The following is a 72089-nucleotide window of genomic DNA, read 5'->3' as shown; positions in this document are numbered from 1 at the left end:
AAACTTTTTCAAGAATCCTTGTACATAAATCTACAGTAGATGGTTCTCCAGTCCAGTCTTCCTTGATTCCAAGTGTCGTGTAGTCAAATTTTCGCACTATGCAAACATCACGTTCCAGACGGTTGCAGCTAGTCTGGCAGGAAAGTAGGCGATTATGCACAGCAGCACAGATGTAATTAGTGAGGCAGAGAGATATCGGAGGCAGTCATTGCAAACAGTCACCTTGTAAAACAAGCCATTCTGTTTAAAATAGAAATTAAAGACAAAACATTTGTGCATAGATATAATAAAACATTATAAATACCTTTTTTCCCTTTTTTTTTATAAGTGATCACATTCCTTCTGTTCTCTGCTGCATAAGAAAGAGCTGGGGGAGAAGAAGAAGAAGAAACAGCAGTACACCGAGCTTCCCAGTGAATAGTTGTGTAGGGGGAGAGGGGGATGTCAGGACAAGTCTGAACATTAGAGGAGAGCATACTGTGTTCCCAGTATAGCTAGAGAACTGACCAAGCTGTACTCTCATGCCTATTGTGGTTAGTTTTTGATAGGAAAGCAGAGGGACTGGCGGGAACACCAGGGATTTCACATAAAGGAAGCAATACAAAGAGAACAGGAGACTTTCTCATACAAGTACACCTGGGATTACAAGAGCATTTGACCCACTGTCATATGACAGATGTGTCCATTTCCTCTGGTTTGCAATGACTGCCTCCGATATCTCTCTGCCTCACTAATTACACCCGAGCTGCTGTGCATAATCGCCTACTGTGTGCTTCTTTCCTGCCAGACTAGCTGCAAGCGTCTGGAACGTGATGTTTGCATAGTGCGACTGTGCTCACAAGAGAGATGAGATGTCTGCATAACAAAGTGTGCATCACAAGTGAAAGGTCACGGCCAAACACGTTTTCTTTGGAAAATGTGACTTCACGACACTTGGAATCAAGGAAGACTGGACTGGAGAACCATCTACTGTAGATTTATGTACAAGGATTCTTGAAAAAGTTTGCACACTTTTTTTTAACTCTAAAAACTATAAACTTTTGAAGACCCCTCATATTATCATGTAAAGTTTGAGAGTAATAGCTGGAATACTGAATATATACACAAAGTCAGCTATCTGGGACCTTAAAACGTAGAGCTCCACCCAAAAGGAGCAGGGGTTCTCACTATCAATGGGACAAAAGATCAATATTCAGCCTTGTGGCTCTTTTTGCAGCTCTACTGCTCAGGCCTCATGTCTCAGTCCTCCAGACCATCTAACACACTTCCCAGAGCTTGTGCACCAATTGTGTTATGCCTTGGTCCTCCAGACCATCTAACACGCTTCCCAGAGCTTGTGCACCAATTGTGTTATGCCTTGGTCCTCCAGGCCATCTAACACGCTTCCCAGAGCTTGTGCACCAATTGTGTTATGCCTTGGTCCTCCAGACAATCTGAGGTCTCCCTGTTGAAGACCTCTTGTTGTTCGAAACGCGTCGGGCTCGCATTTTGCACCCCACATTGCTCTTCTATGTTTAATTTTATTTCGTGATCACTTATTGTTTTTATGTCATGGTTTTTATGACCCTTTTAATAAACCCATTGGTTACCGTCTGTCCTGCACCATTTGGAGCCTTTTTTCTTTTTCTTTTTTTGAACCCCTTTTCTATGATCTACCATATTTGGGATGGCACCCCAATGTGAATAACTGGACCCTGCTGACCCTGGAGACGCACATTTCAGCCACTGATATCGGGAGTCCGTGAAATCCGGAGACAGTGCGGTGATCAACGGGGACCTACCAACAACACACAACACCTGATTGACATCACCTGGGATTACAAGCGCATTTGACCCACTGTCATATGACAGATGTGTCCATTTCCTCTGGTAAGAGTATTTATTTTTCTTTAAATCACTCCAGACAAGTCGCTGTTCCCGGTCCAATTGAATTGTGCGGTTGCCTGATTTTATTGCTGGGAAGACCAACACTGACACTTTTCATTACTCAATATATGTGGACTGTTTTGTTGGGACTTATATTTCAGCTACCGATATCCACCAAGATTCACGTGCACTTATATATATATATATTGTATCCACTGTACAGGACGCCGTGGCTGGGTCCTGGAAGGACGCTATATTTCCCCTCTGTTTGGGTTGTGGTCTTTTTAAATGAATAAAATTGATTAACCCACCTGTTAAGGGAGTGCCTTTAAAAAACAAGACAGGAAGTGGTAGATGGGTGTGGAGGAGTGGAGGAGTGGAGAAGTGGAGAAGTGGAGAAGTGGAGAAGTGGAGAAGTGGAGAAGTGGAGAAGTGGAGAAGTGGAGAAGACATGGTGGATGGTGTTTATTTTGGATTGCAGCAACTGAAGTGGACAGCAGTGTCCTGTTTGGAAGGCTCCTGGCAGGGGAAGCTACCTGCCATCAAGATCAAGCTCTGTTTCTGATAAAGACAGCTATTCTGGACTTTGCAAGTCGGTGAGACTACAAACCCTTTTTCCTTTTGTTTTTGGCTGCTGTAAAGCTATTTAAGTTTAATAAACCCTTTGTTGTATGAAAAGCCTGTGTCCTGCGATCTACCTGGTCCCCCGAACATTACAAGTGGTGCTTGAATGCGGGCAGGACAAAGTAACAGGCGTTTTTCTTGCTATTTTTTTTTTGCATTGGATTTGAACTGACATTTAAAGGGACAGTACAGTGAATTTATGTCCTGGGTTAAAGCTGCACAACTGTTGAAAGCTGAAACAATGGAGGAGCTAATTAAACAGCTGTCCTTGGCTAATATGCAAGCGCAGACTCGCCATGAGGAAGCTAATCAGCGCTTAGCAACCCAGCTGGAGGTACAAAAAACGCACCACAATAAGGCGCTGGCTCTGCAGCAAGAAAATACGCGCCTGTTGGTGGCCCAGTTAGCAGCCCAGCAAGCGACCCAACAAGGGGTGATGCAGGCTCAGATAACTGCCTTAAAAGAAGCAGTGCAGCAGCTTTCTCAGGGCCGTGAACAAGTGGCCATTGCCCCTGGCAACCAGGTGACCGTAAGGGCAAGCCATTTCTTGCAGAAGTTGTCCCTGAGTGATGACGTAGAGGCGTTTCTGGCAACATTTGAGAGGACGGCAGAGAGACAAGGGTGGCCCCAGGACCAGTGGGTCGGCTTAATTGCTCCTTTCCTCACCGGAGATCCTCAAAAAGCCTATTTTGACCTACCACCAGAACATGCTAAAGATTATCAAAAACTAAAGGCAGAAATACTGGCTCGGTTGGGAGTGACTACTGCTGTTTGGGCCCAACGAGTGCACCAATGGAAGTATCGTTCAAACCGGCCACCGCGATCTCAAATGCATGACCTGGTGCAACTTGTAAAAAAATGGCTGCAGCCCGAAGTGTTGTCTGGCCCCCAAATTGTGGAGCGGGTCGTGCTGGACCAATACTTAAGGTCACTGCCAGACGACCTTCAACGGTGGGTCAGCCATGGAGACCCCAAAACCGCGAACCACCTTGTCGAGATGGTGGAACGATATACAGTGGTGGAGGATCTGCTTGGCCCCGCCAAGCGTCAAGGGCCCAGTCTGCCAAGGCCTTTCCGACCAACTGCCGCCCTTCGAAAGGATGTCCCCAGGAGCCCTGGAACCAACACCCCGGAAGGCCAAGAGTCACACCCGTTACCCCCTCAGCGACCTGTTCCTGATCGGAGAGGAGGGGATGTACAATGTTGGCGATGTCATGCCTGGGGCCATACCCGGGCCCACTGCCCATTGCAGGAAGAACCCATGGAATGCGGGGTTCTTCGGAGGGGGTCTTTTTATGCCCATAAATCGTGTACAACACATCTTGACCTTGGAGAGAGGAATTTTGAGTGTGAAGTCCAAGTGAACCACCACCCTGCACGGGCCTTGCTGGACTCTGGAAGCATGGTAACCCTGGATCACCCTAGAGTAATTGGGAAGATCGGTTCGGTAAGCAAAATTTTGCGGGTTGTGTGCATTCATGGGGACACTAGAGAGTACCCTCTCATCTCGGTGTCCACCTCCACAGCATGTGGCACTGGTACTCAAGAGGTGGGGGTGGTAAAGAACTTGGTACATGACGTTATCATAGGACGAGACTGTCCATTATTTTCAAAACTTTGGAGACAAGGAGAACTATCTGAAAGGTCCAGAGACTGGGAAGAAACTAGTCCCTCTGTTCCTGTTGTGGAGGGTAATAACCCTGAGATGCCACATATTCGTAATATGGACCCAGTTGATAAAAACGCCAAGACTTTGGTTAATAATGATGAAAATAGTGCTGATACTGTTAAGGATGTCAATATGTGGGGTTCTCAGACCTACCTGAACACTGAGGGGGGGGGAACCTTCCCCGCTTCAGGTAATGCTGGGGGAAGACGATGAGGAAATGGCCTCTACCCCTGACTTGCCAGATTTGGGTGTTCCCCAGGGGGCATTTGGTACTGGCCAGATGCAGGACCCCACTTTGGCCAGGGCACGGGAACAGGTTGTAGTAATAAATGGGGAGCCCCAAGAGCCAGGTGCTAATGAGCGGTGGCCACATTTTTCAATATGTAATGAATTGCTTTATCAGGTTACTAAAGTGAGAGAAAATGTGGTAGAACAATTATTGGTACCCCAACAATATAGACGCAAGGTCCTGGACCTGGCCCATGATGATGTTTTAGGGGGACACCTGGGAGTTGAAAAGATGGAGGCACGGATCGCCGACCGGTTTTACTGGCCAGGCTTGAAAGCAGAGGTAAGGAGATACTGTACCTCTTGTCCCACCTGTCAGTTGACCGCTCCGGCGACCCATTTCCGGAGCCCGTTGGTCCCTCTGCCCATAATTGAGGTCCCATTCGAGAGGATAGCCATGGATATTGTGGGTCCCTTGGTAAAGTCGGCTCGAGGTCATTCTTACATACTAGTGATCCTCGACTATGCCACTCGATATCCTGAGGCGCTACCCCTGCGGAATACCTCCTCTATGGCTATTGCACGGGAGTTATTCCAGTTGTTTACATGGACAGGTTTTCCCAAGGAAATACTCACAGACCAGGGCACCCCGTTTATGTCGAAGGTTATGGCTGATGTATGCAAACTGTTCCGGATTAAACAGCTGCGCACATCGGTCTACCATCCCCAAACAGATGGATTGGTAGAACGTTTTAATAAGACCCTTAAGTCTATGCTCAAGAGAGTGGTACAAAGGGATGGGAAAGACTGGGACTGCCTGTTACCAGCTCTCCTGTTTGCTATCCGAGAAGTGCCCCAGGCCTCCACTGGGTTTTCGCCCTTTGAATTGGTATATGGGCGGAGACCTCGTGGATTACTGGACTTTCTTAAAGAAGAATGGGAAAGTGAACCAATTCAGCATAAAAGTGTTCTTGAATATGTCTCTCAAATGCAGGAGAGGATCCGAACTGTGATGCCGCTAGTTAAGGAACACTTACAAAAAGCCCAGGAGGCTCAACGATGGGTCTATAATAGGGCTGCCAAAATTAGGAACTTCCAAGTGGGGGATCGAGTAGCAGTGTTGATTCCCACTGTGGAAAGTAAATTCTTGGCCACATGGCAAGGCCCTTTCGAGGTTGTAGAAAAAGTGGGAGAGGTAAATTATAGAGTCCACCAGCCAGGCAAGAGGAAACCCTTCCAGATATATCATGTAAACTTGTTAAAGCCCTGGACAGACAGGGAACCAGCGACCTCCCTGGCTAGTACAAAACTTGAGCCTCGGGTTGGGGTGGAGAGTGTTCAAGTAGCAAATACCCTGTCTAAAACCCAAAGTCAGCAGGCAAAGGAGTTCTTGCAGAGAAATAAAGAAAAATTTTCAGACTTGCCAGGGCTCACTAGTGTCATAGAGCATGATATTGTCACAGAACCAGGAGTCAAAGTTTTTGTCCGGCCCTACCGCATCCCAGAGGCTCAAAGGAAGGCCGTTTCAGAGGAAGTAAAAAAGATGTTAGACCTAGGGATTATTGAGGAATCGCAAAGTGAGTGGTCGAGCCCGATTGTGTTGGTACCGAAGCCCAACGGGACTCTGCGATTCTGCAATGATTTCCGGAAACTTAATGAAGTTTCCCGGTTTGATGCCTACCCCATGCCCCGGGTAGATGAGCTTATCGAGAGACTAGGTCCAGCCAGGTATATCACTACGTTAGACCTTACCAAGGGGTATTGGCAAATACCGTTGACTAAGGCTGCTAGAGAGAAAACTGCTTTTTCTACCCCAGAGGGGAGTTTTCAGTACAAAAGGATGCCTTTTGGATTGCAAACTGCTCCAGCCACGTTCCAGAGAGCAATGGATAGGATTTTACGACCTCACCGGAAGTATGCCTCAGTATACTTGGACGATATAGTCATTTTTAGCAAAGACTGGGAATCGCATTTGCCCAAAGTGCAGGCAGTGCTGGACTCTCTTTGGAAGGAGGGGTTTACAATAAACCCTGAAAAATGTTCCTTGGGAATGGAGGAGGTGAAATACCTGGGTTATATCGTGGGTAGAGGGGTAGTGAAACCTCAGGTCAACAAGATAGAGGCTATACAGAATTGGCCCCGCCCCCTCACAAAAAAGCAGGTACGTGCATTCCTGGGCATGGTGGGATACTACAGGAGGTTTGTACCCAACTTCGCTCCGTTGACCGATCTGACTAAGGGTCGGAAATCGGTCATGGTGGAGTGGAATGCAGACGCTGAGAAGGCTTTTTTGGAGCTCAAGTCGGCGCTGTGCCAACACCCTGTCCTGGTAGCACCTAATTTTTCAAAAGAGTTTGTTGTCCAGACTGATGCTTCCGATGTAGGATTGGGAGCGGTGTTGTCACAGGTTATTCATGGCGAGGAACACCCGATAGTCTTCCTCAGCAGGAAGTTAACACCAGCGGAGAAAAACTATGCCATAATTGAACGAGAGTGTCTGGCCATTAAGTGGGCTCTGGAATCCCTCAGATATTACCTTTTGGGAAGGAAGTTTAGGTTGATTTCTGACCATGCCCCTTTAACATGGCTGAGACAGGGAAAAGGGACTAATGCCAGGGTTACCCGGTGGTTCCTGGCACTCCAGGAATTTAAATTTGTAGTGGAGCATAGGCCCGGGAGACTGCATCAAAATGCAGATGCCCTCTCCCGAGTCCATTGTTTGAGCTCCACTGTTGCCTCCACCTCCTTGGTGTTGGGGCACAGGGGGGGGATATGTACAGGACTGTTTGGGTTGTGGTCTTTTTAAATGAATAAAATTGATTAACCCACCTGTTAAGGGAGTACCTTTAAAAAACAAGACAGGAAGTGGTAGATGGGTGTGGAGGAGTGGAGAAGACATGGTGGATGGTGTTTATTTTGGACTGCAGCAACAGAAGTGGACAGCAGTGTCCTGTTTGGAAGGCTCCTGGCAGGGGAAGCTACCTGCCATCAAGATCAAGCTCTGTTTTGATAAAGACAGCTATTCTGGACTTTGCAAGTCGGTGAGACTACAAACCTTTTTCCTTTTGTTTTTGGCTGCTGTAAAGCTATTTAAGTTAATAAACCCTTTGTTGTATGAAAAGCCTGTGTCCTGCGGTCTACCTGGTCCCCCGAACATTACACCACATATTTAGTGAATTATTATTCATTTTTTGATCTCACGTATTTTTGCACATTCTGTTACATGTATGTGTTGTAGTATTGGTTTAATTATTATCCCCTTTTACTGTATACAGTGCCTTGTAAAAGTATTCACCCCCTTGGCATTTTTTGTTTTTTGTTGCCTCACAACCTGGAATTAACATGGAATGTTTGAGGATTTGCATCAATTAATTTACATAACTTTGAAGTTTTTTTTTATTGTGAAGCAAACAACAAATGGGACAAAATAACAGAAAAAGTCAATGTGCATAACTATTCACCCCCCTAAAGTCAATACTTTGTAGAGCCGCCTTTTGCGTCTATCATAGCTCCAGGTCACTTTGGATAAGTCTCTATAAGTTTGTCACATCTCACCACTGGGATTTTTGCCCATTCCTCCTTACAAAACTGCTCCAACTCCTTCAAGTTGGATGGTTTGCGCTTGTGAACAGCAATCTTTAAGTCTAACCACAGATTTTCTATTGGATTGAGGTCTGGGCTTTGACTAGGCCATTCCAACACATTTACATGTTTCCCCTTAAACCACTCAAGTGTTGCTTTAGCAGTGTGTTTGGGGTCATTGTCCTGCTGGAAGATGAACCTCCGTCCTAGCCTCAAATCACACACAGAGTGGTACAGGTTTTGCTCAACAATATCCCTGTATTTAGCACCATCTATCTTTCCCTCAACTCTGACCAGTTTACCAGTCCTGACTGCTGAAAAACATCCCCACAGCATGTTGTTACCACCACCATGTTTCACAGTGGGGATGGTGTTCTTTGGGTGATGTGATGTGTTGGGTTTGCACCAGACATAGCATTTTCTTTGATGGCCAAAAAGGTCAATTTTAGTCTCATCGGACCAGAGCACCTTCCTCCATACATTTGGGGAGTCTCCCACATGCCTTTTCACAAACTCAAATGTGCCATTTTGTTTTTTTGCTGAAAGTAATGTCTTTCTTCTGGCCACTCTGCCATAAAGCCCAACTCTGTGGAGCGTACGGCTTATTGCCGTCCTATGTACAGATACTCCAGTCTCTGCTGTGGATCTCTGCAGCTCCTCCAGGGTTACCTTATGTCTCTGTGCTGCCTCTCTGATTAATGCCCTCCTTGCCCGGTCTGTGAGTTTTGGTGTGCGCCCCTCTCTTGGCAGGTTTGCTGTTGTGCCATGTTCTTTCCATTTGGTTATGATAGGTTTGATGGTGCTCCTAGGGATCAGCAAAGATTTGGATATTTTTTATGGGCATTAATCAGAGAGGCAGCACAGAGATCAAAGGAAACCCTGGAGGAGCTTCAGAATTTCACTGATGTAAACCCAACACATCACATCACCCAAAGAACACCATCCCCACTGTGAAACATAGTGGTGGCAGCATCATACTGTGGGGATGTTTTTCAGCAGTCTGGACTGTTAAACTGGTCAGTATTGAGGGAAAGATGGATGGTGCTAAAAACAGGGATATTCTTGAGCAAAACCTGTTCCACTCTTGTGTGCGATTTGAGGCTAGGACGGAGGTTCACCTTCCAGCAGGACAATGACCCCAAACACACTGCAAAAGCAACACTTGAGTGGTTTAAGAGGAAACATGTAAATGTGTTGGAATGGCCTAGTCAAAGCCCAGACCTCAATCCAATAGAAAATCTTTGGTCAGACTTAAAGATTGCTGTTCACAAGCGCAAACCATCCAACTTGAAGGAGCTGGAGCAGTTTTGCAAGGAGGAGGAATGGGCAAAAATCCCAGTGGTAAGATGTGACAAGACTCATAGAGACTTATCCAAAGTGACTTGGAGCTGTGATAGCTGCAAAAGTTGGCTCTACAAAGTATTGACTTTAGAGAGGTGAATAGTTCTGCACATTGTTTTTTTCTGTTATTTTGTCCTATTTGTTGTTTTCTTCACAATAAAAAAAACATCTTCAAAGTTGTAGGCATGTTCTGTAAATTAAATGATGCAAATCCTCAAACAATCCATGTTAATTCCAGGCTGTGAGGCAACAAAACACAAAAAATGTCAAGGGGGTGAATACTGTTGCAAAGCACTGTAATTAACCTTTTATTTTTTGGTTCATTCTCCTTTAAGAGGTTGTAGCAGGGGGTGTGTCCTATGCCAACATACATTTTCTAGTAGGTGTCCCTCGTTCCCATCTCAAAATGTTGAAAAACTCTGGTAACTAGCCTGACGGGGTAGGAGGGGCGGGGGGGGGGGGGGGAGGGGGCGCTAGTGTGGGCACCTGGGGCATCTCGCCCACTGCCTGCACACAGAACAGTGGAGCTTGCAGAAGTTGCCCCTCCTCTTTTGGCTCCAATCTTCTCATGTTCACATACAGTAGGAGGAGGACATTGTGCTGATGATCTGAGGTCTGTAACTGGGAAGGGGAAGGCGGCAGGCAAGAAAGATATATACCTGGAGGAGTAATGGGGGGTTGTAAGAGGATATGTGCTGGGGGAGAGGACTTGCGCTGGGGGTTGAATTCAAAATCAACCCCACCTTACTTTCTAGCACGAGTCATCTCCCCTCCCAGCTTATATCCTATTACCCACCAAATCAATGGGGTCAATGGTTGTGTCTGGCACCCCGTAAAGGATTTAGGGCAAGTGTTTAGGTTCCCATACTGTCAGACGAGTTACTGGAACCATGTGCCAGAACTTGTTTCGACAGTGGGCTCCATGACCCAGCCCAGATATCGATCGATTTGTGTGTCTGCGACACTGTGCCGGTGGGGGGGATATTTGGGGGAAGGGTGATTTTTGGTGGAGGGCTTTTCTTTGGGAAAAGCCCAGGACCAGCGGAAAGGACCCTTCATGTTTCTTGCACTAGGGCCCTGATGGTTCTAGTTACGCCTCTGGGAGGACATACAGAAAAAAGACAGGTTCTCATGCTACATTGTTATGTGCAAATCTAAAGGAGATTGTATGGGTTATGGTCAACACACACTATTTACTTATTTTATTGTTACAGGTACATAAATAGTATTATTTTACACAGCACTTTACATATATATTGTACATTCACATCAGCCCCTGCCTTCCAGAAGCTTACAATCTAAGGTCCGTAACTCACATTCATACTAAGGACAATTTAGACAGGAGACAATTAATCTATGAGCATGTCTTTGAAGTTTGGGAGGAAACCCATGCAGAGAACAACATGCAAACACACAGGCAGGTGGTTGGGATTCGAACCAACGCCCCCAGTGCAGCAAGGCAGAAGGCCTAACCACTTAGCCACTGTGCTGCCAGTACCTTGGCCTTTCTTCTCCCTCCCCATACAATACATGAAACACCTCATTCCTGTGTGCTGGTGTAGCCGGGTGCTGGCACATGGGCACCTTTAAGGGAAAAAGAAAGAGGACATGCCCATTCATTATCTTACCATTAGCCCCATTTGCACTTCATTGATTGGACAACAGTGGAGTGTGGAGTTCCAGAAAAAAGAAGGATTGTAGGATGTGTATTTTCACTATGAACAGACGGCCTGAGCAGCGGTATCCACAGTGTTCCAGTGCAGGTTTGCAAGCCATCTTCTGCAACAGTATTCCAGAGTGGGTTTGGAGATCAAGCCATCAATGAATGAGGTTCCCCTCCATCATCAACATTCACAGATCAGGGAAAGGGTTGTCAACCCATTGCTCACTCTGTGTGTCAGGAACTGAAACTTTAGTCCAACACAGCCTCACCCTCCTGCTTCCCGGGCATTGCCCTGCCTTTTACCATAGAACACAATCATAGCATCCAGCCAGGAATGCCCCATTGGCTTAGCATTGCCTCTATTTTCTTCTGAACCTGTTCAATTTCTTGCTACAAGTAGGTTCTTCTGCCAACCAACTCTGCTAAGCACCTCTCTAATAGTTTGTCCTTTTTAAAAAATTTTAAGCAGATGGAAGCCACCGAGCATCACCAGCTGTGCACCACCATAAGGGCCAAAATAAAAGCTGGCAGAAATAACTTATTTCCATTATGTCTCATGGCAAACTCTGTAGGTGTTGCCACCCATAGTTCTTGAAACTGCTCCACTTATATCATAGTAAAGTCCTGCAGGCAGACTTGGACCTGGCAGGGTCATTCAAGGGTTCTGGCAGCAGTGTAGCCTACAGGGGTTTATACTATCATTCGTCAAGCTACCCTTTGCACTCTTGGTGACCCTGTTATAATTTAGGTTGGTCAAGAAATATGGTGAAACCTGGGCCCAGTTACCTCTGATGTTGCTTTTGGTATATAATTACTCTGTATAGGCCCAGTGTGTTTTTGCATTTTGGTCACGGTTTGTATTGCCTTGCTCCTACTTGACCCATACAATTTCCAAAATACATAGGGTTGATTTACTAAAACTGGAGAGTGCTAATCTGGTGCAACTCTGGATAGAAACCAATCATCTTTGTTTTTGTATTTCTATATAATGGGGCATAATTTGCCACACTGACAACAATGAAGGGACACAATTCCCCCACTGACACTAATGAACAGGCACAATTCCACTCAATGACAGCAAAGATGGAGAACAATTTCTCCCAATGACACCAATGATGGGGAAAAATTCCACCCAATGACACCAATGATGGGGAACAATTTCTCCCAATAACACCAATGATGGGGAAAAAGTCCACCCAATGACACCAATGATGGGGAACAATTTCTCCCAATAACACCAATGATGGGGAAAAAGTCCACCCAATGACACCAATGATGGGGAACAATTTCTCCCAATAACACCAATGATGGGGAAAAAGTCCACCCAATGACACCAATGATGGGGAACAATTTCTCCCAATAACACCAATGATGGGGAAAAGTTCCACCCAATGACAGCAAAGATGGGGATCAATTTCTCCCAATAACACCAATGATGGGGAAAAATTCCACCCAATGACACCAATGATGGGGAACAATTTCTCCCAATGACACCAATGATGAGGCACTATTACTCCCAACAAAACCAACAATGGGGCCACAATGCCTCCCACTGACACCAAAAATGGGGTATTGTTTTTTCCCACTGATATCGAGACCTTTTCTACTTCCAATGGCCACAGTCCGACCCTCCTGAAGTCTGAAGGACAGTAAAACGCTATAGATTGATATGCTTTGTTCATATTTTATGTCTGAGGTTTACAACCACTTTAATGAATCTACCAAAAATAAAATAAAAAATCCCTGTAAAATTAAAATGCATGTAATTGGAAATTCAGATTTCAGAATTTGTTGTGTAATCTTAGATTTAAAAAAATCTAAATTCAATTAAAAAGAATTCTCGAACAAGGGTGAGCTGTTATACCTAAGCTGGCTGACCCACCATTCACCCAGACACTGGACAGAATCGTAGAGAATAAAATGGCGGTCGTTGCAATACTTTTTGTCACATCGTATTTGCGCAGTTTTCACTTTTTTTGATTAAAACATAAGACAACAGTAAACTTAGCCCGATTTTTTTTTTATATTGCGAAAGATAATGTTACGCCAAGTAAATTGATACCCAACATGTCATGCTTCAAAATTGCTCCTGCTCGTGGAAAAATACGTGCTGGGTGTTGGAAATATAAATTGACAAGTTATTATGCCTCATAGAATATACATTGGGGTGTTTTGCTTTCCAAATTGGGGTGATTTTGTGGGCGTTTCCATTGTTCTGGTGCTCCAGGGCCTTCAAAAGTATAATAGGTAGTCAGGAAATTAGATGTGTAATTTATGTCCTTAGAATGCCTGGTGGTGCTCCCTGCATGTTGGGCCTCTCTATGTGGCCAGGCTGTAGAAAAGTCTCACACATGTGGTATCTGTGGAATGTATTTTGGGGTATAGTTGCAAGTATGCCTATGTGAGAGAAATAACTTAATAATATGACTGGAGAGTTTAATAAAAGGCCACATAGATGAGTTCTCGCTGGAAAAAAATATTTTAAGCAACAATGTGGAAAGACTAGAGGAACAGAATTTATTCCCTCTTGAGAAGAGGATATTAAGGGGGATATGATCACCATGTACAAATACAAAAGGGGTCCATATAGTGAAATCATTAGATTCCCCCCTAACACCAGAGTCCTCATTAGAGTCCCCCCTTACACCAGAGTCTTCATTAGACCCCCCCCCCCCTTACACCATGGTCCTCATTAGATTTCCCCTTACACCATGGTCCTCATTAGATTCCCCCCTTACACCATGGTCCTCATTAGATTCCCCCCTTACACCAGGGTCCTCATTACATTCCCCCTTACACCAGGGTCCTCATTGGATTCCCCCCCCCATTACAGCAGGGTCTTCATTAGATCCCCCCCCCAACACCAGGGTCCTCATTAGAGTACTCCCTTACACCAGGGTCCCCATCCGAGTTCCCCATTATCCTGTAGCCAGCTGCATGTGGCCTGCGGGTTGCAGTTTGGAGACCCTTGCTATAGAGGATGAGGTTATTTTGGAATCACTGAAAAAATAGGGATACACTTTATATATACAGTGGAGACGGAAAGTATTCAGACCCCCTTACATTTTTCACTATTTGTTATATTGCAGCCATTTGCTAAAATCATTTAAGTTAATTTTTTTCCTCATTAACCACTTAAGCCCCGGATCAATTTGCAGCCAAAGGACCAAGCCCATTTTTGCGATTCGGCACTGCATCGCTTTAACTGCCAATTGCGCGGTCGTGCGACGTGGCTCCCAAAGAAAATTGGCGTCCTTTTTTTCCCACAAATAGAGCTTTCTTTTGGTGGTATTTGATCACCTCTGCGGTTTTTATTTTTTGCGCTATAAACAAAAATAGAGCGACAATTTTGAAAAAAATTCAATATTTTTTACTTTTTGCTATAATAAATATCCCCAAAAAATATATAAAAAAACGTTTTTTTCCACAGTTTAGGCCGATACGTATTCTTCTACATATTTTTGGTAAAAAAAAATCGCAATTAGCGATTATTGATTGGTTTGCGCAAAAGTTATAGCGTTTACAAAATAGGGGATAGTTTTATAGCATTTTTGTTAATATATTTTTTTTACCAGTAATGGCGGCGATCAGCGATTTTTATTGTGACTGCGACATTATGGCGGACACATCGGACATTTTTGACACATTTTTGGGACCATTATCATTTATACAGTAATCAATGCTATTTAAATGCACTGATTCCTGTGTAAATGACACTGGCAGTGAAGGAGTTAACCACAAGGGGGCAGTGTAGTGTTATGTATGACGTTATGTTTTTTTTTATTGTAGGGGGCGTGGCCTGGCATGTGATGTCACTGATCGTCCTTCCCTATAAAAGGGAAGAGACGATCGGTGACAGCCACACAGGGAAGCACGGGGAGAGGTTTGTTTACACAGACCTCTCCTCATTCTTCAGCTCTGTGACCCGATCGCGGGACACCAGCGGCGATTGGGGTCCGCTGGTCCAGCGGCCACGGTCACGGAGCACAGGACCGGGTCGGGAGCATGCCGCCGCCGGCGCGCTCCCGACCCACGGCTGGGCACTTAAAGAATCACGTACCGTTACGTGATTGTGCCTAGCCGTTCCATTCTGTCGACGTACATCGGCGTGAGGCGGTCCTTAAGTAGTTAATGTACACACAGCACCCCATATTGACAAAAAAACACAGAATTGTTGACATTTTGCAGATTTATTAAAAAAGAAAAACTGAAATATCACATGGTCCTCAGTATTCAGACCCTTTGCTCAGTATTTAGTAGAAGCCCCTTTTGATCTAATACAGCAATGAGTCTTTTTGGGAAAGATGCAACAAGTTTTTCACACCTGGATTTGGGGATCCTCTGCCATTCCTCCTTGCAGATCCTTTCCAGTTCTGTCAGGTTGGATGGTAAACGTTGGTGGACGGCCATTTTTAGGTCTCTCCAGAGATGCTCAATTGGGTTTAAGTCAGGGCTCTGGCTGGGCCATTCAAGAACAGTCACAGAGTTGTTGTAAAGCCACTCCTTTGTTATTTTAGCTGTGTGCTTAGGGTCATTGTCTTGTTGGAAGGTAAACCTTCGGCCCAGTCTGAGGTCCTGAGCACTCTGGAGAATGTTTTCATCCAGGATATCCCTGTTCTTGGCCGCATTGATCTTTTTCTTGATTGCAACCAGTCGTCCTGTCCCTGCAGCTGAAAAACACCCCCACAGCATGAAGCTGCCACCACCATGCTTCACTGTTGGGACTGTATTGGACAAGTGATGAGCAGTGCCTGGTTTTCTCCACACATACTGCTTAGAATTAAGGCCAAAAAATTCTATTTTGGTCTCATCAGACCAGAGAATCTTATTTCTCACCATCTTGGAGTCCTTCGGGTGTTTTTTAGCAAACTCCATGGAGAGGCTTCCGTTGGGCCACTCTGCCATAAAGCCCCGACTGGTGGAGGGCTGCACATGATGGTTGACTTTCTACAACTTTCTCCCATTTCCCGACTGCATCTCTAGAGCTCAGTCACAGTGATCTTTGGGTTCTTCTTTACCTCTCTCACCAAGGCTGTTCTCCCCCGATGGCTCAGTTTGGCCGGACGGCCAGCTCTAGGAAGGGTTCTGGTCATTCTAAACGTCTTTGTCATGGTTTTGCAATAGTTTGCTTACCTGTCTCCATGTGTTCATCTCTAGAGACCAGCCGACCCTCACCTGACTGCTTTTGTAATCCATCCTCTGGCATGACTCCACCCTAGCTCCTATCAGAGAGCTCTATATTAACCTGTGCACTGCAGGTCAACCCGGCTGATCAACCTTTGTGTGTTAGCTTCCTGTTACCTGCCGTGTGCTCTTCTGTTGTTCCGTTACCGACTTTGGCGTGTCCTTGACTATCCCTGTTTGCCTGTGATCCTGACCTTTTGGCGTGTCCCTGACTATTCCTGTCTGCTTGTGGCCCCGACTTTGGCTTTGTCCCTCACTATCCCTATCCTCCTGTTGCCTACTGTGGGTGTGAGCTGGGGGACCCTGGGGGTTGCGACCTGGAGCCAGTTGCAGCCAAGTCCATCCTCGCCACTGAAGGCGCTGGTGAACACCTGCTGGCTCTTAGACTCCGTGCCCCAGGGAATCTTATGCTCTAACCCCAGTGGGATCTGTCTCCCGTCCGCAGCAGTCAGCCGTAGGGTCCACAACCTTGCGGTGCACTCCTGATCCCTACGGTGTGCATCTGTCACCTCGCCTCAAGGTGACCTGACAGTCTTCCATTTAAGGATTATGGAGGCCACTGTGCTCTTAGGAACCTTAAGTGCAGCAGAATTTTTTTTGTAACCTTGGCCAGATCTGTGCATTGCCACAATTCTGTCTCTGAGCTCTTCAGGCAGTTCCTTTGACCTCATGATTCTCATTTGCTCTGACATGCACTGTGAGCTGTAAGGTCTTATATAAACAGGTGTGTACCACCAAAAGAAATCTCTATTTGTGGGAAAAAAAATTATGTGAATTTTGTTTGGCTGCAACATCGCACGACCGCGCAATTGTCTGTTAAAGCGACGCAGTGCCGAATCGCAAAAAGTGGTCCAGTATGATAAGTCTACCAAACTTATAAGTGAAATAGGTAGATATGTGCTATACACATTAAACAAAGAAGATGCAATGTGCAACAAAAATAACAAATTAGTAGAAAAAAAGTCAGTGTAACATCAAAAATAGTCCAAAATGATTAGATTGTCTAATCCGTGACTGCTGCTCCTCTCTGCCAATCCCTTCACTGGCTCCCGCTACCCCACCGTGTAAAATTCAAACTGCTAACCGTAACATACAAGGCGATTCACAACATCGCCCCCATCTACATCACCAACCTCATCTGCAGATATCGCCCAAATCGTCCCCTCCGCTCCTCCCAGGACCTCCTGCTCTCCAGCTCCCTTGTTACCTCCTCCCATGCTCGCCTTCAGGACTTCTCCAGAGCCTCTCCCATCCTCTGGAACTCCCTGCCCCAGTATATCTGATTAGTCCCTACCCTGTCCACCTTTAGGAGATCCCTGAAAACTCATTTATTCAGGGAAGCCTATCCCACACCCACCTAACAACGGTCCCGAGCCACCCCATCAAATCATTCTCTACAGATATTACCTTTTGTACCACCACCCCCTCCCTTTAGAATTTAAGCTCTATGAGCCGGGCCCTCCTGTACCTATTGTATTGAACCGTACTGTAATTGTGTTGTCCCCCCCTATACATTGTAAAGCACTGCATAAACTGTTGTCGCTATATAAATCGTGTAGAATCGTGTAGAGTTGTACTCCTCCACCGAGTGTCAAATAATAGCAGATAATTAATTTTCTGTGACACACCAATGTAGTAATCGGGGACTCTTACCAGATAGAAGGGGCCATCTATCACAATGCAATCTAATCATTTTGGACTGTTTTTGATATTACACTGAATTTTTTTACTACTAATTTGTTATTTTTGATGCACATTGCACCTTCTTTGTTTAATGTGTGTAGCACTTATCTACCTATTTCACTTATGAAAAGTTTGGTAGACTTATGCAGTTAGTGGATTTTATTTTTACACTTAGCACTTTCATCATTACCAGTGTATTTCACCACTTATTATTTGATTGCGCGATTGTTATTTTTATAGGGATATTACATGTAGATTGGTGGAGGCATCGCCTCCCTCAAAGACACAGGCTGGAGGGGCGTGACACAGCCTGTGACTGGCAGAAATCAGCCCACACCGTGTTATTGCCAAAAAATAATAAAGATTTGATTTCAAATATATATTTGGATAACGATTTAAAACAGTTTATTGTTATTAATTATTTATTTTTACGCTGTATTCCAAAGGCTGTTTTTTTTTTATTTTGTACATGTGACGAGCAGCAGAGGACTAGAAGCTCCTCCTGCTTATGTTTCCCTGCAGACAGGCTGGGAGAGAGCTGGGTCATGTGACAGCTGTATATCCATTAGGAAAAGGTTACTTAGATTTTTTTTTCTATTAAAATAATTACAGAGCCGTCATACAGAAATAGAAGGGACAATGTAATGTAAACAATGTGTGCTAAGTGACACTTTAAGTCTGAGGAATGTGAAGGCTTACTGTTTCTACTCTATAAACCCACACCCGGGGACAGCAGATATTTAGGGTAATTGTGGCTTACAGTTTGTAACAATAGCTCATTATCTACTCAACCGGAGGCAATGACATCCAACCAGCCTACAGTACGGGAGACAATAGAAGACAAATGGCCTGATTCATCAAGTCATGGGAACACGTGGGACTTACATATCAACAGAGATTGCGGAGTGTTTCCATATTTTGATAGGGATATTTTGATTGGGAGGCTGCCAACTCCATTGTGTGATTACAGATTCATACCTTATTTACGCCAGCAGCCAAACCACAGTTCAAAAAGTGAAAAACCTGGTGCAGCTGTGCATGGCAGCCAATCAGCTTTTAACTTCAGCTTGTTCAATTGCCTTTTGCCAAAAATCATGGAAGGTGATTGGTTTCTATGCAGAGCTGCACCAGATTGTGCACTCTTCATTATGCCCATAGTCCAACCATAAATCAGACCTCCGGCCTTCCCTCCAGTCTTGCACATTTGTACCGGCTTCTCTCCTGGACTGAAATGGCTTCCTCTGATTTCACTGCACACTGTGAGCTTCTCATAATGTGCGTTAAAAGCTGCAGCAAGTCAGGTAGAGCTCCGCCACATTTTCTGTCTGGGGGATGCCCAGCATTATCTCGCCTGACTGTCCCTGCTCCACCATTTTCATTCATTGGATTTCAGTTCTTTCAATTATGGAGGTTCAGCATCACATGTGGGCGGTCTGCATACAAGCACAATGGACAGCCCATCCATTAGGGGCGCACAGGTGCTGCCCCCCCATCCATGCGTCCGGCCCCCTGATCTACATGCCGTAGCATTGGACGCATGGATTCCAGTGGGGGAGTTGATTTTTTTTTTGATGTAGCATCATGGTATTTAGGCAGGGTTACTCCAAAATTGACCTGTCAGTTATAGCTACCTTGATCCATTGTTAGGGATCAATTGATCTCACTCTAATGCCACATACACACGACCGGACTTTTCGAGGGACTAGGTCCGACGGAGTTCTGACGGAGTTCTGACAGATTTCTTCTGGACTTTCCGAATGAACAGACTTGGCCACACACAATCACACCAAAGTCCGACGGATTCGAACGTGATGACGTACGACCGGACTAGAATAAGGAAGTTCATAGCCAGTAGCCAATAGCTGCCCTCGCGTCGGTTTTTGTCCGTCGGAATAGCATACACACGAGCGGATTTCTCGGTAGGAACTGGGTCCGGCAGAGTTCTGGTGTAAAAATTTGAAACATGTTCCATTTCTAAAGTCTGTCAGACTTTTGCAAATCAGAAGTCTGCTGCAGCCCACACACGATCGAATGGTCTGCCGGAATCATTCCGTCGGACTTTTGATGTTGAAAAGTCCGGCCGTGTGTACGCGGCATAAGTCTGTAATTGCTGCACTTCTCTCTTTTGCCAGTAGGTGGCCGGGCATTTGATGGCATTAGATAACAGAAAGGCAATGCAAGGTCAGAGTATGAGTACTGTATATGGGTTATCTCAGAAAATGGGCAGGGGTTGTCTTAAATCCATTGGCCTGCTGGGAGAGCCTATATATTTGGGTGGAGTCAGGTGATCTGGGTTCTATGCCACCTGGACAGCTGTCTGGGTAGACGTGTGTTGTGTTGCCCGGGCTACAAGGCTGGAGATTGGGCCTTTCCTGGGGGCATCTGGCTGCTAGGCTGTCGGAGGGCCTATCCAGAAGCAGGAGATTGCGGCTTGCAGTCCAACCAGAAGTGATGGTTCTGCCGGTTGGAGAACCTGTCATGGTCGGAGGTAGAGGGGAAGCTGTTGCCACTAAGGGACCAACCACCTTATTACCAGGGACCACAGTGAGTAACTGAAGCAAGTACCAGAGCAGTATTCTCACCAACTGGGGATGGTGAAGGATTGGGAAACTTCAGTCGGTATCAAGCCAGCGGAGGTGATGCTTGCAGAGCGGCCTTGTGTGTCAAGCCAGGGACTGAGCAGGCCAGTGGGGTGAAGCCTGAGAAGTATCTTGAATGCCACGCTAGGGAACCAGTAGAGAAGTGGGGGTGACGCAGCAGGAAGATACTACAGTGAAGATTGGAGGAGCTCAGAAGATTCAGTGGCAGTGAATCATCTAGTCTATTGAGAGAGACTGGGAGCTCAGTGGGATGAAGAACTACAAGAAGTGATTGTAGTGGAAGTGAAGGATCCATTACACTTGTGTTAGAAACTATTAAAGACTGTTGCCATAGGAGACAGCACTCCTACACATGCAGATGTGGCGTCTTGCTGAATGCCTTTCCATGCATGGCTGTCTACCTATAGAAGTCTCCGAGTCTGCCAATTAACATTGCAACTACCTAAGGGTGTCCTGGCTCTAACCCTCTCTCCCAAAGTTCTGTTTAAGATAAATAAAATGTCTTTGCATTCAAGTAGGGTCTGATGCCCATGAATCTAACTTGCATTACACCCACTATGCCTCATAATCCACTCTATATGGAAGGATGCCAGCTATCTTTGGCCCTGGAGGTTCTCATTAGACTAAAGGAGGCCAGGAACCTTGCTACATTTGGCGCCCAACGTGGGGCTAAGGCGTTATCCTTGCAGCAGTCGCCCCCTAGCAACCGGCTTCAGCTTCATCAGGAGTTCATCTGGCTCCATGGGAAGCTGGCAAGTAACATCTATACTTCTAATAGACTGTGTTGTCATGCATACTATCAATGTGGGGAAGAACCAACATGTCTCATTGTTAATGGGAGACTATCAGCCTGGTCTTTTGACACTTCCCGCCAGTGCTGTGAGGGTTAAAACAGACTCCAAAATGGACTCCATTACAGTTTTGGCGTGTCACAGCATGAAGAAGGCGGGCACTACAGTTCCCAGAGAGTATCTGCACCAATCTGTTGGCAGGAGGAGTTCCTGTTCTGCAGAGGAGGATAAAAAAGTGCTGCCACATGTGTCTGATTGTGGGTTAGAGAGACAGATGGCGCAGTTCGTGAGTGAGATGGCGGATTGGTTAAAGTGTGCATGCGGTGTTTGTTTCAGTCTGAGTGATGCAAAACCTGTCCTGACTGACACCGAAATGCGGTATACACCAAAGAATAAGCTTGCCCTGTATATGACTGGAGGCTATGAAGCCTTGGGACTGATATGTGAGAGATGTTCTGGCCTGACCACGTTGAGGCCTTGGATCGTCTGTGGACGTTGTGGAGAGTATCCGTTTGACGTTGTCTCCCCAACTCAACATCCACGGATACTACAGGCCAAGTGGGACAAGAATGTCGCTATCCCAGCTGGGAGTGACATCCAGAGCCCACCAGCATTCACCAGAGTGCAGGAAGCTGCTACCCCTGCCTCAATGACTTCCCCAGGAGCCCGCACACCAATTGCTCCTCTAGTCTGTGGTCTTGCCCAACTGCTCGCCCTAATGTCCAAACCACTGGGGAAAAGAGCTCTGGAATTGGGTAAGCCAGTGAGGCGTGCAAGTAGAGTGCCTGTAGGGGAGGTAATGGGAGGGTCGGTTACTGTATAAATGTCACTGGCAGGGAAGGGATTAACACTAGGGGGGCGATCAAGGGGTTAGGTGTGTTCTAACTGTGGGGGTATGGGACTGACTAGGGGAGGAGAGAGAGAGAGAGAGAGAGAGAGAGAGAGAGAGAGAGATCGGTGTTCATACATAGTCTCCCCTGAGAGAAGCGAGAGAATCACGGGTGCCCAGCGGTCATCACGTCCGCGGGGCACTCAAATCAGCTCCAAGGATACGCTGCGGGCGCGCGCCTCCTACAGCATCTTAAAAGGCAGACGTACAGCTATGACGGCTCACCCTGCTGCAGTATAACTGCGGTGGCCGGTCGGGAACTGGTTAAAGTAGAACTATAAGCAAAACCTTTTTTACAATTTTGGATAGAGTAATAATTTTATTGGTTTATAACCACTGTCAGGTTTCGGGGTTTTTTCGCCACCTGTGTCCCATTGAGGAGATTTCCCTTCACTTCCTGTCCCATTGCCAAACAGGAAGCGAGAGGAAATCCCTGAAAATTAATAGAATTCTTGGGGGACCCCCAGGTCACCAGAACTAGTGTCCTCATTGGAAGACCCCCCCTCTATTACTTTTCTGGGGACAGCCCAAAATTTGGGAATTTCTTTTACTTTCACTTTCAATGATAATGGTAAAACAGGACAATTAGAGAGGATGAATCTCCTTAACAGGGGCACAGACAGCAATAAAACCTGGCAGGGCGTCTAATCCCTCTCTACTTTATCCAAAATTTTTAAAAAAGTTTTGTCTTTAGTTATACTTTAACCAATTCAGCCCTGGAAGGATTTGCCCCCTTAATGACCAGGCCATTTTTTGCACTACGGCACTGCATCGCCTTAAATTACAATTGTGCGGTCGTGCGACACTGTACCCAAACAAAATATATGTCTTTTTTTCCCACGAATAGAGCTTTCTTTAGGTGGTATTTGTTCACCTCTGCGGTTTTTATTTTTTGCGCTATAAACAAAAAAAGCGACAATTTTTTAAAAGAAAAAACAATATTTTTTACTTTTTGCTACAATAAATATCCCCCAAAAAAAGAAAAAAAAATCAGTTTAAGCCGATATATATTCTTCTACATATTTTTGGTAAGAAAAAAAAATTGCAATAAGCGTATTGGCTTGCACAAAAGTTATAGCGTCTACAAAATAGGGGATTTATTTATGGCATTATTTATTTTTATTTTATTTATTTTTTATTTATATATATATTTATTTTATTTTTTTTATTTTTTTTACTAGTAATGGCGGTGATCTGTGATTTTTAGTGGGACTTGCGGCGGACAGATCGGACACTTTTGACATCTATACAGTGATCAGTGCTATAAAAATGCACTATATAAATGACACTGGCAGGGAAGGGGTTAACACTAGGGGGCGATCAAGGGGTAAAATGTGTTCCCTGGAAGGCGTTTCTAACTGTGGGGGGGTGGACTGACTGGAAGAAGAGAGAGAGATCGCTGTTCCTGATCACAAGGAACAGATGATCTCTCTCTGCTCCCCTGTCAGAACAGGGATCCGTTTGTTTACATTGACAGATCCCCGTTCTGGCTCTCGGTGGAGCGATTGCGGGTTTCTGATGGTGGCTGGTCAGTTAATAAAAAACAAAAAAACTGCCGTTTCAATATCTCAGTATTCACAAAGCCACCACAAATAATCCCCGTAATGTGTCCAATATGTTTATTTACTTAGATGGTCGGCACCATGTAGTGGCCATAATACAGTATTTTCCTGAAATACCTAAAGTCAGGAGAAGAACACATTAAGACCACTAGATGGCGCTACCATACGAAATAAATTGGATGGTTAAGGAGATATTCCCCCTCGCAATGCGCCGCTGACTGCAGCGGCGCATGCGCACAGGGGATTCTCGGCTGAAAGTCCGGCAGACGCCGGACCCTGCCGCAAAGGAAATCTCCCGCGCGCATGCGCAGGAGTGACGATATAAAAAAATAAAATCTTCAGCGGGTTTACTACCGCTTTAACAGAGTTTATTCATTACAAATCCAATCCAAAATCATAATAAGATGACACATGTAGAGGCCAGCAAAGGATGGGGGGGGGGTTGGGAAAATGTTATCAAAAGAACTCACGCTAGCTTTTCAGGTAGGTTTTATTTCACAAGAATAAAAAATAAATAAATGTATAATTACAAAAGATCTACAGCAAGTAGTGAAAGATCGCCATCAATAAACATTCTCATATACAATACAAGGGAAGGCATTTAAGAATAAATATATCCACAAGATATAATAAATTATCAAAAATACATTAACATGGAGCACAATTTAAAAACGCTGTAGGCTCCTCAGTGCATTTTTACAGTAAACGGCTTGCAAACAGTTCAGCGTTTGCACACATTTGTAAACAGGAGCTCCTTATTAAATAAAGACGTTCCTATTTGTAAACAGGTTCTACTGATAAGATTCATTTACTGTATAAATTATGTCTATAGTTAGTAACATTTTTCAGTCTAGGAATGATATTTACACAATAAAAATGATCAATTTAACTGTATTTTTGTCTCACACAGACTTACATATCCCTCCAGTTCAACAAAAAACAAACAAACAGGGGCGGACTGACAATTCGGGCACTCAGGCACTGCCCGAGGGCCCCATGCCCCTAAGGGGCCCCATCAGGGTTGCCAACCTCAATAAAAGCAGGGATAGTATGTAAAAATGTGTTTTTTTTTTAAATCCCAAGATTATAGCTGCCCCCCCTCTCCAGTACTTTTTCAGTGTGTGTATATGTGTATTCTGCGTGTGTGTGTGTGTGTGTATACTGTGTGGCCCCATAATCTATTGCCTGGGGGCCCCCTAATCTCCTATTGCCCGGTGGCCCCATAATCTTCTCCTATTGCCTGAGTGCCCCATAATCTCCTATTGCCCGGGGGCCCCATGAGTTGTCAGTCCGTCCCTGCAAACAAACAATAAAACATGATCCAATTTGCTCCAGCAGGGGAATAAATTCCTTCCTGTTTCCCCGAGAGGCAATTGGATATTGCCTGGATCAACTTTACCTATAAATTTTAATATCCAGTTATTATTATTATAATATATTTATATAGCGCCAACACATCGCTTTACAAAAAAAAAAAAAGGATTCTGTTCCTTTAAAGCATGTTATGCAGTACAGTGATGTGTAATTTCCTGGCTGATCCTACCTGGCTGATCCTGCCTGGTTCTGCCCTCCCTCTTGTAAACTGACGATATATCATGGCTGCTGAGCCCTGACACTGTGGTCAGTTTATGTGCCTCCGTCATCCGCAGCATGCTCTTCTGTGTCTCCTGTGTCCTCCCCCCTCCTCTCCCTGCCGCTGGTCTGTGTCTGAGCCGCTCAGCCCCTCCTACCACTGTTCCGAGCAGTGCAAATATTACTGCTCACAAGCACTGCCAGCCCCTCTGCTAGTATAACTTATAGTATATACTGTATGCTGTTTTTGTAAAACATTCATCTTCTAAATACCTTATTCCTAAATACCTTATTCCTATATTCCGCTTTCCACTCTCTTCCTCCAATGTATACACTAGGGAGGGAGGTCACGTGACCGCCCGGCAGACTTCAGAGGCAGAGCTCGACACCTCCCTCCCTAGTATATATATCGGAGGGCGATAGTGACGGGTGGTCAGGTGACCATTGATTGGGAAGAAAGGATAAGGTATTTAGAGGATACATTTTTAAAAACAACATACCGTATATACACTACAGGTTATACTAGCAGTGGGGCTGGCAGTGCTTGTGTGCACTGCCTTAACAACCCCTTTAAAGTAAATAACTCAACACAAAGTTCACTATACGGACCCCTTAGGTATTTATATATGTTCACCATATCCACCTTAGGCCGCGTACACACGGGCGGAAGTTCGTCAGACAATCCGACAGACAGTCCGTCCAAATTTTGAATGAACGGACTTGACCACACACGATGAACAGACAGTCCGCTGAAAGCTTGCGCGATGACGTGTACAGCACGTACGACGGGACTAGAAATACGACGTCCAATACACTGCAATGCAACCTTCGGCCGTGTAAATCCTTTCTGAGCATGCGCCATACTTAGTCCGTCCAACTTGCCTACTCACGAGCGGACTGTCCGCTGAAACCAAGTTTGGACGGACAAAACCAAGTTTGGACGGACAAAATTACGGAAATTCCGAAAGACTTAGTCCGTCAGACTGAAAAAGTCCGCTGAAGCCCACACACGAGCGGATTGTCCGCTGAAACACGGTTCAGCGGACTAAGTTGGACAGACAATCCGCCCGTGTGTACGCGGCCTTAGTCTCCTCTTCTCAAGAGAGAATACATTCTCCACATAGCTGAGATCCTCCATGCCTCTTATCAGTTTGGTTGCCCTTCTCTGCACTTTCTCCAGTTCCCTGATATTCTTTGAGAACTGGTGCCCAAAACTGAACTGCATATTCCAGATGAGGTCTTACTAATGATTTGTACAGGGGCAAAATTCTCTCTCTGGAGTCCATACCTCTCCCAATACAAGAAAGGACTTTGGAAAGCGCCGCTTGGCATTGTATGTTATTATTGAGCTTAAGATCTACCAAAACTCACAGATCCTTCTCCACCATTGACTCCCCATAGTATGATGCACGAATATTCTTAGCCCCCAAGTGAATAACTTGTGTTGATCAATAAAGCTAGATGGGTAGAATTTAGAATGGAAATTCTTGGGAAGGGAATGTTCTAAGAAAGTTTGTTCATTTTTCTAACCATCCGTGGATCAAATCGACATTCATTTTCTACCACACTGAGGAGAAAATGCGACATAGGATTGAACATTTTTCTCAAACAAACTTTTAACAGTGACTGTGGTTTTTGTTTGGTCCATTCTTTCCAAAATCAAAAGTTATGAGCAAACACAAAATGTTGAACTTTGAATTTTAGGAAAAATAGTATGAAAATGCTAAGCCCTTGTACACACGGTCGGAGATTCCGACGGAATGTGTGCGATCGGACCGTTTTGTCGGATATTCCGACTGTGTGGTCTACATCGGACTGTTTCCGTCTGAGTATCCGACGGACCAAGTTTTCCAACTTGTGTATAGAATTCCGATCGGACAATGTGCCACGCATGCTCAGATCAAATTCCTACACCAAAGCTATTGGCTACTAGCGTGAACAAAATCAGACGGATTTGGTTGTCGGAATCTCTGACCATGTGTACAAGGGCTTAGACTAACTTTCTAAGAATTGTTTATTTGAAATTCGATCTATCCATGGCCATCTCAATGTCTGGCACACACGGTAAGTTTCTTGCTTCATTCAACCCAGCGTGATAAACGAAAAATAAATGTGATGTTAGTACAGCGATCTCTCCTCTAGTCAGCACTCACAGAAGTTGAGAGTTCTGATTGGATGGCAATCAGCTACTGGTTTTCCAGCATGCTTGTTCAAAATAAGTTGTTCAAAATAAGCTGGTCTTGAGATTGGCTTCTGTGAGGCTAGGACGTGTACACACGGGCTGATTTTATCCGATATTTGACCCATGTGTATGGGGATTTAGTCAAACATCCACAGGTTTATAAATCCTACAGGGCTATAAGTCCCACTAAAGGGTTGCATATTCTGTGACAGTGTGAGGCCCTGCCAATGAAAATGCAGGAGAAAATGACACAGGATTCGCATTAAGTCTTAATGCGAAATTCCAGACTCGTTTCCGAGTGGAGAAAGCTGTGTTTTCTCTGGATTCTATAGTCCTGCATCGGGGCCTGGAGCTTGAAGGCTCCAAAGTGCCTTGGATGGGACAGAACCCTCAATCCTTTGTCCGAATTTTACTGGATGGCAGCAGCCAGTGTGAGTGCACATGTGCAGGGTCAGTATATACTCAAGCCTGAGTATAGTTCAGAGCTCCCAATTTGGAGACAGCTCCCATATTGGAGACAGGAGGTCTCATCCAGGGGTCAGAGGAGCCCCAGCCAGGAGGAGTCAAGAGACAGGAGGTCTCACCCAGGAGTTGGAGGTACCTCAGCCAACAGTCAAGAGATAGAAGGTCTCACCCAGGGGTCAGAGGAGCCCCAGCCAGGAGCCAAGAGACAGGAGGTCTCACCCAGGGGTCAGAGGAGCCCCAGCCACGATGAGTCAGGAGACAGGAGGTCTCACCCAGGTGTCGGAGGCACCTCAGCCAACAGTCAAGAGACAGGAGGTCTCTGAGGTTTCAGAGAAGCCCCAGCCAGTAGTCAAGAGATTCATCTCAGGAGTCGGGTGGGCTTCTATCCAGAGGCCAGAAGTGGACCATGCAGCAGGGTCCTGCAACTAAAGGCTAAGTGAACCAGGAGAGCTAGGCAACACAGTCAGAGGGTCTGGTAAGGAGAGTAGTGGTTCTGCTGACAAGGAAGCCAGGTGGCGTACTGATTTCAGTTGACTTTTCATGTTGATGGAGGAAACCCCTGCATGGGCAACTAATGCTTATGTGAACTATACCTTTTTTGTTCAATAAAAGTGGGCTTGCCATGCCCTAAATACATATTTGGACTGGCGCAGCTCATTATGAAAAAGCACCTGCCACTTGAGAATAAGCACCTCAAGACCACAATTCCTACTGCCAATTTCATAAATTCACAATAACTGGCTACACTACTGGAATGTTAAGTCTCCTGGGATATCTGGACACTCACTTCAAGAGGATTATTAATTGTCATGTTTCATGAGGAACTGCACCCTTATGTGCTTCTTTCTATGAAATGTGCACAGATATGTGAATTCAGCAGGACACTTCCACTATAGGCTACTTCAACTACAGTATATCCTAAATATAGAGCAGAGTAAAGAGTGAAGGAATGGTATTTTCTGTTAGGGGAATTGGAATATGAAAGTGGATCTGTTGCATTGCCCTGCATTTAAAATTTGTCTAACAAGGTGGACATGCTTATTGTACATAAATTGTTGGGTGAGGCAGTAATGGAACATTATGCACACAGTAAAGGCCAACTCCAGTGGTCGTGTGAAGTAAAACAGACATCCCCATAATGTCCGTAACGGTTAGCATTCAAGGCATTCAATAGGCAACTGGAGGGAATTGGTCGCAGTGGAGGTTGCGTTAGCCGAAGATTAGGCAAATCCTCTCAAATATACGGATTACAGTTAAGTAAACTTAAAAAAAGGGATGTTTGGTTGCCTGAATCCAATATTTTTATACATACCCTGCTGCATTACTTTAAAATGTGTTTTACAATATTAAAAAGACTAAAAAATATACTGTAGGTAAATAAATATAAAGTCAAATCCAGTTATTTTGTGCTAAGTTGTTCAGCTTGGAGGTCTAGTGGTCCCTAAAGTCTTTTGAAGGCACTTAGTAGACAAAATGGAAAAAAACAATTCATCCTCTATGGCTTGTAATCATGGAGCATCTTCTGGATTGCTCTCCATTTTTTTGGATGTTTCTCCATTGTGTGGAAAGTGATCATTGGGAGGATTTGTCTCCATCATGTTACTGTGCTCAGTGGTCCCTTTATTGGTCGTTTGTGAAGAGCCTATACAGAAAAACATTAAAAAAGACATCAAAGCTGTGAGTTTGAAACCAAGAACCAGAAATGTCTATCTTATAACCTGGAACATATTTTAAGTAGGACTAGAGAAAGCTTGCCCCTTACTATAATTGTAGACTGAACTGTTTCCATTCTTGACCCTGGTCACCCCAGAAAATAATCCACATCACGAACAGCATTCATTTGATATCTTGAATTTTCCACAGTGGAGTCAGGGATTTTCCAGTTTTACTTCCAAGCTATTTAATGATATTTTTAATTTACAAGGGTATTCTAGTGGGCCCAGTTATCTGACGTACTGCCAATCCAGGTTGGGGATTGGTCAGGGCTCTTCAAAATACTACCTCTCCTCTCCTCCTTCCTTCCCAGAAGATTCCAGCATGTTCTGGAAAGAAGTGGGAGGTCTCAGGGATGCTACCTGTGAGTCACCCAGTTCTGCCTGAGTCACTCCCAAACCTGAAATTGAACTACTCTACAGAAAACCTAACTACTGTAGCACCCTCTAGTGTTGCTACAGTAGTTTTTGTTTTTTTATTATTGCCTTCAATATTGCTTTAGCTCTAATAGATATGTAGATATAATAAGGGGTTGGATATCAGGGTTCTAGAGGCCTGCAGAGTAACTCCAGACAAGAAGTGGACCACTAATGTTCTCCATTATCAGCCTACCTTACATCTAAACATTAAGTAAACCACTGCAGATTCCCAGCACCTATGGGCAGGACTACAGCTTTCTGGCAATAAATTGTGTGCAAATTCCCTCCCACGCTACAATATTTTTGAGGGAAGGCCTGAGGAGGGAGGGTGGTGCTAAAAACAGTGAACACCCTGGATGTAGTTTCATAAGTTTAGGTTTAGTTCATTTAGAAGGTGAGGATACCAACAACCATATTGATTGGGCTAGCAAGAGAACCATGGGCAAAGCCTGAATGCTATAAGGAGAATTTGAGTAAGATGGGACCCTAGAACCTACTTAAAGGCAAAATGTTTATGATGTTCCCAACCTTTTTTTAGCGAAGTAGCACTTTGGATGTGTACTTTGAGCCTGTATGTTCTATGGCAGTGATGGCGAACCTTGGCACCCCAGATGTTTTGGAACTACATTTCCCATGATGCTCCACTACAATGCAAGGTACCAGAGCATCATGGGAACTGTAGTTCCAAAACATCTGGAGTGCCAAGGTTCGCCATCACTGTTCTATGGGAACACATGTAAAGCAATTGTAATAAGAAACCACTTGAAAAGTAGAGTACTTACTGTAGCGGTAGGCTAGGAGGCACAGGATGAAATGTGTGACCAGAAACATCACAAATGTAGCCAAGAGGTACCCTGTCTTCTGACGATCTATTTCACCGTCTGTAAAACATGAATCAAAAATTATTAGAGATATTCTATTTTTTATATTCTACCACAATCCTAACTAAATGTGATTTGCAACTTTTGACTACAGGATCTCCAGAGCCCCGGGGGACAAACAGGACAAGAAGAGTCACTAGAACTCAGTGATAAAATACAATTAAAGTGGGTTTTAAAGGCTCAGGGGTTTTTACCTTCATGCATTATATTTTATTCTATGCATTCTATTTTACCTTCATGCATTCTATGCATTTTATGCACATGAAGGTAAAAAACCTACCTACGACAGCTGAGATTTTCCCAGGTCTTTCATTCCTCATGGGCTGAGACAGCAGCAGGAGCCACAGTTCACTATCATAAGTCATACTATAGTTGTTTCTAAATTAAAATATATCTAGACCCAAGAACAAAATGATATTTAATGGCAGATAACAAGTGCTTATATTTGGTGGCTGCATTCATCTTCAACAAAATACACTTCCCTATGCAAAGAAGATGAGAAGAGAGAAATTTGTAGCCTAAATCAGGAGAGCTACCAGAGATACAGTACAGTGAGCGAGTGTTGTGGTTAGCACTCTCACCTAGCAGTAAAAAGGGTCGCTGGTTCGAATCCCAACCATGACACTACCTGCCTGGAGTTTGCATGTTCTCCCTGTGCCTGCGTGGGTTTCCTCTGGGTACTCCGGTTTCCTCCCACACCCCAAAGACATGCAGGTACGTTAATTGGCTTCTGTCCAAAATTGGCCCCTAGTATATGAATGGGGACCTTGGATTGTGGGCTCCTTGAGGATAGGGACAGATATGAGTGTGCAATGTACAGGGATAGGGACAATTGTAGACACTCACTCAGGATGGACTGGTGTTTTTATTCAACCTTACTAACTATGTAAAGGAGAGCCACCAGAGGTACAGTGAGTGAGCATTGTCTCCTTAGGACAGGAAGTGTGTTACTGGAAAGATCACCAGGGGAACATAAAAAGAGCCTGATATATAGGAAAACTAATGCAACCAGACAAGGGGTGGGCAGGAGGGATGGCTGCCCTGGGCACCATGACACCATGGGGCTCCACAAGGAGATTGGAGGAAAGGATTTGTGTTGAGAGCGGGAATTTGGTAGAGTGGCAGGGGTTAGGAAGTTTTATAGGTGATTTGGGAGTGGGAGTGGGTGGGATTTGGGGAGTTTGTGCTAGAAAAGGTAATATGTTAGAGGGGGGAGGGAATGCGTGCTAGGAGGGGACATTTTTTTGAAGGGGGGTTGTGCTAGTAGGGAAGTTTTGGGGTATTTGTGCTAGAAGGGGATTTATGGTAGGGTGGGGGAGGGGAAGGGGGGATTTGGAGTGGGGTCAGGGGGATCTGTGCTCGGAGGGGGAATTTGAGGGGTTTGGGGCTTTGTGCTATGAGGTTTTTTTTTGGGGGGGTTGTGCTGGGGGCATTTGGAGAGCGAGGGAGAAGTTGAGCTTAGGGGAGATGGGGGGGTAGATTTGTGCTGGGAGGGGGATTTCGTCAGTGGAGCAGGTTTGTACTGGGAGGAGGGGGATTCTATGCAAATTAGTGCTCAATTTTTTTTTTGGGGGGGGGGGTTGCTTACATAATGGGCATATACCTTGGGGGGTTGCAATTTAGCATGTTCACCCTGGGCTCTAGATGACCTTGTCTCAGCACTGCAACCACCACCCCATCCAATGACTGGTAGGCTGCAATATGTTACCCTATTGTTTTGGGGTTTAGATACAATTTATGTATCTGAACAGTGAGAATGTTTTTGGGACATAACATATTTAAATTCAAATTCCCACTCCAGAAAAAAAAAAAACTTTTTTAGTTCTGGATTCTGTAGAGCAGAGTAAAGAGTGAAGGAATGGTATTTTCTGTTGGGGGAATTGGAATATGAAAGTGGACCTGTTTCTTTGCCCTGCATTTAAAATTTGTCTAACAAGGTGGACATGCTTATTCTATATAAATTGTTGGGTGACTTACATGTGAGGCAGTAATGGAGCACTATACACACAGTAAAGGCCAACTCCAATGGTCGTGCGACGTAAAACAGACATCCCCATAATATCCGAAACTGTTTGCATTCAAGACCTGGAATGTAATACAAATAAAACATTTATGATAATTATGAAAGAACAGACCCATAGCTAACAGATAAGTTATATATTCTACTATTCAGACATTAAAAAGTGTTAAATCTGTCCTCCAGCCTTCCCTTCATTCTTGAAAAGTTGTTCATACTCCTCTCCTCTAGCGGCTTACTCTGATTTCACCATGTGCCTTAGAAGCTGCGATAAGTCAGATAGAGTCCGCCTCATTTCCTCACTCCCCGGCCTGACTTTCCCTGGCCTGCCCTTTTAACTCATTTGATTATGGGGTTTTTGAATAATGGAGCCTCGGCATCAGATGTGGGCATTACCTAGGGTTGTTTTCTTTGAGATAGAGCATAAGCTTAAGCATGCCCACTCATCCAAAAATTAAGAACAAAATTGAAGTTCCCCCAACCAACCCCCCACCCCCTTCCTGAGCCATACCAGGACCCAAATCCCTTCAACCTGGCCCCAGCAAAGCACCTTCTCTCCATGGTGATGGTGACAACAAGGGCCTCTTTACCACAACCCTGACCTGGTGGTTGTGTGGGTCTGCAGACATGGGGCTTATTGGAAGCTGTACTGCTTCCATATGCATTCAAAAAAAAAAAAATCTAAAAATCATAGTACACACATTATATATATATATATATACACACACACACACACACACACACACACACACACACACTCTATCTCACAAAAGTGAATACACCCCTAAGTGAAAATTTCCAAATTGGGCCCAATTACCAATTTTCCCTCCCCGGTGTCATGTGACTCGTTAGTGTTACAAGATCTCAGGTGTGAATGGGGAGCAGGTGTGTTAAATTTGGTGTTTTCGCTCTCACTCTCTGGCAAAGAACTCTCTCAGGATCTGAAAAAAAAGAATTGTTGCTCTACATAAAGATGGCCTAGGCTATGAGAAGATTGCCAAGACTCTGAAACTGAGCTACGGCACGGTGGCCAAGACCATACAGCGATTTAACAGGAAGTTTCCACTCAGAACAGGCCTCACCATGGTCGACCAAAGAAGTTGCGTGCACATGCTCAGCATCATATCTAGAGGTTGTCTTTGGGAAATAGATGTATGAGTGCTGCCAGCTTCACTACAAAGGTTGAAGGGGTGGGGGGGGTCAGCCTGTCAGTGCTCATGCCACACCCGCACACTGCATCAAATTGGTCTGCATGGCTGTCATCCCAGAAGGAAGCCTCTTCTAAAGATGATGCACAAGAAAGCCCACAAACAGTTTGCTGAAGACAAGTGGACTAAGGACATGGATTACTGGAACCATGTCCTGTGGTCTGATGAGACCAAGATAAACTTGGTTCAGATGGTGTAAAGCGTGTGTGGCGGCAACCAGGTGAGAAGTACAAAGACAAGTGTGTCTTGCCTACAGTCAAAAAGAGCAAAAACACTGCGCTATTCAAATGTGTAACCAGTATACAAACAGCAGCTAACACAACATCTAGGTGTGCAAATGTGACATAATAAATTTTGTGAAAAACAGTGTAGCGCTTATTTGTTTTTACCACATTACAGTGTGACCAATGTAGTTAATACATGTATTAGACTATGCAAAGAAATAAAAAAACACACATTTAAACATTCATTGCTGTATGTGCAAAGCTAGAATGTCCAGACAAATATATGAAAAAATGTGTCCAAAGAAAAAATGGAACAAACAGCATGGAAACAAGTGAAGAGTTCTCCGAATTTTCCAAAGTATCTGTGTGTGATACGATGAAGTGAAAACAGTCCTACACCTTCTCCAAGGAATAATCACACAATCACCGCGTGAACCCTCCACCACATAAAATGGGGGCTTACCAGATTTAGTAGATCCTACTCAAAATTATATTTGGAGGATCATATATGCTTGTAGATATACATAGGCTGTTTTTTTGGGGTGTTGTCCTTTTCTGAAAGACTTTCAAGTGTGGCTATTTCCTCTGCGGTATGTCTCCATCCACATAAATCATCATAGGTAGTGGGATAGATATAAAGGAAGAAAGCAGGGACCACAATAGTGTAACTCCGTTTTTCGTTTCAAGTAATTTAATAAAAAATTATCAAACTCACGTGTACAAAGAACATAAGCGCTTTTTCAATAAAATCTCAGGCTGCAGTGAAGTCCCGACGCGTTTTCGTCTTAAGCAGACATCATCTGCCTACAGTCAAGCATGGTGGTGGGAGTGTCATGGTCTGGGGATGCATGAGTGCTGCCAAAACTGGGGAGCTACAGTTCATTGAGGGAACCATAAATGCCAACATGTACTGTGACATACTGAAGCAGAGCATGATCCCCTTCCTTCAGAGACTGAGCCGCATGGCAGTATTCCAACATGATAAGGACCACAAACACCCCTCAAAGATGACCACTGCCTTGCTAAAGAGGTTGAGGGTAAAGGTGATGGACTGATCAAGCATGTCTCCAGACCTAAACCCTATTGAGCATCTGTGGGGCATCCTCAAACGGAAGGTGGAGAAGCACAAGGTCTCTAACATCCACCATCTCCGTGATGTTGTCATGGAGGAGTGGAAGAGGACTCCAGTGGCAACCTGTGAAGCTCTGGTGAATTCCATGCCCAAGAGGGTTAAGGCAGTGCTGGAAAATAATGGCGGCCACACAAGATATTGACACTTTGGGCCCAATTTGGACATTTTCAAATAGAGGTGTACTCACTTTTGTTGCCAGCAGTTTAGACATTAATGGCTGTGTGTTGAGTTATTTTAAGGGGACAGCAAATGTACACTGTTATACAAGTTGTACAGTCCCTACTTTACATTGTAGACAAGTGTAATTTCTTCAGTGTTGTCACATGAAAATATAGAATAAAATATTTACAAAAATGTGAAGGGTGTACTCACTTTTGTGAGATACTGTATATTAATATGAATTTATGCAGCGCTTTACATATACATTATACATTTACATCAGCCCCTGCCCTCAAGGAGCTTACAACCCTAAGTCCCTAACTTACATTCATACATTCACATACTAGGAACAATTTAAGCAGGATCCAATTAGCCTGCAAGCATGTCTTTACAGTGTGGAAGGAAACCGGTGTACCAAGAGGAATCCCACGCATACTCAGGGAGAACATGCAAACTCCAGGTAGTGTCATGGTTGGGATTCAAACCAGTAAACCTTTTGCTGCTAGGTGAAAGTGCTAACCACTATACCACTGTGCTACCCTCATGGGAAACTGTCTTTTCTGCCATACATGGTTGTCCTTTCCTTGAGTCTTCGACATATAAAATGTCTGTCTTTCCTAGTTGGTAGAGAATCCCAAGTCCTATAACTCCACAGGATTCATACAACCTTCCACAGTGCTCCCCATCCTCCAACTAAAGCCTCATCCCCTACAGGGCACCAAATCTGTTGCACAGTCCCATAACCCCCACCACAAACCCTATCCCCCTCACAGTGACACATAGCCCCATCCAAAACCTTCCAGCAGTTTAATACATATTTGACAATCTCATACTTTTACTGTGTGAGTAAAAACGTAATGATTTACTGTTGGGGCATGAAAGGTTTTGGAAGAATTTACCAAGCCTTGGTAGAAAAGATTGAGAACCTCTGACTTACACTATCATAGTACAAGGCTCTGTGACTACTAAGATTCCTATAAAGATCAGTAACTCACCTTTAAATGTCAAACACACCAAGTGTGTGTATTCAACAGCCAGGATCACCAGACAGACAATGGCAAAGGTGAGGAAAAATGGATTGTATTCATATACTGCAAAAATAAAGAGGAATCATATAAAGTCTTTATTAGTAATTGTAATAAGCAGAAAACAATAGGCATCACATAACGAGTCCGTCGGACAATTCGATCGTATGTGGGCTCCATCAGACCTTTGCTTGGCAAAAATCTGGCGGACTTTAGAAATAGAACATGTTTTAAATTTTCCCGCCAGAACTCTGCTGGACCGAGAAATCCGCCCGTGTGTATGCTAGTCCGGCAGACAAAAACCAATGCTAGGGCAGCTATTGGTGCAGATGGATGAGGTTGGTGCAGATGGATGAGGATGGTGCAGGTGGATGAGTTTAGTGCAGGTGGAGGAGGTTGGAGCATGTGGAGGAGGTTGGAGCATGTGGAGGAGGTTGGAGCATGTGGAGGAGGTTGGAGCATGTGGAGGAGGTTGGTGCGTGCAGGTGGATGAGGTTTAAAAAGGGAGATGAGTTTTGAGAAGATAGATGTGGTTGGTGCAGGTGGATGTGTTTGGTGAAGGTAGATGAAATTGGGGCAGGTGGATGAGGTATGAGATGTGTGCTTGTAAATGCTGGTTATCCATATATAAAATGGAACAGCATATATGGCTCAGTATTTATTATACCATTCAGAATAGAACAAATTTTTATGCCAATATGTAATATAGCATATTGTTTTTTTTTTTGATACAGCATGATAAACCAATGGTCCTGTCACAGTGGCATTTCTAGGAGGCGTCACCGGCAGTACAATCACTTACAGTACATTTTCTCCAATGTGCATCACTCTCCCGCCGGCCAAAACAAGAATCTTACTAGGGAAGGAGCAGTGAAGGAATGACCCCTGGCCAGTTAGGCCGGCAAGTGTGTGACACTGTAGTAGAAGGTTGGAGTGGGTCCCAGGCCAAGCTGTACAGTTAAAAGATCAACTCCAGCCAAACATTTTTGACTTGTGTAGAGTTTGAAAAGTTGTTTTTTTGTCGTGATGCTTGCCCAGAGTTTTACTTCAAACTTTGTTTGGATGTATCAAGAAAACAAACCAACCAATCACATAGGAAAGTCTGCAAAGGTAAGAAAATAAATCTCATGCTGGAAAATAATTACCTTTTTTTTATAGGATTCATTATGGTTTCTAGAACAAGCATGTTATCATTCGTATTTTTCGAATTGTGTTTGTACAATATACAAATGTATTGTTTAATCCACCAAATCTGGATGACCTCTTACCCGGGATGAAGGATGACACAACGCTGACAACCTGGCAGACCAGAGACAGAATGCCATTTACGGCAAAAATCTTCTTTACAGCTTTCTGGAAGTGGTCACCTGGAAACACAGAACAGGTCCGGTCAGGTCTGATTCCCCAGTGTGATTAAAATCATTAGCATGACCCGTGCAGATAAGAGGTACACCTCCTTTTTACCCAACCTGCTGTCCCATTGTTACACCCCACACCTGTTCCCCATCCTCTTACCTATAAGAATGAGACCACACTTTCTTTTTGGGGTATAACCGGCCACAGCAGCCTTTTATTTACAAAATATAAAACATGTATCAAACTTCAACCATAAATAACAAACTTCAGAAATATCAGTTTTTACCCGGTGGTCTTGTACGGCACTTCCCCAAATAAATGTTCTACTTCTACACTGCGGGCTGGTTAACGTACTGGGCCTCCGGCCGTGATAACTTCAGCCAGGAGACAACTCACTACCCGTAGTATCCACCTTTCCATCCTCCGCTAACCCGTGTTAGCTGTAACCAAGGGAGCCCATGTCCCTAAGGAGTCTCCCACACTTCCCTCTCCTGGGTCAGTTACCACCATACAAGACCACCACCACCGCCTCACTGAAAGCTGCCATGATGAATCCTCCAGCACACCTAAAAGGCAAGAAAATTAGCAGGAGACAGAGCACCAACACTCAGGGAGGGTGGGCGAGACATTCCTCTCCTTCTCTCCTCAACAAATGCCGCCTGTAACTCTTCCTCTTCCTTAACCACTTGAGATCTGCGCTATAGCCGAATGACGGCTACAGCGCGGATCTCCTTTTCCGGGACTACGTCTATTGACGTAGTCCCGTGCACGAGCGTCCTGCGTGCCCCCTGAGGGGCGCGCGCGGCGCGCTCTGTGATCGGCGAGTCCATGAGACTCACCTGATCACCGATCCGTGCAAGGGGTCGATCCCGACCACTTACCATGTGATCAGCTGTCAGCCAATGACAGCTGATCATGTGATATAACGGAGCCGGTAATCGGCTGTTATTCCTCCTCGCGCTGACAGCGCGAGGAGAGAAAAAAAAAAGCCGATCACCGGCGGCCGTGATCGGGACATCAGTCCCGATCACGGTCAGCCCTGCCAGTGCCCACCTGCCCCCTGCTTTGCCTGCCTAAATAAAAAATGTGTCCCCCCTGTCAGTGCCACCCAGCAGTGCCCACAGTGCCACCCAGCAGTGCCTACAGTGCCACCCAGCAGTGCCCACAGTCTGCCTCAACAAAGGTGCTGCACCCCAGTGCCACATATCCGTGCCCAGCAGTGCCGCCCATCAGTGCCACCTATCAGTGCCCATCTATCAGTGGTACCTATTAGTGCCACCCATCCGTGCCACCCATCTGTGCCATCTTATCTGTGCCCGTCTTTGCCCATCAGTGCCGCCTTATCTGTGCCTATTAGTGCCGCCTTATCTGTGCCTATTTGTGCCGCCTTATCTGTGCCTATTAGTGCCGCCTTATCTGTGCCTATTAGTGCCGCCTATCAGTGCCCACCAGTGCAGCCTATCAGTGCCGCCTCATCAGCGCACTTCAATGAAGGAGAAAAATGACCTGTTTGCAAAATTTTATAACAAACTATTAAACATGATTTTATTTTATTTTTTTTTGCATCTTTTTTTGTTTGTTTAGCAAAAAATAAAACTCCCAGCTGTGATTAAATACCACCAAAAGAAAGCTCTATTTGTGGGAAAAAAATGATAAAAATTTCATTTGGGTACAGTGTTGTATGACTGCGCAATTGTCATTCAAAATGCATCAGCGCTGAAAGCTGAAAATTGGTCTGGGACTGAGGGGGGGTTTAAGTGCCCAGTAAGCAAGTGGTTAACCAAGTTAAAGCCTCCTCCCCTCCAGTTCTTTTTCTAACCACCCCCCTTTTACACTTCCCTCTTCACTAACTTAACCCCTGCTGTACCCTTTCCTCAGTGTCATGCAGGCCCTTTCCCTACTTTCCGCTTCGCTCCTCTTATTCCCGGGCCTCTCTGGATATCCCTTAAGAAAGCTTGCTAATGGCCATATAAAAACTGCCTTTAAAATGAACATAAATAGTACTTAGCAGAAGTCTGGCAAGCAGAACACATAAATCTTGATATGATAAAACTACCATTATAACACGTGATGAGTGAATGTACAGTATAAATAAATCATGATTAATTTAATACCACAAATGTCTATGCTATACTGTACAGCAGGCAAAATAGTCACATTACAATGTCTACAATGTCTAATGCCCGATACACACTAGATACACTCAAGATTTGATAGACATCAGACAAGATATTGATACTCTCTTTTCCCTCATTCACATTTTCATCCTCTTGCTCATGGGTAATTTTGTTACTCTCTTTTGTCCATCACGACCTACGTACACCACATCATTAATTTCCTCACTTACTTGAACCTGTGCACCTATACTCCCATGGACACATTCATGTTATTCCCTTCAATCTGCACATCATTTAAGAGGACATTTATTTTCATATACCTACAACACAGCACGATTCGTTTTTTTGTTCATCACTTTTACTGTTTTTCTTGGGGTTCACTATTAAATTTAAATTCCTTTGTAACAACATTTTTATTAAGTATACCCATAATCAACATTTTGTCCCTAGATATATTGGTTTCAACAATCACTACACATCTCATCTTTGGGAACACCCTCTTATGCTGGTGCATTTCTTTGCCTTGCCTGATATCGCATCCACTCTTATGCCGCCTCAGTTCCCGTGGAGGGAGTGTGTTCCTGGCCCGCCCTGCGTCCACAGCCGCACTTGCCGTCCGGACTGGTGAGTCTGCCCTGGCTAAACCATTTACATGTATCAAATCCTCATTAATCTATTTTTATCTATATGGTTAGTATATTATTTATATATATTTTACTTTATTCTATAGGAACTTTGTGGTAGCATCAGCTCCTGATGAGTGGGGAGACACCCACAAAACGCGTCGAGATTTTGATTTGATGTCCCAGTTACATTTTATCCAGAACCATATTTATTTCATTATGAATTGACTCTTTAATTACACATCAATTTTTATTTTTAGTGGATGCATACTTACCATGTGGGTATACTTGTCGATGTCGGGCTTGCTGTCATGGGCACCACCATGCCACACTATTCATTTATTTCATTTACTATTATCATGTGTTGTTAATATATATTATGTTTTACTGTATTGATGCCTATACATATTATGAATTTGTTCTATTATTCTTTATGGTCTTCTACTGAACAATCAATAAACATCTAAACATGGTTAAAGTGGGAGTCCGCCGTTTTTTTTTTTTTAAAAGCCAGTAGCTACAAATACAGCAGCTGCTGACTTTTAAAATGATGACACTTACCTGTCCAGCACGCCCGCGATGTCGGCACCCGAAGCCGATCTCTCAATCGTCTCCCGGGTGCTGCCGCCATCATCTTGGGTATGGGTATCAGGAAGTGGAGCCTTTCGGCTTTATTTCCCGGTTCCCTACTGTGCATGCGCGAGTCGCGCTGTTCAATAAGGATGGACCCGCTGCCTCTGGGATCTGTGTGTTTCCAAGCAGGCAGCGGGGGACTTTCGGAAAGGGGCGTAGATCTACGCCCCTTTCCGCAGAGAGCTATCCCGGAAGTGGGTGCAGATACCTGGATTATCTGGGAGGGTTCCAATGAGCGGAAGGTCCACTTTAGGGTGGACCTCCGCTTTAAAACTCACCTCCACTGTCCAAGTGCTTCATTTAAAGTCCCAAACTCCTTTTTATACGTACCGATTACCGGGATAGAGGCACGTATCCAGGCTTCATTTAAAGTCCCAAAACTCCCCCTTCTTGAAGATATTGATCGTATGTGTATTCTCCTTAAGCCCCATACACACTATCAGTTTTTCTGCTGAGTTTTTCCTTCAGATTTACCAAAACCATATAATATGAGGTCAAACCTTAGTTTCAATTTGTATACAATCAGGCAGGCCCTTCCACTACATGGTTTTGGTAAACCTGAAGAAAAAAAACTCAGCAGAAAAACTGATAGTGTGTATTGGGCTTAAGGAGAATACACATAAGATCAATATCTTGTCTGATATCTATCAAATCTTTATTTCATGCAATGCAATAATATGCACTGAACTTATTCTCTCTGGAGAAGAGACGCTTGAGAGGGGATATGATTTCAATTTACAAATACCGTACTGGTGACCCCACAATAGGGAGAAAACGTTTTCGCAGAAGGGAGTTTAACAAGACCTGTAGCCACTTATTAAAATTAGAAGAAAAGAGGTTTAACCTTAAACTATGTAGAGGGTTCTTTACTGTAAGAGTGGCAAGGATGTGGAATTCCCTTCCACAGTTGGTGGTCTCAGCGGGGGGCATCGATAGTTTCTTGAAACTATCATATAAGTACTTGGCCCCTCCACGGTGACGGTCCCCGGCACTAGGCCCCTCCACAGTGACGGTCCCCGGCACTAGGCCCCTCCACAGTGACGGTCCCCACCACTAGGCCCCTCCAGGGTGACGATCCTCACCACTAGGCCCCTCCACACTGACGGTCCCCACCACTAGGCCCCTCCACACTGACGGTCCCCACCACTAGGCCCCTCCACACTGACGGTCCCCACCACTAGGCCCCTCCACACTGACGGTCCCCACCATTAGGCCCCTCCACACTGACGGTCCCCACCACTAGGCCCCTCCACACTGACGGTCCCCACCACTAGGCCCCTCCACACTGACGGTCCCCACCACTAGGCCCCTCCACACTGACGGTCCCCACCACTAGGCCCCTCCACACTGACGGTCCCCACCACTAGGCCCCTCCACACTGACGGTCCCCACCACTAGGCCCCTCCACACTGACGGTCCCCACCACTAGGCCCCTCCACACTGACGGTCCCCACCACTAGGCCCCTCCCCACTGACGGTCCCCACCACTAGGCCTCTCCCCACTGACGGTCCCCACCACTCGGCCCCTCCCCACTGACGGTCCCCACCACTCGGCCCCTCCACACTGACGGTCCCCACCACTAGGCCCCTCCACACTGACGGTCCCCACCACTAGGCCCCTCCACAGTGACGGTCCCCACCACTAGGCCCCTCCACAGTGACGGCCCCCACCACTAGGCCCCTCCACAGTGACGGCCCCCACCACTAGGCCCCTCCACAGTGACGGCCCCCACCACTAGGCCCCTCCACAGTGACGGCCCCCACCACTAGGCCCCTCCACAGTGACGGCCCCCACCACTAGGCCCCTCCACAGTGACGGCCCCCACCACTAGGCCCCTCCACAGTGACGGCCCCCACCACTAGGCCCCTCCACAGTGACGGCCCCCACCACTAGGCCCCTCCACAGTGACGGCCCCCACCACTAGGCCCCTCCACAGTGACGGTCCCCACCACTAGGCCCCTCCACAGTGACGGTCCCCACCACTAGGCCCCTCCACAGTGACGGCCCCCACCACTAGGCCCCTCCACAGTGACGGTTCCTGGCACTAGGCCCCTCCACAGTGACGGTTCCTGGCACTAGGCCCCTCCACAGTGACGGTTCCTGGCACTAGGCCCCTCCACAGTGACGGTCCCCACCACTAGGCCCCTCCACAGTGACGGTCCCCACCACTAGGCCCCTCCACAGTGACGGCCCCCACCACTAGGCCCCTCCACAGTGACGGTTCCTGGCACTAGGCCCCTCCACAGTGATGGCCCCCACCACTAGGCCCCTCCACAGTGACAGTCCCCGGCACTAGGCCCCTCCACAGTGACAGTCCCCGGCACTAGGCCCCTCCACAGTGACAGTCCCCGGCACTAGGCCCCTCCACAGTGACAGTCCCCGGCACTAGGCCCCTCCACAGTGACGGTCCCCGGCACTAGGCCCCTCCACAGTGACGGTCCCCACCACTAGGCCCCTCCAGGGTGACGATCCCCACCACTAGGCCCCTCCAGGGTGACGGTCCCCACCACTAGGCCCCTCCACACTGACGGTCCCCACCACTAGGCCCCTCCACACTGACGGTCCCCACCACTAGGCCCCTCCACACTGACGGTCCCCACCACTAGGCCCCTCCACACTGACGGTCCCCACCACTAGGCCCCTCCACACTGACGGTCCCCACCACTAGGCCCCTCCACACTGACGGTCCCCACCACTAGGCCCCTCCACACTGACGGTCCCCACCACTAGGCCCCTCCACACTGACGGTCCCCACCACTAGGCCCCTCCACACTGACGGTCCCCACCACTCGGCCCCTCCACACTGACGGTCCCCACCACTAGGCCCCTCCACAGTGACGGTCCCCACCACTAGGCCCCTCCACAGTGACGGCCCCCACCACTAGGCCCCTCCACAGTGACGGCCCCCACCACTAGGCCCCTCCACAGTGACGGTTCCTGGCACTAGGCCCCTCCACAGTGACGGCCCCCACCACTAGGCCCCTCCACAGTGACAGTCCCCGGCACTAGGCCCCTCCACAGTGACAGTCCCCGGCACTAGGCCCCTCCACAGTCACAGTCCCCGGCACTAGGCCCCTCCACAGTCACAGTCCCCGGCACTAGGCCCCTCCACAGTGACGGTCCCCACCACTAGGCCCCTCCACAGTGACGGTCCCCACCACTAGGCCCCTCCACACTGACGGTCCCCACCACTAGGCCCCTCCACACTGACGGTCCCCACCACTAGGCCCCTCCACACTGACGGTCCCCACCACTAGGCCCCTCCACACTGACGGTCCCCACCACTAGGCCCCTCCACACTGACGGTCCCCACCACTAGGCCCCTCCACACTGACGGTCCCCACCACTAGGCCCCTCCACACTGACGGTCCCCACCACTAGGCCCCTCCACACTGACGGTCCCCACCACTCGGCCCCTCCACACTGACGGTCCCCACCACTCGGCCCCTCCACACTGAAGGTCCCCACCACTAGGCCCCTCCACACTGACGGTCCCCACCACTAGGCCCCTCCACAGTGACGGTCCCCACCACTAGGCCCCTCCACAGTGACGGCCCCCACCACTAGGCCCCTCCACAGTGACGGCCCCCACCACTAGGCCCCTCCACAGTGACGGTCCCCACCACTAGGCCCCTCCACAGTGACGGCCCCCACCACTAGGCCCCTCCACAGTGACAGTCCCCGGCACTAGGCCCCTCCACAGTGACAGTCCCCGGCACTAGGCCCCTCCACAGTGACAGTCCCCGGCACTAGGCCCCTTCACAGTGACAGTCCCCGGCACTAGGCCCCTTCACAGTGACAGTCCCCGGCACTAGGCCCCTTCACAGTGACAGTCCCCGGCACTAGGCCCCTTCACAGTGACAGTCCCCGGCACTAGGCCCCTTCACAGTGATGGTTCCTGGCACTAGGCCCCTTCACAGCTTCTTCAGCATCTCCTCGTGGCCAACCCGATCTGTCTCCTGTCCTGATTGGCCATGAGGAGAAGCCGGAAGACAATAGCGAATATTAATTTGCTATTGTCATAAGTGGATGGATTCGTGGAGCAGTGCTCTGCGCCCCGAGCCAAAACTTTTTCAAGCCAATTAGAGCCCCATACTCTAATCGTGTAGCTTGTAAAAAAAAAAAAAAGCTCATATAAAAAAGGTAGGGGATGGCGCCCCTGCTCCCCTAATGGACCGGCTGTTGTGACTGTTTTTTTAAACCTTGTATATAGTTAGCCAAATAATAAGCAGACAATTGAGTTTTTCACAAAAGCATCGTGGAAATATAGGATTCTTACTTTGGATGAATTTTGCAGTCCTTGAACAGCACGACACCCTTCTACCATTCCTCTTCTTGTTGGCTGAAATAGAAAAAAAAAAGCTCTGTATTTACGGTCATAGACAGCCTATCACAGAAAGGCTTACTGTATAACTTGACCCTCCTGCTAAAGATAAAAGAGTAGTATGACACTTATGCCTTGTACACACGGTCGGACATTCCGACCACAAAATCCGTCAGATTTTTTCAGACGGATTTTGTCCGAAACTGGTGTTGCATACACACGGTCGGATAAAGTTGTCGGAAAATCTGATAGTTCGGAATGTGGTGACGTTCGTTGCGTACGACAGGACTACGTTGAGGCTAGTAGCCAATAGCTTTGGTCTCGTAATTTGATCTGAGCATGCGTGGCACTTTGTCCATCAGAATTCTCTACAAACAATTGGAAAAAGTAGATTTTTTGTCAGAAAATTTTAGATCCTTCTCTCAAATTTTTTTTCATTGGAATTTCTGATGGAAAAAGTCCGATAGAGCCCACACACACGATCGGATTTTCCGACAATATAATCCGATCGGACCTTTTCCGTCTGAATTTCCAACCGTGTGTACGGGGCATTACAGTATAAAAACGTATTATAAGAAACAAGAACATTTTTCTCCACTGGTGATTAGCGACTTTTTTTTTTTTCCAATTGCATTTTATTTGTGCAAAGGCTTCTTTTTACTGTGAGGCCCTACAGGTTTATCACTATAACCACATTTTTTCTTGGTGAAAACTTCATTCATATTGATGGAGCACCAACAGTTGTTCTCATAAATTTACAAATCCCTGGAAAAGCGTATTTAAAGTTCACAATTTTTGCTGCATCAACACCAAAAAACAGCAGGTTTACAATACACTGAGCAGCAAGCCTCAGAATTTCACCAACAAAATTATTTGTAGTGATGAGACCAACACTTTTTACCATGACAGGGTCACCTGTCGCTCATTGGAATGGTGTCAAACTACTATACTTAAAAATCTCCATAGGCAACTCTTCAACATTTTTTACACGTTACATATTTAGAGTTACAGAGGAGGTCTAGCACTAGAATTTTTGCTCTTGCTCTAATGTTCGCGGTGATACCTCACATGTGTGATGCGAACATCATTTACATGTGTGTGCAAGACTTACGTATGCATTTACTTCTGTGTGCAAGCATGGGGCAATTTAATCTTTTTTTTTTACACTGTCCCTTTTATTTATTTTTTAATTTAATCACATTTATTCCTGTAAACATCCATTGTAATAGAAATAAGGGATGACAGGTCCTCTTTATGGAGAGATCTGGGGTCTATAACACCCCAATTCTCTCCTCTACCTTTCAAAACAAAAGATCCTCCTAGATCAGCGGTCTCCAAACTGCGGCCAGATGTGGCCCCTTGCTTGCCTTTATCTGGCCCTTGAGGGAGTATTCCTGCCATGGACACCAACAATAGGATACTATTCCTCCCACTGACAACAATAGGGCACTATTCCTCCCACTGACACCAACAATCAATTACTATTCCTCCCACTGACCCCAATAATAGATTACTATTCCTCTCACTAACAGTTACAACAGGGTACTATTCCTCCCACTGACACCAACAATAGGGTACTATTCCTCCCAATGACACCAACCAACATTAGGGTACTATTCCTCCCAATGACACCAACAATAGGGTACTATTCCTCCCAATGACACCAACGATGGGACATTGTTTACTCCCGCTGGGCCTAGTCTGGCCCCCCCAAAATGCTGATCTACAGTAAGCTGGCCCCTTTGTTTAAAAAGTTTGGAGACCCCTGTCCTAGCTCATAAAGGTGGAGAGAGATGATCTGGTCTCTCCTCAGCACTGTGACCTGCCTCGTGAACCATCGGATCGTTTCCCGGGCTCGCCAGTAAGAATGGTAAGCCCGAGAAACACAGGTGGATGACCCCTCCCACTGGTTCTAAAAGCGATCCAGCAGCTAATCAGCCACTCAGATCGCTTTTAATTAAAAAAAAAAAAAAAAAAACGGAATCGCCGGCTACAAAAAAAAAAAAAAAAAAAAAGGCTGATAGCTTTAGCCATAACCACCCCAGTAAACCACTTCAAAGCCGCAATGTATATTTAAATATTGCGGTCGGAAATTATTCCATTTATTTATTGGATATACTGTATATACACTTTTGTTTTCTATTGAGGGAACCGGATGAACTTGTTTCTTTTTTTTTTCAACCTGAATTATGTAACTATATATAACAATGTAAATATGTAACTTCTCCAGCTGTTACTATGGATTTTCTTTTTATTACCTCACCTGCAGCAATCAGCACATACTTGCACACAATTTCCCTTGTGCGGAAAAAAAAAAAAAAAAAAAAAAAACGTGACATGGCATGTTACCTGGCATGATGCCACTACTTACTGTAAATGGCAGTTCTTGGAAGTGAAGTTTACAATAATATTCTTTTTTCATTTTTAACGTAGCAATTGTGCTGAAGAAAGCTACTCTAATGCTCACCTGTGCAATGTTCAGTTGGTGTGCATGCAATGAGACAATGAGCTACACTTTATATAAAGGAGGATTACATGTCAGTGCATGCACAGCTGTCACCAAAGTTTTTCAATTATGTGAATGAAGAAAAAAAAATAAAAAAAAATAATATATATATATATATATATATATATATATATATATATATATATATATATATATATATATATATACACACACACACACACACACACACACACACACACATATACATATACACATATATACACTGTATGATAGAACATAACATTTAAAATGATAAAAAGGTTTTTTATTTTATCTTACCTAGCCAGTACAGGAACTGATGCAACAAGAAACAGAAAGCATTTCCTGTTGGAACCATTGACATACAAACAGGGAAAAATCCCGGGACATTGGCTGCAAAAGAGAACACAGGCAAGTCAGCAGACACGGATGTACTGTACACCAACCGACCACCTCAACCCCTTATTTTTTTTAAATTCTCTGCATATGATTGAATGTTTGAAAGTTTGGCGTAAGTTTTTTTTAAACAATTTGCAATAACCCCTAAAACTATATAGTATAAAGAAACGTCATTCAATATACCTAGCAGAAGTTAGTAGTCATGCTTACCACTTCTCAAATATCTGTATATGTATAGAAGTATTGCTCCACTTTGCAATATTATTACGAAAAAAAAAAAAACACAAATATGACTTTGAGGTCCTACCAAAAGGGTGAGAGCAGGGGCGGACTGACCATTGGGCCACTCGGGCACTGCCTGAGGGCCCCATGCCACTAGGGGGACCCATCAGGGTTGCCAGCCTCAGTAAAACCAGGGACAGTATGTAAAAAAATTGTGTTTTTTTTACATCCATCTCTGAAATGTCCCTTACCGACATCCTTTTGGTCTAAAAATCCCGAGATTATAGCTGCCCCACCTCTCCAGTACCTTCTCAGCCAACAGAAACATGTCTGTGTATACTGTGTGATTGTATACTGTGTGTGTGTGTGTGTGTTTGTGTATACTGTGTGGCCCCATAATCTCTGATTGCCTGGGGGCCCCATAATCTCCTATTGCCCGGGGGCCCCCTGAGTTGTCAGTCCGCCCCTGGGTGAGAGTAATCCTAATGATAGTGGTTCACTGATTGGTTGAAGTGACACAGGTTCTGTGTATTGTTTTATTGGGATGATATTTACCAGCCTACTGTCGATCACCACCCTGCACAAATTACATTGATTTCAGGTTCCGTGGAGGATGTGCTGACATTGTCACACCATCACTATCAATCCAATCAAAATCTGGAGAAATCCCGCCTATGCTTATTTATATCCCCGCTTGTATCCATACCTGTTATATTCCCCATAAGTCCTTGCGGTATTGGCACTTCGGTTTCAGTTGGCACGGACACAGTGTCTGTAAGAGAATATCCCGAAAATAGTTACATGTAAAAAATACAGAACTTTTTTTTTACGATATGTGTTTTTCAAATAATAATAATAATAATAATAATAATAAATAATAATAATAATTATAATAATTTAACAATTAAATTTAACAATGTTTTAAACTTAAATATATAGAAATAAAAACATTTTTTAAGAATGCACAAAAACAATATAATCTTCAATTAAACATAAAAGTTAAATGAATGTCAATTTAATGCATAACAAAAGTTACCATCATGAACACAAGTGAAAATGTACAAGATACACAACATTTTAAAATGAAACCCGTCACCAGAGCAAATTATTATTATTTTTATTTTTTTTTAACCACTTGACCACTGGGCACTTAAACACCCTTAATAACCAGACCAATTTTCAGCTTTCGGTGCTCTCGCATTTTGAATGACAATTACTCAGTCATGCAACACTGGACCTATATGAAATTTTTGTCCTTTTTTTCACACAAATAGAGCTTTCTTTTGGTGGTATTTAATCACCGCTGGGTTTTTTTTTTTTTGTGCTATAAAAGAAAAAATACCGAAAATTCTGTAAAAAAACGAATTTTTCTTTGTTTCTGTTAGAAAATTTAGCAGATTAGAAATTTTTTCTTCATAAATTTTGGCCAAAATTTATACTACTACATATCTTTGGTAAAAATAAGTACAAATTGGTGGATATTATTTGGTCTTTGTGAAAGTTATAGAGTCCACAAGCTATGGTGCCAATATCTGAAAATTGATCACACCTGAAGGACTGACGGCCTATTTCAATTCTTGAGACCCTAACATGCCAGAAAAGTACAAATACCCCCCAAATGACCCCTTTTTGGAAAGAAGACATTCCAAGGTATTTAGTAAGAGGCATGATGAGTTTTTTGAAGTTGTCATTTTTTCCCACAATTCTTTGCAAAATCAAGATTCTTTTTACTTTTTTTTTTTTTTCACAAAATTGTCATATTATCAGGTTATTTCTCACACACAGCATATGCATACCACAAATTACACCCCAAAACACATTCTGCTATTACTCCCGAGTATGGTGATACCACATGTGTGAGACTTTTACACAGCGTGGCCACATACAGAGGCCCAACATGCAGGGAGCACCATCAGGCGTTCTGGAGCACCCAGGACAATTCTGACATTTCTCTCCTACATGTAAAAATCATCATTTATTTGCTAGAAAATTACATAGAACTCCAAAACATTATATATGTTTTTTTAGCAAACACCCTGGAGAATACAATGGTGGTCTTTGCAACTTTTTATCTCGCACGGTATTTGCGCAGTAATTTTTCGAATGCTTTTTTTTGGAAAAAAAACTGTTTTGTGCTTAAAAAAAAAAAAAACACAGTAAAGTTAGCCCAATTTTTGCATAATGTGAAAGATGAAGTTACGCTGAGTAAATAGATACCTAATATGTCACTCTTCAAAATTGCACACGCTCGTGGAATGGCGGCAAACGTCGCTACTTAAAAATCCCCATAGGCGACGATTTACATTTTTTTTACTGGTTATATGTTTTGAGTTACAGAGGAGGTCTAGGGCTAGAATTATTTCTCTCGCTCTAACGTTCGCAGCGATACCTCACATGTGTGGTTTGAACACCGTTTTCATATGTGGGCGGGACTTACGCATGCGTTCGCTTCTGCATGCGAGCACATGGGGACAGGGGCGCTTTAAAAAAAACATTTTTTTTTTATTGTTCATTTTACTTTATTTATTTTAGTTTGACATTTTTTTCCCCAAAAATAATTTTTTTGATCACTTTTATTCCTATTACAAGGAATGTAAACATCCCTTGTAATAGGAATATGGCATGACAGGTCCTCTTTACAGTGAGATGTGGGGTCAATAAGACCCACATCTCACCTCTAAGCTGGGAAGCCTGAAAAAAAAAAAGATTCTGGCTTTGATCGTATTAGCGATTCGGTAGAAGCACCGGAGGGCGGAGGGAGATGTCTATGGCTGGGTATTGCAGGGTATCACCGACTATGGCTGGGTATCTCAGAGCATGGTGTTGCAGAGTACTGCGTTGCAGAGCATTGCAGGGTATTGGCGGGTGTTGCAGAGCATTGCAGAGTGTTGCAGGGTATTGGCGGGTGTTGCAGAGCATTGCAGAGTGTTGCAGGGTATCGGCGGGTGTTGCAGAGCATTGCAGAGTGTTGCAGGGTATTGGCGGGTGTTGCAGAGCATTGCAGAGTGTTGCAGGGTATCGGCGGGGGTTGCAGAGCATTGCAGAGTGTTGCAGGGTATCGGCGGGGGTTGCAGAGCATTGCAGAGTGTTGCAGGGTATCGGCGGGGGTTGCAGAGCATTGCAGAGTGTTGCAGGGTATCGGCGGGGGTTGCAGAGCATTGCAGAGTGTTGCAGGGTATCGGCGGGGGTTGCAGAGCATTGCAGAGTGTTGCAGGGTATTGGCGGGTGTTGCAGGGTATTGCAGAGCGTTGCGGAGTGTTGCAGGGCATTGCGGAGTGTTGCAGGGCATTGCGGAGTGTTGCAGGGCATTGCAGAGTGTTGCAGGGCATTGCAGAGTGTTGCAGGGCATTGCGGAGTGTTGCAGGGCATTGCAGAGTGTTGCAGGGCATTGCAGAGTGTTGCAGGGCATTGCAGAGTGTTGCAGGGCATTGCAGAGTGTTGCAGGGCATTGCGGAGTGTTGCAGGGCATTGCGGAGTGTTGCAGGGCATTGCGGAGTGTTGCAGGGCATTGCGGAGTGTTGCAGGGCATTGCAGAGTATTTGCAGGGAATTGCAGAGTAATGCAGAGTATTTGCAGGGAATTGCAGAGTAATGCAGAGTATTTGCAGGGAATTGCAGAGTAATGCAGAGTATTTGCAGGGAATTGCAGAGTAATGCAGAGTATTTGCAGGGAATTGCAGAGTAATGCAGAGTATTTGCAGGGATTTGAGGGGTTAATTTTCGGTGAGCAGCGATGTGGGCACTGCAGATGCAGCCCACATCGCTGCTGACACCGATCTCTTCCCCCTCCGCTGTACCGATCGGTACAGAGAGGGGGAGGGAGGAACCGGCGTCATAACATGACGCCGGCTTGTTTACAAGTGATCACTCCGTCATTTGACGGAGCGATCACGTGGTAAACGGCCGCGATGAGCGGCCGTTTACCGTGATTCGTGATGCGCCGGGTCCACTGGACCCAGCGGTCACGGATGCTCTCGTGTGCGCGCCCCAGGGGGCGCGCGAGAGCAGAATTCTAGGAGGCCGTTAATTAACGGCCTCTTAGAGTTAAACAACCGCCCTGATGCCGTTAATCAGCAATGGGCGGTTGTTAAGTGGTTAAATGCTAAAGGATTGTAACAACAAAGCAAATAAATACTTATAGTGTTCCCTTCTTGCCTTTAAAATGTTTTTTTTTTTTCTTGAAATCTGACTCTTAAAGCGGGATTCCGCTGCCAAATCTTTTTTTTTTTGCGTTTACTAATTTTGTTATGTGTTTACTAATGTGTTTTTGTACTCACTACTTGTGACTTTTTACTCCCCGGCTTGCCGATTTCTTGCGGAAGAAACAGTTTTAAAAATTCATGCTGGCTGTTTCCATATTGCTTGTGGGCATTTGAAGCCTACAAGCATTTCCTTCTGGGATGCGGTGATGCTGTGCTCCCAGCATTCACCGCTCGATCCCACGCATGCTCATTGATAGCAGCGAGCGCCGTAAAACTTCGGGCTGCCATCACAACGGGTGGCGTCCTCGGAAGTTCCCGCCCTGTTTTGATGGCAACGAAATAAACATAACCACAGGACCGGCGTCATGTGACGCCGAAATCTCTCGAGATTTCGGCAGGACAGCTTTCCCCACTGATTCATGGGAACAATGTGAGAAACCTCCCAGGGGACTTTGCGGAGCTGGGGAAAGGCGATAACCATGCCTACTCCCACGGGAGGAGAGCCTGGAAGTCACGTTTGAAATGTAAATTAAAAGTTAATTACGGCGATCGGATTTTTATAAAGGTTGGTTTTGGCATCTATGGGAGAAACACTATGGCTTGTGAGCTTTTTAAAATGTGAGTACAACACCGCTTTTTAAGCAATAAATCAGCTCAGACTCTATTTACATTTGCTAAGTTATGAAGATATTGTAGGTCACGTGGCTGAGCTCCTCTGCAGAGTCTTTGCAGTGACAGGTCGAAGTCTGCTGGGGCTCTTCATTTTTATTATACACGATTTATATAGCGCCAACAGTTTATGCAGTGCTTTACAATGTATAGGAGGGACAACACAATTACAGTACAATACAAAAGGTACAGGAGGGCCCGGCTCGTAGAGCTTACATTCTAAAGGGAGGCGGTGGTGGTACAAAAGGTAATAGCTGCAGAGAATGATTTGATGGGGGTGGCTCGGGGGCAGTTGTTAGGTGGGCGTGGGAAAGGCTTCTAATGGCTCTTGCCATTAGATCCACCATGGTGGCACCCATAGATGTCTAAGGTCTGTTGCCTGAGGTGATTGTAGCCATATTAGCACACTTATTACAAAAACAATTGAGTATTGTTTGTGAATTTTTTATTTTTCTTTTGCAATAGCATCCACATTTTTAGAACAAGTTTTTGGGGTGTGCCCCCTTCTTCAAGGTCCAAGCAATTCTCTATGCACAGTATAGCTTGACACTTGAGTGACAGCTGTGAATCTGCTGGGGTTGCTGATGTCACATCCAACATGGTGGCACCACAGCAGTAGTCTCGGGGTGGTGGTGGGGGTGGGGGCGGGGGGGGGGGGGGGGTTGTGTTGCTACACATGGCAAATAACACATAAAATACATTAAAATGCACATACGATCTTAAGGGAGGATTGTCGTTAAAATAAATGGTCTAGCGAAAGGGTCTCCAAGTGATATTGGCATAAATACAAAGGCTCCTCTGACTTACCTATGACATTGATATCAAACGTTTTTTTATGGCTTTTGAGCTTATCATTTTCAACGGTCATTGTAATAATTCTGTATAATCCAGTGTCTTCTACCGTCATATTCAGCACTATGAATGTACAGTTTTCGAGGATGAATGTAATCCGGTTCCTGAACTGTAAACGGCTTTGCCAAATACCATTATCAAAGGAACCAATTTTATCTCTTCGGTCATAAAGTTCATAGATCCGGTCCTGCATGCCCTGGCAGAGTTCAGTGTCTGCCAAATAAGCAGAGGAACCAGCTGGGATGGAGAGGGAATTTGAGGCATCATCACCTATAAATGAAAAGAAAGCATAGCAATTGTGATAGGAGCTTCTGTTGTCTAGAAGATACAACAAACCTAGAGCAGTAGAACCTCAAACTGTGGCCTAATCCGGCAGTTTTATGAGGCCCTTGGAACGCTATTACTCTCACCGATAATGATAACTGACACCAAAAATGTAGTACTAGTCCTCCCACTGACACCAATGCCGAGGAACTGTTCTTCTCACTGACACCATCGATGGGGCACTATTCTTTTCACTGACATAATTTCCTACTCCCATTGGCCACGCTCTGGCTCCCCTAAAGCCCAAAGGGCAGCAAACTGCCCCTTTATTTAGAAAGTTTGGGGACCCCTGCCCTAGAGCATTCTTTCTTAACTTTTATAACAAGGAGGAAGCCTTGGAAGTTATACCCACAGTCAGGGGTGGACTGACAACTCATGGGGCTCCTGGGCAATAGGAGATTATGGGGCCCCCAGGCAATCTGAGATTATGGGGCCACACAGTATACAATCACACAGTACACACAGTATACACAGACATGTTTCTATTGGCTAAGAAGGTACTGGAGAGATGGGGCAGCTATAATCTCGGGATTTTTAGACCAAAAGGATGTTGGTAAGGGACATTTCAGAAACAGATGTAAAAAAAAAAAAAACAGATTTTTTTACATACTGTCCCTGGTTTTACTGAGGCTGGCAACCCCGATGGGGCCCCCTAGTGGCTCGGGGGCCCTTGGGCAGTGCCCGAGTGGCCCAATGGTCAGTCCGTCCCTGCCCACAGTTTATTGTGCATTAGTGTCAGAGTCACTGGGAAGAATGCTCCTTGCATTGGTGGACAATGGGAACAATGATCCCAACATTGGAGATCAATTGGAAGAATGCTCCACCTGCAGTTGTGTTCAGTGGGATTAAGAATGATTCTTACATTGTTGGTCAGTGGGAAGAACATACTTTACATTAGGTGGTCATTAGGAAAATTCACCCCTTACATATAGCTAAAACGATCATTGGTTTCATTGGTTACTCATCTGAGAGGCAGAAGTTGCTAAATGATCAGGGATGCCCTAGCAACCTCTAAAGCAGGGGTCTTCAAACTATGGCCCTCCAGTTGTTCATGGAACTACAATTCCCATCATGCCCTAGTCATGTCTGTGAATGTTTGAGTTTTGCAATGCCTCATGGGATGTGTAGTTCTGCAGCAGCTGGAGGGCCGTAGTTTGAGGAACCTTGCTTGGGAAAATATGCTATATATATATATATTTATTATAGAGCATTTTTTCACACTGTATTGTCTTTCAAATGCAATTGTTTTTGAAAAAATTACTTTAATGAATAAAAAAAAAAAAAAGGAAACCAGTAAAATTAGCCCATTTTTTTTTTTGTATAATGTGAAAGATTTTATGTCATGGGAATCGTGATCTTTTTATTCTAAGCAAAAAAAAATGTGGTTCTCATTGTGGCCAGAATCGTGCAGCTCTACTACAAAGAGACACAAAATAACTATACTACTGGCCACTCCACACTTTACGTGTAATAAAAAGAAAAAAGAAAACTATTTAAAAAAATGATAATTTAACTCCTTAGGTGAAATAGCATCCAATTGTGAAATACACTCAACTTCTCTCTTTTTCAACGTTAACTCCTATCACCTCCTCTTTCTAAACTGCAGTCAATCAGCAGCAATGCAACTTATCTGTGACCACACTCTAACAAGCGTAACCGTCAATTTAGATTGTGGCGAACAGACAGACTATTCTATCTCTGACCTTCTGGCTTGTTTCTGTAATCTAATCCACATGGACAATCAAGAGTGGAAACCACAAGTGTAGTTTGGCAAGTATAAAATCCGTTTATATGTATGAAGTCTTTGGATGTGGTTACACAGCAGATTAGTTATGGAATGTGGTTAGTCAACAGATATCCCTAAGGAAATCATTGAGCTTTTAAGTTGAAGCAGAGAAAAGTCGAGTGGATTTCACGATTGAACACTATTACACCCAGGGCCCGTGTTCTGACACAAAGTGTCCGTCTATCGGATGGTGTCCGGGCCGTACTGCGCAGACGCATCGCTTGTGCAGTACTGGGGACAAGGAGAAGCCGAACATCTCAGAAGAAGAAGAAGAGTTCAGGTTGAAGCCCCACCATCTAAGTGGACATAGGGTTGCAGATAGTAAGATGGGGGACAGTATTTGACACAACACCGGTTATTTAAAAACGCCAAATATCGGCTGGCCAATCTCTACTAGCAAGCCCCCTATGTGATGACATGAGCAGGGGACAGTTACTTATTATGGAGACACTGGGGGTCTATTAGAGTCCCAATGTCTCCCCTGTAGGCATTTAAACTTAGATCATGTTTGAATGGCTGCATCCTCAGCTACCATATTATTATTTATGGTACTTATATAGCACTGTCAATTTACACAGCGCTTTACATATACATTGTACATTTAAATCACTCTTAACCCTCAAGGATCTTACAATCTAAGGTCCCTAACTCACATTCATAAACTAGGGCCGATTTAGACAAAAGCCAACTAACCTACCGTATATACTCGAGTATAAGCCGAGATTTTCAGCCTCTTTTTTGAGGCTGAAAGTGCCCCCCTCGGCTTATACTCGAGTCATCGCTGTCTGCCCGCTCGATCAGCGTGTCGAGCAGACAGACAGCGGCCATTCTATGATTCAAAAGCCGCGCCTCCGGCTCCGCCTTCGCCTGTGATAGGCGGAACACTGAATTTCCCAGCAGCCTGTGTTCCGCCTATCACGGGCATCGTCTCATCCTCGTACTACGGACGAGGATGATACGACGTCCGTGATAGGCGGAACACAGGCTGCTGGGAAATTCAGTGTTCCGCCTATCACAGGCGAAGGAGGAGGCGCGGCTTTTGAATTTTACAATGGCCGCCGACGAAGAGGGCACGGGACGGAGGCAAGGCAAGGCACGGCACGGGACAGGACGGGAGGGGACGGGACGGGACGGAGGCTCGGGACAAAGGCTCGGGACACAGGTAGGCTGGACACACACACACACGGATGGATGGATGGATGGAGACACACACACACACAGGGATGGATGGATACACACACACAGGGATGGATGGATGGAGACACACACACACAGGGATGGATGGATGGATGGATGGAGACACACACACACAGGGATGGATGGATGGATGGAGACACACACACACAGGGATGGATGGATGGATGGACACACACACACACACAGGGATGGATGGACGGACACACAGGGATGGACGGACACACACACAGGGATGGACAGGCATGTCTCACCCTCGGCTTATACACGAGTCAATAAGTTTGCCAGTTTTTTTGGGGGTAAATTGGGGGCCTCGGCTTATATTCGGGTCGGCCTATACTCGAGTATATACGGTACCTGCATGTCTTTGGAGTGTGGGAGGAAACCGGAGTACCTGGAGGAAACCCACACAGTCACAGGGAGAACATGCAAATTCCAGGCAAGTAGTGTCGTGGTTGGGATTCGAACCAGCGACCCTTTTTACTGCTAGGCGAGAGTTCTACCCACTCGACACCACTGTGCCACACACTACACCACTATGTAGCTGAGTGCAGTCGCTCTAAATCTAAGGGGTAGATCTGAAATGAGTGGAACCTCTGCTGATTTTATCACCCAATCATGTGCAAGTTAAAATTCTGTTTTTTATTTTCCTTGCATGTCCCCCTCGGATCTACAGCGACTTTACTTCCAAGTGCACTTGTAGTGCAAAGTGGATTTTCCTTTAGTAAATAACCCCCTAAATGTCACGGTAGGCATTAAAGCTCACTGCAGCAGTGGCTGTGAACTTGATACCGGCTTTATGAGCCGCCGATGGGCTTGCTGATCAAAGTAATCCAGTGGCTTTTGGGTTTTTCAGAGTGCGCCCCCCACAGGTGACACCTACGGTGGTTTCTGGGCTCTCCTGTTCCACCAAGGAGCCTGGGACCACGGGAAACAACCTCCACAGAGAAATCAGGAGTTTCTAAAGGGAACATCCATTCCCCCGATCCCTTCTGCGACTGATGACCCCAAGAGTCATGTGTATTACGTCACTCCTGGGGATCGTAGCTGTCATTCCTCGGTGTAGTGGGTGGCACAGTGGTGTAGTGGGTGGCACAGTGGTGTCGAGGGTAGAACTTAGATACCTTGGAAGACAAGTGGTTAAAATATCTTTTTCCCTCATTGGCTGAAGCAGTTCTCGTCTATTGCTGGAGATACTTTTTATAAGTAGACATGAATGGGTATGCTCTACTAGTCGCAGGGTTTCCCCATCTGCAAGCTTGTTCCAGGTTGGTGTGAAGATCAAACAACCGGCAATCACAAATAAGATCCTGACCCTACCACCTAAATACATGAGATCTGTACACATTATAATTCTGGCACTTACTTGTCCGGTGTCCTGTAGGTAAGGAAGAGACTTCAGCAAAAACCCAGAAGAGGCAGAACAATAAGACGGATCTTCTAATCATAGCGCAGCCGGCGAGGCGAGGATATGGAGGGACAGGGAGCGTGCAGCAAATGACACAAAAAACACAGCCAGCAAAATGTAAAGGCTGGAGGGGGGGAGGGGGGGGGAGTGGGATGGAACAAATCTCTGAGGAGTGATGATGATCAATGACTCATCTACTTGACAAGATCTATTTAGCTTTCATGGACAAGAAAAAAAAAAAAGGGGGGGGGGGGAAATATTGTACTGCTGAGGAATAAAATTTCCAGAGTACAAGGGCTCACATTGATTCTGGGGAAAGGTTAGTTGTAAATCTTCCCCAGGGGGGAAATCTGGATTGTAGGTGATGGGTGTCAGCCCTTGTACACACGGTCGGAGATTCAGACGGAATGTTTCCTATCGGACCATTTTGTCGGATATTCCGACTGTGTGTGGTCTGCATCGGACTGTTTCCGACGGACCAAGTTTTCCAACTTGCCGGTAAAATTTTCCGACAAAATGCTCCTATCGGACATACTCCGATCATGTGTAGCCTACTCCGACAGACAAAGTGCCACGCATGCTCAGATCAAATTCCTAAACCAAAGCTATTGGCTACTAGCCTGAACGTAGTCCCGTCGTAACAAAATAACGTCAATCGGATTTTCCGACAACTTAGTCCGACCGCGTGTATGCAACATCACTTCTGGACCTCTTCCGGAATCAATCCGTCAGAATTACTCCGACAGATTTGGTTGTCGGAATCTCCGACCGTGTGTACAAGGGCTTAGAGGGCCCGGCTTGGAGGATAATTTGTGATGTTTTACTATCTTGCAGAAATTTTTTATTGTCGTTCCTATGAGAGGGTGAGTTTATATATCCTGCGGGAGTTTACCCAAAGGAATCCAGGAAGTGAATCTCAGAGGCAAGGTGGAGGCCGCCTCTTCATGGAAGATCCAATCCTTTTGCTCTCTGTGGCAACTCCAGTCCAGGATTCTGGTTAGGGGAACCCCATAATGGTAGAGTGTGAAGTCAGGAAGGCCTATGCCTCCTACTTATTTTAGGTTTGGTGAGAGTATCAAGCTTTATACGTGTTTTTTTCCCCATCCAAATGAAAGTGCGGATCATGGCTTTTAGTCGTCGAAAAAACTGACAAGGGAGCGACACTGGGAGAGTGTGAAGATGATATAAAATTCTGGGTAGGACTACCATCTTGACTATAGCTGCCCTGCCAAACCACGAAAAGGGTCTGGCAGTCCATGCCTTAAGTTCTGCTTGTATTCTATTCAGCAATGGGGGGGAAAATAGCACTATAGATATCTGTTAATGTACTTGTAATATTGACCCTGAGATAAGTGATAGATGAGGATACCCATTTAAATGAGGAAGCCGCTTGTCCTCTAGCTAGTGACTCAGGTGTTAGGGTGAGGTTAAGGGCTTCTGACTTATCATAGTTGATCTTCATATTAGATATATAACCAAAAAGTTGAAAGGCTTTAATCAGATTTGGAATTGAAATATGAGGCCGTGTAAGGAAAAATAGAAGATCTGCATAAGCAGCTATTTTAAAATTGCGATCTTTGATTTGGAAGCGTCTGGGTTATTGTTTACTATGGGTATAAAGGGTTCTAAAAACAGAATAAACAGAAGCGGGGACAAGGGGCAGCCTTGCCTCGTTCCGTTATTGATGTCTACCGCCTCCGAAAGGGTGCCATTTATTTTAATTTTCACTTGGGGTTTGTAATATAGGGCCTCCAACCACGCCATCATACTCGTGCCCATGCCAATGTGATTGCATGTAGCGTATAGGTAGTCCGTCCCAGGCTACCCGGTTGAAGGCCTTCTTATCAGTCGACAGGAGAAGGCCCTCGAAAACCCCCTTGCTTGCATGGTGGATCATGTTGAGGGTTTTTGTAACATTGTCACGTGCCTCCCTTCCCGGCATGAATCCCACCTGCTCTGGCCCAATTAGTTTAGAAAGAAAGGGAGACATTCTGCTGGCCAAAATTTTGGCTAGAATTTTAAGGTCCAGGTTTCAATAGTGAAATTGGCCTGTAGCTCGAACAGTCAGCGGGATCCTTTGCCGGTTTGGGAAGCAACGGAACATGCGCCGATGTGAAGGTGCTCGATGCATTATAATAATGGCCAATATACCCATCAGGGCCCGTACTTTTGCCTATTTTGAGAGTCTTAATAGCTAGTAACAGTTCATCTTCAGTAACTGGGGCTTCTAAAGAATCACGTTCTGTTGAGGTTAGAGTAGGCATGCCACTATCTACAAGATAAGAATGTAAAGCGTGTTCTCTAGAATCTTGAAATTCAGGCGGCTTATGTGGTAGAGGAATTTTGTACAATTTTGAAAAAAATTGTGGAATTGTGACGCAATATGATCAGTTCTATGCAGTAATTGACCTTCAGTGGTTTTTATTGACAAGATGGATTGAGAGTGTGCTATGTCATTAAGGGCTTTCGCAAGAAGTTTTCCTCACTTATCCCCATGTTCATAATATAAACCTTTCCTAAAGTACAGTACACGTTTGGCTTTAAGACTGAGTAAGGAGTTTAGTCTATCTCTCGTGTTTGTCAAGCGTAGCTTCTGCGTGAGAATGTTTATGTTGGGATTCCAGCAGTGCAATTTTGTTTGCCAGTGAAGTGATTTCTTTAGCAGCCTCCCTCTTTCTACGAGCACCTATACGAATAAGCTTGCCACGTATGACACATTGTGTGACTCCCAGACTGTCATGGGTGACATATCTTCAGTGCTATTAGTTTGAAAATACGACTTCAATGCTGTGGCAATATGTTGGCAGCTGGTTGGGTCCGATAGTATGGAGGGATTTAGGCGCCAGTTACAGGATTTAAAAGGCTGGTCTGTTTGTGTCAGGGAAATCGATACTGGGCAATGATCCGAAAGTGTCTGTATACCAATATTGGCAGCGTGTAACAAAGGTAGATCTCGTTGGGTGATGAAAACGTAATCAATGTGAGAATGTTTTTTTTTTTATGTAGAGCCGAGTAGTACGTAAAGTCTTTCCCTGTTGGGTGTACCAGGCACCAGGAGTCCACTAGGTTCAGAGAGTTCAGCAGTGATTTAATTTTCTGAAGTATGGCATAGGTTATGATGCAATTTACCATTAGATGTATCTTGTAAGGGAAGCAACGGGATATTGAAGTCACCGCCCAATATAATGCAACCCGTGGCAAAGCTTTTAAGTTCATCTATTAGGCGGCGACAAAAGGCTAGATGTCCTGAATTGGGAAAATATGCATTTGCTAACGTAATTGGTCTGTTACGCCAAGACCCTTTCAGGAATAGAAATCTACCCGAAGGGTCTGCATAATGTTGGGTGAGTTTAAAGTTAGCATGTTTATGCACTAGAATTGATACTCCCTTAGATTTACGAGCTGGATTTGGCACGTGGTATACCTCTGGGTAATGTTTGTCAAAAAGTCTTGGAATTGATTGGGCAAAATTGTGTTTCCTGTAGGAATACAAACGTGGGTTGAGCTTTTCTCAATTCCCCCAACAGAGATACTCGCTTTTTGGGTATGTTAAGGCCTCTGAGGTTGTGTGAGATCAATGAAGGGCTTTTACCCAGTAAAGACCATCCAGATAGACGGAGGGATTAAAACTGACAAGCAAACAAGCACACCTCTATGACCTACAGAGGGGCTCCTCAAATTGTGCCCAACCTGGAATCCACAATTTCTGGGGGTTGGAAACCAAACAGGTGGAAGTGTCATTTCCCCTGTGGATGTTCCCAGGCAAGGCACAGTGTGGGGTGCGTGGGAGTAACTAGCGGGTTGGTAGAAAAAAAAAAAAAAAATTATCTATCTATAAGAAAAATACAATTAGGGGGAAAACACTGCACTATAGTTAGATGTATGTAAAGTAAAAGGCCACAACAGCCAAATCAGCAGCCAACACCAAAAACAAACAAAGTCCAGCAAATAAAGTAATAAAAATAGTGTAGCGCTTCAATGGTAATAGATATAGTCGACATAAATTATAAGGATAATCATATAACAGAAATCATATGAATGATATCATTCATATGATTTCTGTTATATGATTATCCTTATAATTTATGTCGACTATATCTATTACCATTGAAGCGCTACACTATTTTTATTACTTTATCTATAAGAAAGTCATATAGCAATCCCTTCCCACAACCTGTGATATAAAGCAACAATATATGTAGAATTCAACACTAACACTATAAGCGTAACTTTAAGTTTACAAATTAAGGATCCAGATGGGCAAATAAGCCAAAATGAGAATACTTACTTAAGCACATACACCACCCGTTCAATCTCGATGAGAGGCGAATGCGGTGACATGCGCATATACTATTGTAGTAACACCATGGTAAATAGAACATATAAAGCCATTAGGCCATTGGGCAGGCATAGTGTAAAAGCAATCCTTATAATCTAGGAATAGCTCCCTATCTCGCCCCCACAAAGTTGGAATGCAGGAATCACCAAGGACTGGTACAAGGGATCTTACATCTGTATGGTGGGAGCCCTTCAAGGTGGCGTGGCAGTGTAGAAAACAAAGAGCAACGTTCAAGTGCCCGCCATGTTAACAATCAAACAATGAGGCAGACTTCGTCTGTAGCCGGGAGTTCAAACAAACGGGGTACATGGGGGTAGGAACCCTCCATTCAGCTTTGTGTCATACACGTTCCACCTTGGGAAGTGTCAGGAAACAGATAGGGATAAGTCACTACGCACCTCTACCTCAGGTGTGTTCCCTGCTCCTTGTGCTCCTAGATGACTGGCAGATCCTCATGCCTTCCAGGCCCTGTTGCTGCTGGAATTGCCCCTTGTTACGCACAGGTTTTGTAGGTGTCGAATGCCGCGAGGTCGGCGAGCTTTGGGAGGTAGGCGTGAGCCCAAATTAACGATACCAATCAGGTAGATCCACATATGGGATTTGTAGGGCAGAGCAGAATGCTGGTAGCTCATCCGGGGTCTTAAGTGTGTGTGTCACCCCTTCTGACATAACTGCCAGGGCGAAGGGGAACCTCCATCGGTATGAGAGCTGGCGGCTTCACAATGAGTCCAATAGCGGGTGTAGGGCTCTGCGGTTGGCCAGGGTAATAGGGGAAAGGTCCTGTGTGATTGTATGGTCATTAAAAGTGATTGACTCATATTGTCGAGCATGTACTAGAATGTCCTCTTTGAGCTTATATTCTGTAATGCAGCAAATCACATCTCTAGGTGGCGCAGGCTCATTCGATTTAGCCCTGAGAGCCCTATGTGCCCGTTCGAAATCAATCGTGGTGTCCACTTGGCAATCCAATAAATTGTTAAATATAGATGTCAGTGCTGGAACAATCTGCTCAGATGAAATCGCCTCCAGTATCCCCCCTCACCCTTATATTGTGTCGCCTCCCTCTGTTTTCCAAATCTGCTAAACGGCGGTTAACTGCTATCAATTGGGCTGTGTGTGCCTCTGACACCGTCTCCAGCCTAGTAATGGCCTTGTCACTTTTATGTCCAGAGCGCTCAATGGCATGAGTCTTTTCATTCAGGGCCAGCATGTCAGCCTTGAGCTCAGTGATGGCTGAAGAAAAGGCATTTTTTATGTCTGCGACGAACGCAGACAAATCTGCGAATGTCAGGGGTTGATCTTGAGAGGGATAGTGTCTTACCAGGTCCTCTGAAGCGGCCTGCGAGTCCACACTACAATTATCCTTGAGGTCCTCTGGCGCCATCTTGGAGGCCTCGGATCCCTGGGATGACTGATGCCGGGATCTGAAAAGATCCGGTATGCTGTGGGATCTCTGCGTCACGGGCGAGTTCCGAGCCGTTGTGCCGACCTGGGATCTATTGTGTTTGCCCATCGTCTGGATCCGGGCGGTCAGTGTGTGGCTATAAGGCTGCGGGAAGAGCGGAGCTCTGTCTCTATGCTGCCATCCGCGCTGCGTGCCAAGCCATGCCCCCCAACACAGTTTTTTTCATGCTGTAAACATCCCAGTGTGTCTCCTCAGCTAAGAAAATCACAGATGTCATATTTGTAGTTCTGCAAAAAATGTCCACAGTTTGAAAACCTTGTACAAGCGTACTAACATTTATGTGGACGTGATTGGAGGACTTAGAATTCACACTGAGGCCCTGAGATTCTGAAAAAAGACAGAGGAGTTACTGAGGACAGAACGGATATTTGTAGGGTGGAGGCCCAGTCTCATCCTTGCGTCACGCACCAGACTTCTTGCAGATTGAAGGGCATTACAGGTTGCCCAGCCCAAACCAATACTGTCACATGCAAGGATGGGGGCCTGAGGCTTAATCTTAGGTTCCTTCTGGTCATCTCTCTGTGCTTCACAGTTAACCCCTTCCCGTGTGTAGTACTCACATACGTGGGCTCATGTTTGACATGTGCTGCAAAGAGGGTTCCAGAATTTAACTGTCTATCCAAGGCTCACATGCCACAAGAGTGTCATCCAGGAGGGGTTTTCTCTCTCACTGCTAGGTGGGGGACTCCTTCTCCATCAACTACCACCAACTCCAGCACTGACCAGGCTTGTACTAGTAAAACACAGAACTCACTCCAGGTGTTGGCTGCATTGAGCACTTTACGCATTAGGTTATCACACAGAGGCTTCTTGCAATAAATTATTGTAATTGCATAACTCTTCAACTGATCAATCCAAATAGTGACATTTAAATATTCCAAAACATTGGTTTGAGGTCAATATGTATGAACATGAAGTAGCTTGAGGCTTTCAACTGAGCATAGATGCCTTTCCACCCAGTCCCTTGATGAAATTCGTCTCATAAGCCAACTAATTCTTCTTCCGGAGGGTCTCTTGGACCCTTGTTCTTAAAGTGTGTTTTTTTTAATTAAGGCTTGCTTCTTGTACAGTATAGGATTTCATGTCATCTGTGCCCAGTCTTACCACAAAGAGTTAATCCAGCTCTGAGCTCTTATCTTTTTTCAGTAACAAAAAACTGACATACAGAGAAATAGGAGTCAGTTCTTCCCCCTTGCTGTGAGTGACAGGTGATTTACATATCTCATAAACCAGCCTGAGAGAGACATTCTGTGTACTTCCCATCACCCCTCCTTTCTTCTCCAGCTCTCCAAGGATTGGCTGCTCCACACCTCAGCATGATTGGGCAAGCTTGCTGAAGTCATGTAGTGACCTTTCTGGGTTTTGACTGGATGTAGAGCAGAAAATGCATGTTGACAAGAGGAGTGTAGAGGTGGGCGGGGAGTCTAATGACATCACAGCGCCACCCACCGAGCTCTGGACAACAGACCCACCCACAGAATCTGACGTTTTTCGGGTATCATAACAGAGGGGAGACATTCGACAGGAAAGGATACAGCCAGAAATCATGTACTGTATATCCTTATAGATAACCACTATGACAGTAGTTTAGAAAGGATGAGAGTGGGTTTACATCCACTTTAAGTCTTTGTGCCAGTTCTCTCTCCTGTGAGCTTCCAGGTAGGGAAGCCTCTCCGACACTTTCCCGAACAGGATCTCTTCTCTCTCCAACTTCTGTCCAGGAGCTCCTAACCTCTAGCCCACTCACCATGTATAGAGACATCTGCAATGCTCTATAGAAATAGAGCAACTCCTAAGGAGAATTCCACCTACCTCCACACTGTTGCACTTCTCTTCCCTGGCAACTTCTGTCCACAGATATGTAAAGGGAGAAAAACTGCGCTTATTTTTAAAAACAATACAATAGATAAAAGTGATAAAGAAAAAAGCAAGAAAAAAGCAGCAACTCTCATGTGTGATATCACAAAGAGGTCAGTAAATCTAAAAACAGAGTCGTGCTTGGCATTCGGTAAAATATACTATTCATGAGCATGTCAACATACAGTGAAACCAAGGATTGTGAGTAACGCAGTTAACGAGCATTTCGCAATACGAGAACTGTAAACTTCTAAAAATCCTAACTTGGTTTGCAAGTGTTGTCTTTCAAAAGGAGCAGGATTCAGGCCAAAGCGGTGCTTTTGGCCCGAGGTGGGGGGCGCCCGACCCGATTCGGAAATGTAGGGAAAGGACCGAGGACAGTTCGGCTGACCTCGGCAAACCTCGGAAAGGCTCATGAATCGAGTCTTTCCGAGGTTTGCCGAGGTCAGCTGAAGTGTGCTCAGGCATGCGGTATTGCATCCCATTGAAGTCAATGCGGAACAAATTATTTTTGTTTCCATTGACTTCAATGGGAAAACTCGCTTTGATATGTGAGTACTTTAGATTACGAGCATACTCCTGGAACGGATTATGCTCGTAATTCGAGGTTCCACTGTAGTGTTGATAAGTGCACTATAAAAGTCCTTTAAAAGAAGAAGATTTCTCAAAAGAGGAGGATGAGCATCCAATTGTACACAGTCTTATGTAGCGTATGTTCGTCTCGAACACCGGCTGTTCGCACGTTCAGCGAATACCGAACGTTATGGGCCGTTCGTGCCAAATTTGTGTGGTGCTCATAGCCCACAATTCACTGTGCCATCGCAGTGCATTGCTGGCTCATGATTGGCCAAGCATGCACTGTGACCCCGCATGCTTGGCCAATCACATTGCCGGCAGCGAAGAGAGCCATAATTGGCCACAGTCAGGATGCCTGTGGCCAATTATAGCTCAGGGGGTTTAGTACACACTCCCACACTATATAAGGCCGCCAAAGTGGCGGCCTTGTGTAGTGTGTTCTGGCGTGCAGGGAAAGGGCAAGATAGGCAAGGACAGTGTGTTCTTTTCTCAGGCATCTGCAGGAGTTAAAGTGGGTGTTGTGTGCCTCCAGCACAGCACAGTATACACCTGTAGCTACCCTTTATTGCTGGTGTTCTCTTATACAGGCATCTGCAGATGTTAGTGGGTATTGTGTGACAAGCTCTATGGGGATGCTGACTTCATTTTCCAGCAGGACTTGGCACCTGCCCACACTGCCAAAAGCACCAAAGCCTGGTTCATTGAAACGTGGGATTAGTGTGCTTAATTGGCCAGCAAACTTGCCTGACCTGAACCCCCATAGAGCAGTGGTCATCGACCCTGTCCTCAGGGCCCACTAACAGGCCAGGTTTGCAAGATAACTGAAATACATCACAGGTGATATAATTTGCTGCTCAGTGATTGTAGTGTTCTAATCTGCATCTCCCCCAAGGTAATACTTAAAACCTGGCCTGTTAGTGGGCCCTGAGGACAGGGTTGATGACCACTACCATAGAGAATCTATGGGGCATTGCCAAGAGAAAGATGAGTCATGAGACTGAACAATGTAGAAGAGCTGAAGGCCGCTATTGAAGCATTCTGGTCTTCCATAACACCTCGGCAGTGCCACAGGCTGATGGCTTCCATGCCACACCGCATTGAGGCAGTAATTGCTGCAAAAGGGGCCCAAACCAAATACTGAGTACTTATGCATGCTTATACTTTTCAGAGGTGCGATATTGTTCTATGTACAATCCTTGTTTTATCGATTGCATGTAATATTCAAATTTTCTGAGATTGTGGATTTGGGGTTTGTAATGAGCTGTAAGCCACAATCACCACAATTATGACAAATCACGGTTTGAACTATCTTGCTTTGCATGTAATGAGTCTATCTCATATACAGTTGCAATAAAAAGTATGTGAGCCCTTTTGGAATGATATGGATTTTTGCACAAATTGGTCATAAAATGTGATCTGATCTTCGTGGGGGTTCACATACTTTTTCCACCTGCACTGTGAATGTTTACATGTTGTGTTCAATAAAAACATGGCAACATTTAATTCTTTGTGTGTCATTAGTTTAAGCAGACTGTGATTGTCTATTGTTGTCACTTAGATGAAGATCAGATCACATTTTATGACCAATTTGTGCAGAAATCCATATCATTCCAAAAGGGTTCACATACTTTTTATTGTAACTGTGTTAGTTTCACTTTTTAAGTTGCATTAGTGAAATAAATGAACTTTTGCACGATATTCTAATTTTTCGAGTATCACCTGTGTGTGTATATATGTGTGTGTGTGTGTGTGTGTGTGTGTGTGTGTGTGTGTGTGTGTGTGTGTGTGTGTGTGTGTGTGTGTGTGTGTGTGTGTGTGTGTGTGTGTGTGTGTGTGTGTGTGTATATATATATATATATATATATATATATATATATGTATATATATATATTCAGGTGTTGCTTGTCTCTGATCTAAGGCCCCATTCACACCTACACATTGCAGTTATTCACATTTTTCTTTTGGTTGCACCACAGCGTAGGACATCCCATTCCCTTGAACAGGCTGCCCTACGTGCAACAAATGTGCCTGCGTTTTTTACTAATTTTTCTTTGGCAGTGAGCTTCTGCTAGTCGCATTTAGGGTGTCATTAATAAATTAGGAAGAGAGAGAGCAAGAGAGAGATAACACAGGCTAGATTTTAAACATGTCCGCCTTTGTTCATCTTCATTACATATGGCATGATGGGATTGATAGTTTACTCAAAATCAGTAACTTAAAAAGTTTGCAGGATAAAAGCACATTTTTTTTTTGAGGATCTTAGGCCCAGCTTACACTTGCGGTTGGAGGGAGGGGCAAAAATGGGTGGTTGAGCCATGCTTTTACCGACACCCCAAATGCAACAGCAGCTGGATGGGTTGTACGCATAAGAAAAAGACAACTTCCTGCGCTCTGGTGTCTCGGTCTTCAAAGTGTGATACCGACAGTTTAAGATGGTAGTGTCAAAAAGGTCTTGCAGCCCTCCTTAGAAAATTGGGTATTCAAATACTGGAGAAAAACAAAACAAAAAAGGAAGGCGCACTGACCTAGTGCATTACCATAAAATAGAGCTTTATTGAAAACAGAACACAAAGCAAAATGGCTACTCAAACGAGTATTGATAAAAGGCATAATCAATACAATTGGATCCATCGCACCGAACATCGACACATCCAGATCTGATGTCAGATAAATTGATTGATGAATACCCCAACGTAAACGGCTGACGTGTTTCTGGGGAGAACCCCTTTCCTCAGAGCCAGGCACTGTCGATGTTCGGTGCGATGGATCCAATTGTATTGATTATGCCTTTTATCAATACTCGTTTGAGTAGCCATTTTGCTTTGTGTTCTGTTTTCAATAAAGCTCTATTTTATGGTAATGCACTAGGTCAGTGCGCCTTCCTTTTTTGTTTTTGGTTGTACGCATGGCATAGCCAAAAATGACACCCCCTATTCGTAATTAGGGCCGTTTTTAAGGCAGGGCAAAAGGGGCAGTTTCCCTGGGTCCTGTCATTGTTGTGGGGCCCAAAGCAGCTGCCTCATACATGCTAACTATCCTGGTTTAAATTCCATTGTCCCTTGAGGTTTTAGTCCTGTGCTGTGTCCCAATATCTCAGTGTGAAGTGCTGCTACTAATGCTGCCCAGCTCTGCCCCATTGTTGTGTAAAGAAGACTCACCTGCAGACCCTGTGTTTACATGTACATTACCGGCATTTATATGTTAATAGCGGCGTCATTCAGATGTAAATATGTATATCGTGCCCCCCTGAGGTCATATCCACAGTAATCTCTAGCAACCAATCAACAAGCAGAAATTATGTGCTGTAACCTCTAGGAAATAATCAGTGAGCCGTAACCTCTAGCAACCAGTCAGTGAGCGGTAACGATACACTGTAACCTCTGGCAACCAATCACAATAGCTGCCTGATCTGATTCAGTAAATTGATTTTGAGTCTAGTGTCTAGTTTATTGTTTGTCTCAGAGCTGGTGGAGAGCAAAACTGCATGGGGGGGGCGGGAGGCCCAAGAAAAGTTTTGCCCAGGGTCCAATCAATATTAAAGATGGCCCTGTTCGTACTGAACGCAACCAATTCAAGTGATGCATGCGGTTGCGTGGCTTTATAGGGTTGAAAGCAGGCAGTGGGGAAGCGATTATACTGCCTCAAAACCGCCTCTCAGACGCCCTCTGAAAAGCAACCCACTGTTGATTGCTCTTCAGAGGGCAATCCAAGAACAAATGAGCAAGAAACTGAAGTAGAGATTAACAAAAATTTAGATACTTTGACGTCAGTGAGAATAGCAGGGAAGCCTCTGCATCAAAGCCAGGGCCGGATTAACATAGGGGCTATTGGAGCTGCAGCTCCAGGTCCCTTTCTCAAGATAGGCCCATTTGCCCAAAAAAAAAATAAAAAAAAAAAAAAAAATATATATATATATATATATATATATATATATATATATATATATATATTGACTTCGAGGATTGTAGCTCAGCGATCAGGAGTCACAGAGACCCCATATTTGTGGGGGGTATGCAGCTAAAGACCCACCCCAGCACTGGTTAAAATATGGGGCTGCTATCATCTATGGTTCCGGAGATACAGGGCTCCTTGCACAGCCTGTCAGAAGCTACATACAGAGCGGCAGTATAAATACAAGCCGGAACACTCTGCTGCAGACGGAGAGGATGAACTCACAGTGCTTATAATAATTATTTGTATATGACTTATGATAATTAACCACTTGCCACCCAGGCCCATTCTGAGACTTCTCTCCTACATGTAAAAATCATCATTTTTTTATGCTAGAAAATTACTCACAACCCTCAAGCATTATATATTGTTTAAGCCGACACCCTATGGAATAAAATGGTGGTATTTGCAACTTTTTATGTTGGAAAGAAACTGTTTCATTCATAAAAAAAAACACTAAAGTTATCATGATTTTTTGTTGTGTATTAAGCCATGCTTTACATTTTTTTACAGGTTACAGGTTTAGAGTTACAGAGGAGGTCTAGTGCTAGAATTATCGCTCTCGCTCTAACGATCGTGGCGTATGTAACCTGTGTGTATCTGGCTCTGATACTAACCAGTCCTACCC

The 72089-nt window shown here is 45.1% G+C and overlaps 1 protein-coding gene across 1 annotated transcript; it reads right to left on the bottom strand.

Annotated features, from left to right (window-relative positions):
• Nucleotides 1–24154: 24154 nt before the first annotated feature.
• LOC143973807 (uncharacterized) lies at nucleotides 24155–59340 on the bottom strand. Its single transcript, XM_077474664.1, has 10 exons — nucleotides 59232–59340; nucleotides 54517–54831; nucleotides 49546–49611; nucleotides 48519–48611; nucleotides 45689–45751; nucleotides 37948–38046; nucleotides 36650–36745; nucleotides 32892–32999; nucleotides 30816–30914; nucleotides 24155–29543 (listed from the first exon to the last, which is right to left on the bottom strand). The coding sequence occupies exons 1-10, from the start codon at nucleotides 59311–59313 to the stop codon at nucleotides 29410–29412; spliced, it is 1155 nt and encodes a 384-aa protein (XP_077330790.1). The 5' UTR covers nucleotides 59314–59340; the 3' UTR covers nucleotides 24155–29409.
• Nucleotides 59341–72089: the final 12749 nt, after the last annotated feature.

The sequence above is a fragment of the Lithobates pipiens genome, unplaced genomic scaffold, assembly GCF_037356315.1.
Source record: "Lithobates pipiens isolate NorthernLeopardFrog02 unplaced genomic scaffold, aLitPip1_a1.2 Scaffold_119, whole genome shotgun sequence".
Lineage (NCBI taxonomy): Eukaryota > Metazoa > Chordata > Amphibia > Anura > Ranidae > Lithobates > Lithobates pipiens.
This window is presented reverse-complemented; position numbering and strand designations above follow the sequence as displayed.

Bases quoted from the DNA above. Each gene is read 5' to 3' on its own strand.
- LOC143973807 (XM_077474664.1), bottom strand. From the start codon at position 59,313: ATGATTAGAAGATCCGTCTTATTGTTCTGCCTCTTCTGGGTTTTTGCT. The intron at 49,612-54,516 runs GTAAGTCAGAGG...ATTCTCTTACAG, and splicing joins GTTTGATATCAATGTCATAG to ACACTGTGTCCGTGCCAACT. The intron at 30,915-32,891 runs GTAAGTCACCCA...CATGTTTTACAG, and splicing joins GCTCCATTACTGCCTCACAT to ACGGTGAAATAGATCGTCAG.